A 72,089-nucleotide genomic window follows, 5' to 3' on the forward strand; every position below is an offset into this window, starting at 1 on the left:
CTCCAAGCATGACTCCTCGATCCGGCGATCCACGGACTCCCGGAGAGAATGGTCACAGGCATCCACCTCCATAAAGAGGCCCGTCACCTAATACGAAGGAAAAACTGTTAAAATAAAGAAATAAAGAAAACCAAAATAAAAACGGAAGGGATGACTTACCATCAAGAGCATCTCCCTGATAGTGTCTCCCAGTTCTCCCCGAGACCGAGACCGGAACGCCACCTGCTCCTTAGTAGAACTAGCTAAGAGGCCGGTGAGAGCAAGTAGGCGTGGGTCTGAAGCCTCTGTGATTCCACCGAACATTCGCTCCTTAATTAACTCAGCCACCACACTGGCCGGGGACTGATGAGTGATGTCCTCTGCGTTTAATATGTCATTATCTGGGGCAGACAGCAGAGGCACCACAGGAGCCTTCTCCTTTCCAATAGCCGACAGGGCTGGAGCAGGCCTTCTTGAGGCCCGAGATCTCTTAGGAGCGGGGGCAGGCACTTTAGAAGGAGGTGGACGTTCACTCCCTACCTCCTCCACTATGACCTCATCATTAGCTGGACTGGGCCCTACTCCCTCAATGACAGGGGCATCTTCAATAACGGCCCCCTGAATATCTCCCCCTGCCGGGCGGGTCTCTTCCTCGCCCCCGGGGGCGCTAACGTCGGCAGGGTGTGTCCCAGGCACCTCCTCAGAAATACCCCCAGAAGGCACAGCCAAATCCTTCCTCGTCGGCTCGATGTCCTCAATTGACCCGGCGGCGATCTGGGGAGTCTCCTCCGTCCTCGAAACTGCAACTTGCGTAAATTTCGGAGCCTGGGAAGATCGAATTGCCGAGCTCGACCTGCTATGGCTGGATGGCTTGGAAGATCTGGTACCCCGGGAGTTCGGCTTAGGAGCTCAGGAAGAAGCTGGGACAGGAGGTCGGCTAACTGTCCTGGAAGAAATAACCCCTGCCACCTCTTCAGTAGCCTCTGAGACATGTTGCCCAGCTCGGAGGGCGTCCAGTGCAGTGTTCATGCTCTCCCTAGACAGAACTAAGTTCTTCGGAGGCTTAATTTGGTCCATCTTGGAGTCGAAAGTTGCAAAAAAAAAAAAACAAAAAAAAAACAAAATCAGAACAGGTTAACATAATCCCCGATAGAAATCACAACGAAGAGGCAAAAATGGCTGGAAAAAGTACAATACCCGCATCTTGGATATCCCTAAGATTACAGGCAAACATGCACTTCTCGACGTCATACTTCTTGTCAACAGAAGTCAATCGAAGATATCCGACCTATTCGGTAAGGCTCAGCTGGGGCAAGTCGTTGCAACCCAGAGAGACATCCTCCCAGTCGAGCTCTACCCCCCACGACCGATCGAAGTCTTTCTTCAGCTCCGCAACTACAAAACCCTCGACCCAACCCTTTATAGAATCTTTATATCCCGTGAAGATGGACAACCCCCCACGGGGGGCAAAGTAATAAAAATAATTGCTCGCTCTAACTAGATGAAAAAAGGTCACGAATAGACACGCCGTGGGCATAAACCCCCAGCTCAAACAGATGGATTCGAAGCAACACATGAACAAGATTGAATTTGGGGACAGCATTCGGGGGGTTATCCCGAAATACCGGAAGACCTCGATGAAAAAGGAAGAAAACGGAAAAGTCAGACCGAAGTCCCGTTGTTTAACAAAAAAGACTATGCTACGATCCTTCTGAGGATCTATCAAACCAAGAGGATGAGGATCTGGAAGAACAATCCTTTCGTTTCGGAGAGGGGCCCGGATAAGATAAAGGGGGGTATCCAAATACCTCCGAGAAATGAACTTAGTTATGGTAGAAGGAGTGATGCATGACTCAAGATTAAAAACTTCGGGAAGTTTAGGGCTTTCCATGGAGGAATAAGAGGCGTACCTGAAAAGCAGTTAGGGCGAATGAGCATAGAAGAGCGAAGAGAGCAAGAGAGCAGAGGAGAGAAAAAGTTCCGAGAGGACAGCGAGGATTCGAAATTCAAAAACAGTGATGAAGCGAAAAGATGTTCTGCACAGCTTTGTCCTTAGGCGGCGCGGTCATTATTAGTCTCGGTATTTACCCCCTCATCAGTCGGACAATAACTGACAAGAAGGTAAAGGGGCAATTGATGACCGCCGGATTTCTTCATCTCGATCTGAGGCCAGGCCCATGATACCAGCCCACTACTTAGAGGCCTCCAAGTCATCCACATGCACCAGATCCGGTCCGCTCAGCCTTAGGACTGGGTTTCAGTTAGTTCCCTTAATCAAGCCGGTCCAGCTCTTTGGGCCCAATGAGCTGGTCCTCTCCGGGCTAAGTCCTTGATTTACTTTCCGGCCCAGCTCAGAGCCAGGAAGGAAGCCCACTCATTCATCATGCGGGTCCCTCCGCATGCGCGCCTGAAGAGAATCAGAGACCGTTACGCCTGTGGCAGGGATCTGATTTCCTCGTACGCCCGTATCAACGTGGCAGGGACAGGTGGCCCAATGACAGATTGTTGGTTATACGTCACTAGCAGACAAAAGGAAACAGATATAAGGAGAAAAGCCCTCCTCTAAGTCCAAGTTTTTGCTCCTGTACTACAAAACCTCTATAAAACCCTATTTTCTGGATCTCAGATCATCACTACTTATGGTGCTGGGTTGGAAGGGATTGCACCATGACACAACGCATCCATCATTTGGAGGGGAATTGTGAGTAGTAAGGGGTTGTTATTGCAGGGAATGTATGGAGGTAGGGAATGGTCATCTAACGAGCTTTTGGAAGGATATATGGCCGAGGAATTCTCCTTTGATTATGCATGCGTTAGCTGCAATTCCAGATTCTTTGTTGCAAGTCTCGGTTGCACAGATGTGGCAAGGTATATCATGAAATTGGGAGTCGATTAATCCTTTTCTTCCTCACTCTCTCTACTTACAGTTGGAAGCTATGGTGGTAAGTCTATATTTGGAGAATCATGATCAGCTGGCATGAAAATGCATTTCCTCCGAGCAATTTTCTGTAAAGTCTGCTTTTAACATGCGAAGGGTTAGGGAACTTGCTCACGTGAACAAGGTATGGGGTTGTATTTGGAAAGTTAAGGTTACTCATAAAATTTATTCCTTTCTATAGCTTATGCAACTTGGCAAGTTAATGACTAATTGTGAAAGACACTTTAGAGGTTTTACTGCAAATCCAGCGTGCCCAGTGTGTGTTGGGGTTGTGGAGGACAAAAACTATCTTTTCAAGGATCGTTCTAAGGCCAGAGATGTATGGAGTTTAATATGAGAACCAGATTACTTGTGTTTTTTGTATTTTAGGCCGGTAAGGGATTGGCTACTAGCTGCATTAGATTTATGTCTGCGACCAAGTTTTATCTCTTCCTCTGCACAAATCTTATGCATAATTTATTGTTGTTGTGGAAGTGGAGAAATGATTAGATTTTTAATGGTTCGACTTTATCTTTGGACAGTAAACTCTATCAAATCAAAAGTTTTTTTGTGTTTGAATGATGTTGCTTAGGATGAGAGTTGTTTTGTTAAGAGTCATGAGGTTATATCGGTATCATGAAGGCCTACTTTAGAGAGTTGGGTGAAATTGAATTCTGATGGCGCTTCTAGGGGTAATCCAGATTATGCAGGTGGTGGTGGTATTGTACGTGATAGCAGAGGTTTCTAAATAAATGGATTTGCAGTCAGGCTGAGGTTTTGTAATTCGTTGCAAGCTAAGTTGACGGCTTTATTGTATGGATTGCGCATGGCTTGGGCATATGATAGTCGGCAAGTGCATATTGAGATGGATTCAACAACAGTTCTGAATTTGTTACATCCCACAGCTAAAAGAACTAAGGTGTACTTAAATTTGATGCCTCAATGTTGTGAGACGATTTTCTGGCCTTGGTGAATCGAGGTGAGGTGTTGTTATTGTGAAGCAAATAAAGTAGTTGATGGATTGATCAACCTTGCCATAGAAAACACAATGCATCTAGAGTACTTTAATTCTCCTTTAAATTGTGTTATTGAATTTGTTGATTAGGACATTCGAAAGTTAAATTTCTTCGGATGATTCCGGTTTAGCTTTGAATAGCCTTTTATTTTTTATTATATCAATCCCTTTATATTAAAAAAAAATTATTGAGCGATAATAGGGATAAAAGTGAATCTAACAAAATAAAAACTTAGTACTCCAGCAAAACAATAACCACCTGCATTTTTTTTTTAAAAAAAATAAGATATTAAAATTTCTTATTTGTCATTTTATCATTATTTGCCATTATATGTCAAATGCTTCATAAACTCACTAATATATTTAGAGATGGATTTAGGGAGGGGCCAAGAGGCTATGGCCTCCCTAAAACTTTTTAAATTTTATATAAGTATTTAAATAATTTTATATATAGTAGAAAAATTACTATTAAACTCTATAAGTTTATAAAATTTATTAGCTAGTTTTTATTTTAAAATTACTCATTAAAATATTTTATATTTTATAAAATTAATTTTTTTTAATTTTTTTTATCAAATAAATTTTAATATGCATTCAATACTATTTAATTCATTTAATCTTAGTTATTTATTTTATTTTATCTCTCCCATTTTCTATTTTTTTAATCAAAAAAATTATTTTTCATTTTTGAAATTTCAACTTCAATATATAATTTTTTTAAAATTATTCATTCATTACATAATTTAATTTTATACGCTATTTTAATGATTAAAAAATAATTATCTCATGTAATTAATTTCTAATTTATTTATATAATTAAAATTATTTATTAAACTATCTAAATTTAGAGAAATTAATTTTACATTTTTATAAATAAAAATATTTTATGAATAATTTAATTTTAAAAATATAAATTTAATGAGTAATAGGTTAGATAATATAAATTTAAAAATATTTAAATATAAATCAAATATTATTTTTATAGATAATAGGTTAGGTTATTTAAATTTAAAAAAATAAAATGAAAATATTGTTTCCGTAGTTAATAGGTTAGATAATTTAATAAATAAATAAATAAATTTTATAATAAATATTATATTAAATGAATATGTTATTTTAATAATATTATTTTTTTATAAATTTACATGTCACAAGATTGTTTTATAATAAATATTATTAAAAGTTCATTTCTCGATAGAATAAAAAATGAGCAATTCATCAATTATTTTTTAAAAATATATTTATAAATATTACTATTAATATATTTTAATTAATAAAAAATAAATAAATTATAATTTAATTATAATATTTTATTAATTTTTTATAAATTTTTTAATATATATATTTATTTTATATATTTTATTGTACGTGATTATTTTAATTGGACTCTATGAATAAAATTTCTGAATCCCTCATTAAATATATTCTATATTTTCTCATGGATAAAAGACATAATTTGCGAGGAAGAATTCCCCAATCCCCTTCAAGAATCTTATTCTTGAGAACATTTTTCTTATTCTTTATCAACCCAAAATATTAATTATAATGAGATAAAAATTATTAATCTGATTTAGGAGTCACCAGTATTAAAAAAATTAATCTTTAAAATTTTAATTTAGTTTTTTATTTATTTCGGTTCCATTTAGTTTTTAATTTTAAAAATTTTAATTATTTCAATTCAATTTAGTTTTGATCAGAAAAAATTAAAAAAACCGAATCGAATTAATTTAGTAATAATAATATATTATTTTTAATAATATAAAGAGATTAAATTATATTAAAATTAAAATATTTCAATTAAATTTTAAAATATTAAAAAGAAAGTGTAAAAAATAAAAAATTTATTAAAAATTCAAATCGATCAAATCGAATTGAATCGAATCGAATTAGACCAGTTCAATTCGATTTGATTTTTAATCAAAATCAATTCAGTTTATTTTTTATAAATACTAAAATTTTGATATTTGATTTAATTTTAAATTGAATCAAGCATGCTGATACTAATATGATGTATTTATATTTAAAATTCATATAAATTAAGCCCATACAATAATTGTCCTTCTTTGTTTTTTTTTGTTTTTTTAATTCTAGATGCATTTTAATATTTGCTTCTGTGTATCATTTAAAAAAAAAAAATTTGCTTCTGTGTGACAAGCGAATGGGTTAAAGACCCACTAGATGAATTTTAATTTGAACAATAAATAAAGAGAAAACAATGGTCCAAGCTATGTCGATATGAATATATATATATATATATATATATATATATAGATACTGCTCTTGGAATCCCATTCCTGCAGGGCGAAGAGAGAAGCACATCACGTGGGTAGAGACATAATGGAAGTGTAACAGTATTAAGCACGGGTACAGTTGAATAAGACCAATAAAATTTACTATACAAAATCTATAAATTAATCCCTCATTAAAATTTGAATAACAATTTGATACTTATATTTTACTTCTATTAATAAAATTCTTCTATTAAAATGAAACTAAATTATCGGTTAACATTTTATGAAATATCAAAATATGGCCATTTTTTTGTGCCTTACACATTGTCAAGAAAATCAAATCGATGCCAACAATGATAACTGCAAAATGATCAATCAATGATATGATGGGAATGGATTTAGGCAAGTAATAGGAAACAAAATAAGGGATTAGCTCTTAGAAGGATGAGTCCAGGTCCCTCATCCACGTCAGCAATACCATCCTACCATTAATCTTCCATTCAAAGCATTGATACACTATATTCGCTATATTCACCGTTGTAATATGATTTTGGATTTTATTTCTAAAGGCATGTCATTTATAAAATAAAACTCTTTCTGAAATCAAAACACATACTAATCTTTTAATTACGACTTAAATAACTCGTTTAATTTAATTAGACTCTATTACACATAATCTTTTGAGATTCTAATTTAATACTAACACCTTGGATTTCATTGTTCCATAAAATGAGAGGGCGATCACCAACTTTTTAGCATCCGTATAAAGTGTTAAATGTGCCAATCCTAATATAATATACGTGTCAAAGAAAGCATAGTCTTAACTAGCTCAGCATTAATGAGCCAATTCTCTATTATTAATGAGTTATCCAAAAAACTTTTTAAATGCACAATTATCCTTTTAGAAAGAACATGCCGCAGACCTACTATGGAGTAGGTCATGGTATATATATTCCTATCGAATGAAAACGGGGATCATCTTTTTTGCCTTCTAAAATACTCTTCACTCACGTGCAATCCAAGAGCCTTAGCCTCCACAAAATATATTACCCAACTCCTTTACTCCTTCATTTACTACCCTGTCCACGAACCAGAGTTTATTTACTCTTTAAGTACCCGTTAATCTTGCCAAGTGTCATAATCCTATTACCCTTGGATCTCATCATCATGTGAAATTGAATAATTTTTCATGTAAAAATAAAATTCATTTTTCCATATTCTGATAAACCAAGAATTGCTTATATATAACTAATAATCCAATGGGACTACAATATGATTTATTGACAAGTATCCATCTCATATTTGACAAAAAAAATTATCTCTAAAGAAAAAAAAATATAAAGGGAAGCTTATCAAACATCGGTGCTCATTCATTAAACAATTCATCTCTATCAATATGGGAATATGTACATGATAAAAGTAATGTTAGACACTAAAGCCATCAAGAAAATTTTGAGAAATTTAGCCGTTTATATTATATGTATATTGTTTCCATTGTCCTTTTCAGTTTCATAGAACAAAATCGTAGCATTCATGGCACGTTTACATATGTATGAAAGATAATTCTCCATGATTACTCGTGAAAGAGAAGGAGCACCATAAATTTCAATGAAGATGAAGATTAATGTCTTATTGGACTTGGCATATTTTGGCCAACAAATTCTTAGAGAAACAAGTGAAGTAAAAGAATGGAGAATATAAAAGTCAATAAATCAATAAATTTTGAAGGACACCTAAACATGATGGGTGAAAACTTTGCTAATCATAGAGATGAGAATCAACAATCTCTTATCTACAAGTTGTGAGGGGATCATTGTTATAGTTGTGTAATAACTATTTTGCTCCTAAAATAGAATAATTAGCTCATTCATTAAATTTCGGTTGAATTGTCATATTTGATGTATTGTTGCTGCTGTGATTATTAGTTGATGATATTTGATCAAATATTTGTGTCTTATTCCATTTTTATGAGAAAAGAATGAGAGGTTTTAGTCCAAATATTTCGTTGTGCAGGTATACGCTTAAATTTATTGACGGACTTAATTTTTTAGGAGTTTTCCTTGCAAGTATTAAGATATGGATCTGTAACATTTGGTAAGAGAGGAATTACTTGCCTTCCCAAAGTTAAATTTATCGATTAAAAAATTTATATGCTTTAATAAATGAATTTAAGTTAGATTATGATAATTTTAGTTTGATTTTAATAAAAATGTTGATTTATTTAACGGAAATAAAATTTAAGAATGAAATGTTACTCAAAATTAACGAGAGATAGTGGTGTAACTGATTCGAACAGGGCTGATTCAGGCTCGTTTACTAAAAAATTTTATAAGTTCGAACTCGACTCGATCTCTAATATTTAACTCGAGCTCGACTTAAAAATTAAATATTATAATCGAGTTTCACTCGTGAAAAATTCGTTTAAACTAATAATGAGTCTAATTGAAACTCGAGCCCGAAAACTCGATTAAAAAACTCGTTTAAACTAATAACTAGTCTAATTCAAGTTCGAGCTCGAAAACTCGATTAAAAAGCTTATTAACAAAACATAATTAATTTAAATTTTAAAATGTTAAAATTTTAAATTAAAAGATAAAAAAAACTTTAATAAAATTAAATATAATTTAATTAAAGTCTACTATAACCAAATCCTTAATTTAAAATACAGTAGAAAGTGAAATTTTTATTTATGGAGGAATTTTATAACTCTATCTCTATAAGTTTTCGATGTGAAATAGGGGATATTGTTTCCTCCTATATGATGATCTGAGATCCAGAGAATAGAGTTTACAAGTGATTCTGTAAGCTTAGTTTGAGGAGGGCGTGCCTCCTTCTTTTTATCCCTTTTCCTCTTGCCCGCTAGTAACGTCTAATGGTCTTTCTGCTACATGACCGCCTGTCCTGTCATACAGGCTCGTGCGTACGGATAGCACAGAGACCCTCCATGTGTCAGGCGGCCATTTAATTCCCTTCGGCGCGCGAGTGGACAGCGGTTATCAATACCCAGGCCCGAAAAGAGATCCGGTCTTAAGGCTCAATGGGCTGGGCCGGCCTGAAAGGGAGACTTAGAAGGAGTTCGGTCTTGAGGTTGAGAGAGCTAGGCCTGACTTATTTGGAAAGCTTGGAGGCCTTCAGGTCGTGGGCTGGTCTGGTGGGCCAAGCCTTATACCGGGGTGTAGAAATCCAGCGGTTATCAATTGCCCCTTTACCTTCTCATCAATTATTACATGACTGATGAGGGGGTAAATATCGAGAGTCATTATGACCGCGCCGCCCAAGGTCAGTTCTCCTCAAAATATCTTTTCGTCTCATTACTCATTACTGTTTAAAATTTCGAATTCCTTCTGTCTTCTCCAAACTCTTGCTCTCCTTTGCTCTCTGTGCGCTTTGCTAGCTTCGTCTCTCTGCCCTTCTCGTTTACAAGGTACGTACTTCACTCTTCCATGGAGAGCCCAAAAATTCCTGATGTCGTCAATCTTGAGTCTAGCATCACCCCTTCCAACCTGAAAAATTTCATTTCTAGGGAGTACCAGAACACCCCCCTCTACCACATTAGGGCTCCTCTCCGTAATGAGAGGATCGTTCTTCCCGATCCTCCTCCACCCGGCTTGATAGATCCTGATAGAACATATTTTAGTCCATTTTATCTTGATATTATTGATGATTATTTACATGATTTCTGCTTAATTTAGTGCTCTTGGCATTGTTTTGCAGAAAATTATGAAAAATGACACTTTGGAGAAAATACCCCTAAAACTGCCTTAATTGGAGCAAAGGAGTGCAAGCCTGACAAGTTGAAATCATGAGGAGCTAAATAAGGAAAGTTCTAAATAAGGAAAGTGGCAAAGAAGGAAAGAACATTCAGCCAAAGCAATTTGAAATTCAAATTTCAAATCACCAAGTTGCCTTTTCCTTATTCAAGAAGCCATATCTCAAGTTGCCATAAATAGAGAGCCAATTGAGGAAAGTATTTTGAAATTCAAATCTTCAAGATTCATATTCAAATTTTGAATTTCAAGATTCAGCTTGCCAAAGAAGCCAAAGAAAGTCACACATGCCACACATGCCTTACACATTCAAAATTCAAATTGCAAAAGGAGGCTCCACCTTCCTTATTTGTGCATGGGCAGCAACTTGACACTTGGGCAGCCTCTTGGGCAGCCTCTTGGGCAAACCTTGGGCAGCATCTTGAAGACCTTGGACAGCAATTAAAAGACCAAAAAGCCCATCCCTTGCAATTCAATACATGCTCCACGTTTTTGCCTTCACACATGCACATAGAAGGCACATATTGGACCAAAGGGCATTGTGGGCAGCTTCTAAAAGACTCATGGACAGCCAAGAAGCCCTAGGTAGCCTCTTAAGACATATTTAAAGTCTTCAAGAAGTCAAGAAGAGGCAGATTGTCTCTCTCCAAATTCAGCCAAGCAAGGGCAGCCACACTTCAAGGCTTTTCCATCAAATCGGTTCCTCTTTCTTCTTCTTTTCTTTAATTTTCTGTTTTGGTTCAGCCATGAGTGGCTGAAACCTTTTATTCTAGTTGAGGATTGGTTGAAACCAAGGTTGTTTAATGGATTGTGAGATCTGAACATAAACTATTGTCTTTGATTTTGTTCAATATTCATGCAATTGATACTTTAATTCCATGATTGCTTTGTTGATTTGATCAAATTGGCCACTTGATTCTTAATTGTAAGGTTATTGATTGTTAGTTGGAATTATTTTTAGTCCGTAATTGCTGGAAATATTCTGACCTAAGAACACTTGGTGTAAAAACTAATGAATTGTATGATCTAGCACCATCTTCATGCGTTTGGAGTAGCTGGGATTGGATCTCTCTATTTCTTCATGCAATTGACAATTGTTTTGATGCCTATGGCCCAAGGACATTCCTTGACAATTTGTTAATTAGTAATTGATTAGAGGACGTTCCCTAATTGATTTAATCATAAGGAGAGATATGGTGGTGAGAAGCGTTTTCCACCCCCATAACCAATCTATTGCATCAATCAAGATAATCTAAGTTTCAATGATCAATCCAAACAACCAAGGTGGATCCATATCTTCAACTAGACCTTTCTCATATTGAATTCTCCTTTAATTTAATTTACTTGCTGTTTTAATTACTTTCAATAGTTGTTAATCAAATCAATCCCAAAACCCCCCTTTTTTACTTTTACTGCACTTTACTTTTGATCCGCTTACAGTTACTTGCTTTTAGTTTCTCATTCAGTTAATTCTCTTGGTTTTGTTGAGAAAAATAGATAAGTTTACAATTTTCTATGGATTTGATCCTTTACCACTATCTGCAATTGTGAAATTGTTGATAACCGAAAAGGTTATTTTTGACCGGCTTCGACAACCGCGATCAGATCCCCATAAAGATCTTAGTCTAGTGTTCTTCGTCAAACAGCGAGAGTATGGTCTGACCTTCCCTTTCTCCCCTTTCTTTAACGAGGTCTTCCGGTATTTTGAGATAACTTCCTGGATGCTATCCCCTAACTCCATTCTGTTTATGTGTTCCTTCGAGTCCATCTGTCTGAGCTGGGGGTTCACGCCCACAGCGCGTCTGTTCATGACCTTCTTCCGTCTCATTAGGGCAAATCAGGGTTTTTATTACTTCGCCCCCCGTGGAGGATTTTCTATCTTCACGGGCTATAAAGACTCCATAAAAGGCTGGGTAGAAGGGTTCGCGGTGGTAGAGTTGAAGAAAAATACTGGGTTGGTCTGGGAGGTCGATCTCGATTGGGAAGATGTTTCCCTGGGCTGTAACGACCTGCCTCAGCTGAGTCTTACTGAGCAGGTCGGGTTTATTTGACTGACTTCCGTTGACAAGAAGTATGACGTCAAGAAATGTATGTTCGTGTCCAGTCTTCGGGACGTCAGAGACGCAGGTATTGCATTTCATTTAATTGTTGTGTCTCTTTTTGTAGTTTTCATTGAGAATTACTCTAATATGTCTTGGTCTTGAATTTTTGCAGCTTCTCACGCCAAGATGGACCAGATTAAGCCCTCAAAAAACTTCACGCTATCTCGGGAGAGTATGAATGCCGCCCTGGATGCTCTCCAGGCTGGGCGATCCATGGGGGAGACTACCCAAAGGGTGGCAGAAGTCATCTCCTCCAAGTCGGTCAACCGGCCTCCTGCTCCCCCTTCTACCCGAGCTCCGAGCTCCCGAGGTGTGAGGTCTTCCAGGCCCTTCAATCACAGCAGATCGAGCTTGGCTTCTCAGACTGCCCAAGCCTCCAGGTCTCAACGGCTCCTAATGAGGGAGCGAAGAAGGCTCCGAGGGTTGTGGTTAGGTCGGCCGGAGACACCGAGCTGGTGAGATCGGACCCCGTTCTTCCCTCTGAGGAGGGTTCTGGGGGAAGGTTGGAGACCTCCGTAATTAAGGAGAGGGTTTCCGGGGTGGAGATGATCCCGGTGGATGAGGGTGCTGAGGGAGTTGCCACTGAGGGCGCTCCTGCCATTGAGGGCACCCTTATGGAGAGAACTGCGCCCGGGCCGGTTGAGGACGTTCTTCCTCAAGAGAAGTCATCAGCTGCCCCAGGGGGCCTTGTAGAGGGGGCTGGAAGTAAGCGTCCTCCTCCCTCTGACGCTCCTGCCCCAGTTCCTAAAAAGTCTCGAGCCTCCAAACGCACTGCCCCAACTCTGCCTCCACTTGAGCAGAACAAGACTTCGGTGGTGCCCCTGCTTTCTGTCTCAAATAATGATATCCTGAATGCAGAGGACATCACCCACCAGTTCCTGGCGAGCGTGGTTGCAGAGATGATCCGGGAGAGGATGTTTGGTGGGGTCGCGGAGGCCTTGGACCCTCGTCTGCTGGCTCTCACCGGCCTCTTGGCCAGCTCCACCCAAGAACAGGTGGCACTCCGGGCTTAGACCCGAGAGCAGCTGGGGGACACGGCCAAGGAGATGCTCCTGATGGCAATTTACCCTTGTCTCTTTTCTATTTTTAATTTACTTTTACCTCTCTTTACTTTTTGACCTCATTTATTTTCTCTTTGGACAGGCGATGGGCGTTTTCATGGAGATAGATGCCCGGGATCGCGCTCTCAGGGTCTCCGTGGACCACCGTATAGAGGAGGCGCATCTTGAGGAGAACCTGTATGCAACCAGCGATGCCTGGGGCAATCTTGCGGCTGCCCAAGAGCACTCCAAGTCTCTCCAGGTGGAGCTATCCACTGCGCTGGAGGCCCTCAAGAGGGCCGATGGGAGGGCAGCTGCAGCTGACACCAGTCGAGATGAAGCTTTGAAGCAGCTGTCCTCCCTGGAGGAGGTACGGAGGGAAAAGGACGAGGCGGTGAGCCTGAAGGAGGAGGTCCAGCACCAACACGAACTGTTAAAGGCAGATTTCGGTGTCGTGTTGGCTCAAAAGGAGGAAGCCCTAGCTCGGGTCGTAGTCATGGAGCAGGAGCTGAGCAAGCAAGCTGACCATGTTAAGGGCTTGACCTTGGTGGCAGAGGAGTCCAAACTTCAGAATCAGCAACTCTGCCAACAAGTCAATGCTCTGGAGAAGAGGTGCTCAGCCCTGCTCGAGGACGCGAGGCATGCTGAAGACAGAGTTCAGCTGGAGTGCGAGGAGCGCCTGAGGGAGTATAAGGAGTCGGCTGAGCTGAAAGGGGAAATCCAGCAGGCCTGTGAAGCTTATCTTCAAAACTATAAAGGCTCTCCTGAACTGAAGGCTAAGATAGCCGAGGCCTGCGAGGAGCGACTTGCGGAATTTAAAGGCTCTGAAGAAATGAAGACTGCTATCTGGAACAAGAGCTTCTGCATGTTTGTCTCTAGATTCAACCGAGGCCTAAGGGAGGCCAGATACACTCCTACCACCCGTTGGCTGAGCTCTGAGCTGCAGAGCAAGACTCTGACGGGGAGGACGTGCTTTACGGGGAGGATGATCTACCCTTGCCCAAAAGAGTTCCTCGCACTGCAGCTGGGCCTTCTAAGGAGGGTGCCGAGCTAGGAGGGGAGGATGATGAGGCTGCCGGAGCTGCTGGACCTCAAGGAGGAGGAGATGTGGGGCCCCAAGGGGGGGAAATTGTACCCTTTGTAAATAGTAGTATAGATAACAGTAGTGTAGATAATGTAGATATACCTAGGCATGTAAGTCCTTTAAGGACAGTTTTTCCTCCAACAGATGTAGATGACTAGGACAAATTGTAATTTTATTTTTATTTAATGAAATTTGACTTTTACTTATTTTTGAATCGCTTCTATTTTTGTTTGCTTTTCAGGTTTTACCGAACTGTTTATTCTGTAAAAAGCCCAAAATATTACGAATAAAATACTTAAGCTATATGTGTTAAAAATGAAACACTCAAGCCATATGTGTTAAGAATAAAATACTTAAGCTATATGCTTCATAATTTTTCTAAGGAACCGGTTATACTGTTTTTTCCCTTTTTTGCCCTTGAGCCATTCAGAGTTAGGATTCTAGCAATTGACTAGTCTTCTAACTTATAAATTTTCCCATCTCGCGAGGCATTCTTATTAACTTTTTATTATGTTAACTCACCCATAATGCGAGCTCGGACATATAACATTTGTATAATCAAAGTGAAATGGACTATGTACCTTTTAAGTAATGAGTAAGGCTGGCCTTTTTATTTCTAATTCTGTTCCAATAGGACTCAAGGTTGGGGTCTCGTTTGGTCATGCCTTGGATTTCCTCCTGCTCCTTGGATTAAAGGGAGTTCATGACTCCCATTTTATCTGTTCTGGCTCTTCTGACTGCTTCTTCTGAGTCTAGACTTGCATATCCTAGGTCGGCACTTTTGGCTTCAGGTTACTTTATCACCTCAGCAGATCTTGGGGTACCGGGGGCACTTGGGAAGCCCGGTCACCTACCTCACTGAGGTCTTGTGCAAGATTCAGGCTCTGTGTGTAATACCCGGCTAGACTCCGGTATCGGAATTCCTACCGTCCGGTGGGATCTCGGATGTCGGAAGCCTCTAGTGGGGTAGAAACATGTTTTCATAAAGTGTTTTTAATGTATTTCATGGTTTTAAATAAAGAGGAAATAAGTTTTTGAATAAAAACACCTTTGGAGGAAAAATCAGGTTCGGCCGCCGAAACTCAAGTTCGGCCGCCGAACATGCATGCGTTTTGGAGGCACGTTAGGCCCCCGAAAGCATGGGCGAGGAAGTCCAGGTTCGGCCGCCGAAACTCAAGTTCGGCCGCCGAACTTTGCATGGATGCGGAGGCACTTTCGGCCCCCTAACGTGGCCTGGCCAGCCACCTATAAAAGGGGCACTTAGCCGAAATGGGCGAGCTTTCTCCCATTTTCGGCCACAGCTAGCTTCCGACCTCCCTCTCCCCAGATCTTGTGTTCTTTCTTTAGATCTCCTCCATTTTTCTTGAGTTTTAACCTCACATTGCAAGTTTTGAACTTTTTAAACAAGTTTTGGAGCTTTGGGAACTCAGGAGCTCTTTTGCTTGGATCTCCGAGTCTAGGTCGCCTCTCTCTCGATCTTCAAGAGGTAAGAGCCGATCTTAAGCTCAATGTATGTTTTAAGTAAGTTTTATGAAAGATCTATGGGGTAGAATGCATGTGTAGTTCTTGGTTAGGTTTTGAGTTTATGATGAGTTTATGAGCAATGTGTGTTGTTTGAGTATGTTTGAAGTGTTGTAGTTGGGGTATATGGTTGTTTGAGACCCCTAGGAGCTTGTATGCATGTTTTGGATGAGCTATATGCATGATTTGAGGTTTTGGGAGGCAAATGTGCATTTGGAACCAAGTTTCTGCCCTTTGGCAGAAACCAGGTTCGGCAGCCGAAGGAGCTTTCGGCCGTCGAACATGGCTGGGAAGGCAGGCCTTTCGGCTGCCGAAGTTGCCCCCGAAAAGAGACTTTCGTCTCTGTCTGGGACTTTCGGCCGCCGAAGGTGCCGCCGAACCTGCCTGGGTTTCGGCTCTGGAGGAGCTTTCGGCCGCCGAAGGTGCCGCCGAACCTGCACTGTGCAGCCTTCCTTTGCATGTTTTTGCATGATTGTTTGAGGTGTTTTAGGGGGTTTTTGGGGGATGTTTTTAGAGTTATGTTCATGTATGTTAGGTTCCTCATTTGAGTCCACCTGTGTAGGTTCGGACCGGGGGAACCGAGGACCCCAGCAGTGAGTCAGCTGCTACAGAGTATTGTCAGAGCTAGCCAGAGGTGAGTGGAATAAACCTTAAGTTTTAAATTAATGAAATATGAATTTTTAGCATGATCCACGCATCATGATTGCCATGTGATACTTTAGGTTGTATGCATTAGATTCCACGAATATGTTGCATTGCATACTGGATGATGTTGTGGATGGGCATTGAATGATCCTTTAGTCCTTGATAGTTTATGATGAGACATGTGATAGTAGATTTGCCGGTTGTACCTATTCTACGTCCCGGCCAGAGTAGTAGTTTTGCCGGTTGTACCCATTCTACGTCCCGGCCAGAGTAAGAGAACAATGCCAGGTTGTACCCATTCTACGTCTCTGGCATATTGGATAGTAGAGGACTATAGGTGACAATACCATCCTTAGATGATTTGTTGTGTTGTGCTGCATTTCATGAAAGCATGTAAAATCTTAATATATGTTTTCTCTATTCTGCTCACTGGGCTTTTGTAGCTCACCCCTCTCCCCTAACCCCAGATGTGCAGGTACAGGGTAGACCAGGAGGTTAGCTAGAGTTTTGAAGTTATCTACTTGTAATAGATAGTGGTGGACATGACAATTGTATTTGATATGTAATGTAAGGAAACAGTATAGTATGTCATGAAATGAGAAATATTGAGGTTATAGTTGTGCTTGACCTTATGAGTATTGTAATCCCTTTGTTACATGATCTATAGTTATGTTTATGATGTTCATGATAGTCCAAGCTTAATGTATGATGAGATACCCCATTGGAGCATTTGATGAGGGCTCCAGTGGAGGTTTATGTTTATAGTTATGTGCATGCACAGGTTAAGCTTGGATAAAGGAAAGAAAAAGTTCACAGTTTATGTTTGTTGTTGATCATGTTTGGGATTATACAGGTTTACAGAATGTATGTCAGGCTTGCTACGGGTCCCGGCGGCCTTAAGTCGACCCGGATCCTAGCGCCGGTAGCGGTCCGATTTTCTGGTCGTTACAGAATGGTATCAGAGCCCTAGGTTCATATGGTCGGACCTAGAGTATTGGGCTCATAGAGGTTATAGGAGGTCAAGCACAATAGGAAGGATCATGTCCACTAGGATAGGATGTGGAGTCCTGTCTTGTTTTATGATGTGAAATGCCATGATTATATGCATGTGCATTAATGCTATGTGATGAGGGTTCATGTGTGCCCACATGAACCGTATGATGCTAATGTTTGCTTGCTATGTGCACTGTTTTTCAGAAAATAGGATGAGAGGAACTCGTCGATCTGCACGATTGACTGGAGTACCACCTGAGGATGAGGGCTTGAGCGCCCGTCCTCCTACATTGCCTAGGGCAATGTCAAGCAGGTCCAACAGGGACAGAGCAGTAAGAGACCCTAGAAGGTCTTTGGATCTGGGTAGGAGCAGATCAGTGAGGGGAATAGTTCAGGGAGGACCGTCTGAGGACTTGGGGGATGATATGGAAGTAGAGCAAAGGAGGGATGGCAGTCTGGGAGTTAGTATGTCGGAAGAGGGAATGGGAGAGTCCCAAGGAGGCACTCAGGCCTCGGGATTTGTTCAGCCACCCCACTACCCACACTTCTCACAAAATCTCGGGTATTCGATGGGAGGTACATCGGATCACCCTAGTTTCACCCCTTATCCCACACAGATGCCATACCCACCTTACTACCCACCATATTCACAGTATCCAATGTATCCACCCCCACCTTACTATCCAAACCCTACCTCAGAAAATGTTGCACCACCTCCACCACCTGCAGAACCAGCAACCCCAGTTACCCAACCTCCTAGGCCTAGCTCAGCCAGTGGGAGCAAGGTCAAGATGACAGACTATGTGAAGTTGGGTGCTCCTCAGTATGAACAGGGGGATGACCCGTTTGTATATCTTGAGAAGGTCAAAGTGATCACAGATGAAATAGGGGCTGATGACAGTAGAGCCATTCAGATGGCTGGGTTCACACTTCGGTGCAAAAAGGCACGACAGTGGTTTAAAAATTATGTGAACCCGAGGGTAGACAGCATGTCTTGGGAAGAGTTTTCAAACGAGTTTGCAGGATGGGCTTTGCCTGACAGCTCGAGGGAATTAAAGATGATAGAGTTTGAACGGTTGAGCCAGACTGATGAGATGAGTATTGAAGAGTTCACAGACAGATTCTTGGAGCTGTTGCCATTTGCAGGGCAAAACCTTGACACAGACCAGAAAAAGTCAAGGAGGTATATCATGAAGCTTCACCCCAGATATTCCTCCTTGATACAGTCAGCAGATAGGGAGAGCTTTCATGCCATAGTGAATATGGCTCGGAAAATGGAGGCCAGTGCCATTGCTCGAGGGACAGTTCAACAGTCTGTGGCACAGTCTTCGGGTTCTTAGACCCCAGGCTCTTCTTCTCTGAGTGCAGCAGCTTCAGGTAGCAAGAAGTGGAGTAACACCACTAGGAAGTTTAAGAAGAACAAGTTTTGGAACAAAGTCAAGTCTAGTCTGGGACTAGGGAGAGGCTCCAGCTCTGGCGCAGATAATACAGTTTGTGCAAAGTGTGGTAGACAACACTGGGGAGTTTGTCGGGCTGGGACAACAGCCTGCTTCAGATGCGGGCAAGAGGGACACATGGCACGGGAGTGTCCTAGGGCAGCTTTTGGAACACAGTCTCAGCAGACAGCTTCTGGTAGTGTAGCTCAGCCAGCAGCTCCAGCCATGACACAGGCCAGTGGCAGAGGCAGAGGAAGAGGGTCAGCCTCTTCATCAGCAGGGCATAGAGGTGAAGGTCCATCAGCTCCAGCACGGATCTTCACCATGACACAGCAGGAGGCTAACACATCCAACACCGTGGTGTCAGGTAATCTCATCATTGGGTGTTCAGATGTGTATGCATTAATGGACCCGGGTGCATCTCATTCTTTTATTGCACCGAGAGCCGTTGAGAGGTTAGGGTTGATGACGTCTGGGTTAGAGTGTCCCCTATGGGTCAGTGGACCCAAGTGTGACCCGTCAGTTGCAGAGTTAGTCTGCCAGTATAGTCCAGTTTTTATAGAGGGAAGATGCATGTCCGCCGACCTTGTGGTTCTAGAGTTGATTGATTTTGACGTCATTCTAGGGATGGACTGGTTATCTACCCATGGTGCTACCTTGGACTGCAGGGACAAGGTAGTTAAGTTCAGATGTCAGGATGGGTCAGAGGTCGTCTTCAGAGGAGACAGAAGGGGTACACCTAGAGGTCTGATATCAGCTCTTCAGGCTCGTAGGTTGCTTAGGAGGGGATGTCAGGGTTTTCTAGCTCATGTGAGGGAGCTAGACAGTCAGGTTAGAGAGCCCGCCTCGGTGCCAGTGGTTAGAGAGTTTCTAGATGTCTTCCCAGACGAGTTACCAGGTTTACCACCTGCAAGGGAGATAGAGTTCGAGATAGAATTGATGCCAGGAACCAGACCGATCTCTATCCCTCCCTACAGGATGGCTCCAGCTGAGTTAAAGGAATTAAAGGAACAGTTGCAAGAGTTGGTAGACAAGGGCTTCATCCGACCGAGCACCTCACCTTGGGGTGCACCAGTTTTGTTTGTAAGAAAGAAGGATGGATCCCTCAGGCTTTGTATCGACTACAGACAGTTGAACAAAGTCACTACCAAGAATAAGTACCCTTTGCCAAGGATCGATGATCTATTTGACCAGCTAGCAGGAGCAGGTTGTTTCTCCAAAATAGATCTGAGATCTGGGTACCATCAGCTACGGATCAGAGATGAAGATGTGCCAAAGACAGCTTTCAGGACCAGATATGGGCATTATGAGTTCCTAGTGATGTCGTTCGGGTTAACAAACGCCCCTGCAGCATTCATGGACCTCATGAACAGAGTGTTTAGTCAGTACCTGGATCACTTTGTTATTGTCTTCATAGATGATATCTTAGTGTATTCCAGAAATGCAGAGGAGCATACCCATCATCTGAGGACAGTTTTGCAGACCTTGAGGGAACATGGCTTGTATGCCAAGTTCTCCAAGTGTGAGTTCTGGTTGAGGAGCATCTCATTCTTGGGGCATGTAGTGTCAGAGAAAGGGATAGAGGTGGACCCCAAAAAGACAAAGACCGTAGCTAACTGGCCTAGACCCACTTCAGTAACAGAGATCAGGAGTTTCTTGGGTTTGGCAGGTTACTACAGGAGGTTCGTTCAGGACTTCTCAAAGATGGCAACTCCTCTGACCAGATTGACCAGAAAGAATCAGAGGTTCGAGTGGACCGATCAGTGTGAGGAAAGCTTTGAGGAACTCAAAAGGAGGTTGACGTCAGCACCAGTTTTCGCCCTGCCATCTAGTGAGGAAGACTTTACAGTCTTTTGTGATGCGTCCCGTGTGGGACTGGGTTGTGTACTAATGCAGAATGAGAGGGTGATTGCTTATGCTTCTAGGCAGTTAAAGAAGCATGAGTTGAATTACCCCACTCATGACCTCGAGATGGCAGCAGTAATCTTTGCACTCAAGATGTGGAGGCACTACCTCTATGGGGTAAAATGTGAGATCTTTACAGATCATAAGAGCCTGCAGTACATCCTGAGTCAAAGAGATTTAAATTTGAGACAGAGGAGATGGGTAGAACTGCTGAGTGACTATGATTGCAAGATTCAGTACCATCCGGGTAAGGCGAATGTCGTGGCAGACGCCCTAAGCCGGAAGTCACTAGGCAGTCTATCCCACATCACAGTAGAGAGGAGACCGGTAGTGAGGGAGTTTTACAAGCTTGTTAATGAAGGTCTACAGTTGAAGTTGTCTGGTACAGGTGCTTTAGTGGCCCAGATGAGAGTGACACCCGTGTTTCTGGAGCAGGTGGCTCAGAAACAGCACGAGGACCCAGAGTTAGTGAAGATTGCCAGGACCGTTCAGTCAGGCAAAGACAGTGAGTTCAGATTTGACAGTAAGGGGATCCTCCGCTATGGGAGTCGTTTGTGTGTACCAGATGACATAGGGCTAAAAGGAGACATTATGAGAGAGGCTCATAATGCAAGATACAGCGTTCACCCCGGAGCCACCAAGATGTATCAAGATCTGAAGAAGGTTTATTGGTGGCCAGCGATGAAGAAAGAAGTGGCACAGTTTGTGTCAGCCTGCGAAGTGTGTCAGAGGGTGAAGCTGGAACATCAGAAGCCGGCTGGAATGCTTAACCCGCTACCTATTCCATAGTGGAAATGGGAGAATATAGCTATGGACTTCGTAGTGGGATTACCGGCGGCGTCCAACAGATTGGACTCCATATGGGTGATTGTGGACAGACTCACCAAATCTGCTCACTTCATCCCTGTCAGGAGTGACTATTCTGTGGACAAGTTAGCGCAGGTATATGTGGATGAGATCGTCAGGTTGCATGGGGTTCCTATCTCAATAGTGTCGGATAGAGGGCCCCAGTTCACCTCCAGGTTTTGGCGGAGTCTGCAGAGTGCTATGGGTACCAGGTTAGATTTCAGTACTGCCTTCCACCCCCAGACGGACGGACAGTCCGAAAGGACCATCCAAACTATAGAAGATATGCTCAGGATGTGTGTGCTAGATTTTGGCGGTTCTTGGAAGCAACATCTACCTCTGGTGGAGTTTGCCTACAACAACAGCTATCATGCTAGCATAGGAATGGCTCCATATGAAGCTTTGTATGGGAGGAAGTGCAGATCACCCATCTGTTGGGAAGAAGTAGGAGAAAAGGCCTTGGCAGGGCCTGAGTTGGTAGAGATTACCAGCAGGGTAGTACCCATGATCAGAGAAAGAATCAAGACTGCTTCAAGCAGGCAGAAAAGTTATGCAGACATCCGCAGGCGACAAGTAGAGTTTCAGGAGGGGGATCTGGTATTGCTCAAGGTGTCTCCAATGAAAGGAGTGGTTCGCTTCGGGAAGAAGGGTAAGCTAGCTCCACGGTACATCGGACCCTTTGAAGTCTTGCAAAAGATTGGGAATGTATCGTACAAGCTGGATTTGCCTGCATCTATGGAAAGAATCCATCCGGTTTTCCATGTTTCCATGTTGAGGAAATTTGTGTCAGATCCGAGTAAGGTTCTTAGTGAGCCTGATGTGGAGATCCAAGAGGATCTCACCTATGTTGAGCAGCCAGTTCGGATCATAGACACCCAGATCAGAAAGCTGAGGAACAAGGAAATCCCGATGGTGAAAGTCCTCTGGAACCACCACAATATAGAAGAGTGCACCTGGGAGACACGGGAGTCCATGCTCCAGCAATATTCTCATCTCTTTTAAAAGGTCAGTTTCTATGTGTTTTTATGTATGTTATGCATGTGCTAGTTGAGGAACATTCGGGGACGAATGTTCTTAAGGGGGGAAGAATGTAATACCCGGCTAGACTCCGGTATCGGAATTCCTACCGTCCGGTGGGATCTCGGATGTCGGAAGCCTCTAGTGGGGTAGAAACATGTTTTCATAAAGTGTTTTTAATGTATTTCATGGTTTTAAATAAAGAGGAAATAAGTTTTTGAATAAAAACACCTTTGGAGGAAAAATCAGGTTCGGCCGCCGAAACTCAAGTTCGGCCGCCGAACATGCATGCGTTTTGGAGGCACGTTAGGCCCCCGAAAGCATGGGCGAGGAAGTCCAGGTTCGGCCGCCGAAACTCAAGTTCGGCCGCCGAACTTTGCATGGATGCGGAGGCACTTTCGGCCCCCTAACGTGGCCTGGCCAGCCACCTATAAAAGGGGCACTTAGCCGAAATGGGCGAGCTTTCTCCCATTTTCGGCCACAGCTAGCTTCCGACCTCCCTCTCCCCAGATCTTGTGTTCTTTCTTTAAATCTCCTCCATTTTTCTTGAGTTTTAACCTCACATTGCAAGTTTTGAACTTTTCAAACAAGTTTTGGAGCTTTGGGAACTCAGGAGCTCTTTTGCTTGGATCTCCGAGTCTAGGTCGCCTCTCTCTCGATCTTCAAGAGGTAAGAGCCGATCTTAAGCTCAATGTATGTTTTAAGTAAGTTTTATGCAAGATCTATGGGGTAGAATGCATGTGTAGTTCTTGGTTAGGTTTTGAGTTTATGATGAGTTTATGAGCAATGTGTGTTGTTTGAGTATGTTTGAAGTGTTGTAGTTGGGGTATATGGTTGTTTGAGACCCCTAGGAGCTTGTATGCATGTTTTGGATGAGCTATATGCATGATTTGAGGTTTTGGGAGGCAAATGTGCATTTGGAACCAAGTTTCTGCCCTTTGGCAGAAACCAGGTTCGGCAGCCGAAGGAGCTTTCGGCCGCCGAACATGGCTGGGAAGGCAGGCCTTTCGGCTGCCGAAGTTGCCCCCGAAAAGAGACTTTCGTCTCTGTCTGGGACTTTCGGCCGCCGAAGGTGCCGCCGAACCTGCCTGGGTTTCGGCTCTGGAGGAGCTTTCGGCCGCCGAAGGTGCCGCCGAACCTGCACTGTGCAGCCTTCCTTTGCATGTTTTTGCATGATTGTTTGAGGTGTTTTAGGGGGTTTTTGGGGGATGTTTTTAGAGTTATGTTCATGTATGTTAGGTTCCTCATTTGAGTCCACCTGTGTAGGTTCGGACCGGGGGAACCGAGGACCCCAGCAGTGAGTCAGCTGCTACAGAGTATTGTCAGAGCTAGCCAGAGGTGAGTGGAATAAACCTTAAGTTTTAAATTAATGAAATATGAATTTTTAGCATGATCCACGCATCATGATTGCCATGTGATACTTTAGGTTGTATGCATTAGATTCCACGAATATGTTGCATTGCATACTGGATGATGTTGTGGATGGGCATTGAATGATCCTTTAGTCCTTGATAGTTTATGATGAGACATGTGATAGTAGATTTGCCGGTTGTACCTATTCTACGTTCCGGCCAGAGTAGTAGTTTTGCCGGTTGTACCCATTCTACGTCCCGGCCAGAGTAAGAGAACAATGCCAGGTTGTACCCATTCTACGTCCCTGGCATATTGGATAGTAGAGGACTATAGGTGACAATACCATCCTTAGATGATTTGTTGTGTTGTGCTGCATTTCATGAAAGCATGTAAAATCTTAATATATGTTTTCTCTATTCTGCTCACTGGGCTTTTGTAGCTCACCCCTCTCCCCTAACCCCAGATGTGCAGGTACAGGGTAGACCAGGAGGTTAGCCAGAGTTTTGAAGTTATCTACTTGTAATAGATAGTGGTGGACATGACAATTGTATTTGATATGTAATGTAAGGAAACAGTATAGTATGTCATGAAATGAGAAATATTGAGGTTATAGTTGTGCTTGACCCTATGAGTATTGTAATCCCTTTGTTACATGATCTATAGTTATGTTTATGATGTTCATGATAGTCCAAGCTTAATGTATGATGAGATACCCCATTGGAGCATTTGATGAGGGCTCCAGTGGAGGTTTATGTTTATAGTTATGTGCATGCACAGGTTAAGCTTGGATAAAGGAAAGAAAAAGTTCACAGTTTATGTTTGTTGTTGATCATGTTTGGGATTATACAGGTTTACAGAATGTATGTCAGGCTTGCTACGGGTCCCGGCGGCCTTAAGTAGACCCGGATCCTAGCGCCGGTAGCGGTCCGATTTTCTGGTCGTTACACTGTGGTCTTACTGTCGCTTCGTCATCTCAGCCGGTTTAGTGGTGCCGGGGGCACTTGGGGAGCCCGGTCACCTACCTCACTGAGGTCTTGCACAAGATTCAGGCTCTGTGGCCTTACTGTCGCTTCGTCATCTCAGCCGATTTAGTGGTGCCGGGGGCACTTGGGGAGCCTGGTCACCTACCTCACTGAGGTCTTGCATAAGATTCAGGCTCTGTGGCCTTACTGTCGCTTCGTCATCCCAACCGGTTTAGTGGTGCCGGGGGCACTTGGGGAGCCCGGTCACCTACCTCACTGAGGTCTTGCACAAGATTGAGGCTCTATGGCCTTACTGTTGCTTCGTCATCCCAGCCGGTTTAGTGCTGCCAGGGGCACTTGGGGAGCCCGGTCACCTACCTCACTGAGGTCTTACCTAAGATTCAGGCTCTATGGCATTACTATCGCTTCGTCATCCCAGCCGGTTTAGTGGTGCCGGGGGCACTTGGGGAGCTCGGTCACCTACCTCACTGAGGTCTTGCGCAAGATTCAGGCTCTGTGGCCTTACTGTTGCTTCGTCATCCCAGCCGGTTTAGTGGTTCGAGGGGCGCTTGGGGAGCCCGGTCACCTACCTCACTGAGGTCTTCTAAGATCTGTTCTTTCTTTTTTAAAGAAAATTAAGACTCGCAGTAATAGAAATAACATTGCTTGCAAAACTGGTGTTATTCCATTCATTCATATTAAACTGGTGTTATTCCATTCATTCATATTTTCAGAGTACAAGAATTTTCTTTACAAATACTTTAAGGAAAGTACCTCTTCAGGTGCTGGATATTCCAGGCGTGAGACTCAGGGTTTCCCTGCATGTCTTCGATCCGATATACTCCCAGTTTGACCACTTTTGTTATCCTGAAAGGACCTTCCCATGTTTGTGCCAGCTTCCCCACTGCTTCTCTCTTTCCCGTAGCTTCCAGATTTCTTAGGGCCAGGTCTCCTATCTTTAGGCTTCTTTCTCTGACCCTTTGATTATAATAGCGGGCCGCTTTTTATTGATATGCGGCCGTACGGACTTGAGCTTCCTCCCTGACTTCTTCCAGGGCGTCCAAATTACTTCTTAACTTATCATCGTTGATGCTTTCACTAGTGAACTGGACTCGATGGGTGGGGACCTGTAGCTCGATTGGGACCACAGCCTCAGTGCCAAATGCAAGTGCAAAAGGAATCTCTTTGGTGGACGTCCTGGGGGTAGTTCGGAGCTCCCACAGGATGCTGTTAAGCTCCTCCGCCTAGTTTGCCTTTGCCCCATCTAGTCTGTTCTTTAATCCCTGGAGGATAGCTCTGTTGGTGACCTCTGTTTGGCCGTTGGTCTGAGGGTGAGCCACCGAGGAAAATTTGTGCCATATGCCCATGTTTGCTGTGAATGCTTTGAAGACACTGCAGTCAAATTGTCTGTCATTGTCTGAGATGAGTACCCTCGACATTCCGAATATGCAGATGATGTTGCTCCAGACGAAGTCTATCATCTTCCGGGCTGTTATGGTGGGGATTGCCTCTGCCTCTGGCCATTTCGAGAAGTATTCCACAGCCACAACTACGAACTTCTTCTGGCCCGTGGTCTTAGGAAAGGGTCCTAGAATGTCTATTCCCCACTGTGAGAACGGCCACGGGCTGGAAATGCTGGACTGGGGAGTGGCTAGAACCCTGATGGCATTAGCAAACCTCTGGCATACATCACATCTTCGGACAAACTCTTCTGCCTCCTTTTTAACAGTGGGCCAGTAGTACTCTTGCCTGAATATTTTATTAGCCAGAGTTCCTGCTCCTTCGTGAGCTCCACATATTCCTCGATGCATCTCTTCCATTACTTTTATTGCCTCTTCCGGGCTCACACATCGAAGCCACGGGCTAGATTTCCCTCTTCTGTACAGAGTCCCTCTTACTGCTTGGTAGTTGGCAGCTCGGGCGGCTATCTTCTTCACTTCATCCTTGTCTTCCGGGAACTTTCCCTTCTCCAAGTATTCCAGTTATGGGGTCATCCAGCTTTGGCTTTGCTCTACTTGCAATACAGTAGCTGTTTTATCAAAAGCAGGTGTGCTGACATGCTGTATGTACACTTCGTCTGGGAGCTGCTCCAGCTCTTCCCTAGACAATCTACTGAGCAAGTCCACCTCTTCGTTCTTTTCCCGAAGTATTCTCTAATACCTGACTGCGATCCCGCGACCCTTGAGCTCAGCTTCTATGGCCTTTACCTTCGCTAGGTAGTTCTGCATGGCAGAGTCTCTGGCCTGATATGCCCCTGTTATCTGATTGATCACCAACTGGGAGTCACTATTCACCTCGATGTCGGTCGCCCCTACCTCCATTGCTACCAGCATTCCATTTATTAGGGCTTCATACTCTGCCACATTGTTAGAGAACTTGAATTCTAGGCATAGAGCGTAGCAAGCCTTGAATTCTTCAGGTCCCTTCAACATTATTCATGCGCCACTGCCCCCAGTGCCAGATGCCCCATCTACATACAGCTTCCAACTGAATTCTCGAGAGGACTGCCCTTCTCCCTCGTTTCCCAATGCTTCCAAAGATGACTCGCATGGTTCTGCCTGTTCTTCATTAAAGGAGCACTCTGCTATAAAGTCAGCCAGGGCCTGAGATTTGATGGTGGTCTGAGGTCGGTATTCTAGGCAGTAAGGGCTGATCTCAATAGACCAGGCAAGCATCCGACCTGAAGTTTCCGGCTTGTGCAGAATTTTCTTTAGCGGCTGGTCTGTTATTACTACGCCCTGATGGCTTTCTAAATAGACCCTAAACTTTCTGACTGTCAGCAATAAAGCATATGCTATCTTCTCGATGTTCAAGTATCTGATTTCGGCGTCCTTGAGGACCTTGCTAACGTAAAATACTGGCTTCTGCTCTCCCCCCTCTTCTCTTACCAACACAGCACTGACAGCTTGTTCTGAGGCTGATAAATAAATCAGGAGCTCTTCTCCTTCCATCGGGCTACTAAGTACATGAGGTGAGCTGAGATAGCTTTTGAGCTCTTTGAAGGCCTGTCGGCAGCCTTCGGTCCATTCGAAGCTTGGCACTTTCCTTAGTTTCTTAAAAAATGGCAGGCATCTTTCTGCCGACCTTGACATGAAGCGGTTGAGCGCCATCACTCTCCCAGTAAGCCTCTGGACATCCCTTACGCAGGTCAGCTCAAGCATATTCAGGATAGCTTCCACTTTCTCCGGGTTGGGCTCAATGCCTTTTCCACTCACCATGTATCCCAAGAACTTTCCTCCCCTGATGAAGAAGGCACACTTGGCCGGGTTCAGCCTCATCCTGTACTGCTCTAATACTTCGAATACCTCCCTCAAATCTGTTAAGTGTTGCTGGAAGGTTGGACTCTTCACCATCATATCATCCACATATACTTCGACATTCCTGCCAATCTGATCTTTGAAGATTTTGTTCATTAGTCTCTGGTATGTTGCCCCTGCGTTCTTCAGCCCGAAAGGCATGGCCCTATAGCAGTAAGTCCCATCTTCTGTTATGAATGAGGTCTTCTCTTCATCTGATCTGTCCATTGGAATTTAGTGATAACCAGACATTGCATCTAAAGACGACATGTAATCAAACCCGGCCGTGGAGTCGACCTTTTTATTAATATCAGGGAGGGGATAACAATCTTTGGGACATGCTTGATTGAGGTCTGTAAAATCTATACACATCCTATATTTGCCACTGGCTTTTTTGACTAATACAAGATTTACTAGCCACTGTGGGTACATAACCTCTCTAATAAACCCTGCCTCCTCAAGCTTTCGGACCTCCTCCCTGTGGCTTGCTGCTTCTCCCTTCCTACCACCCTCTTCTTCTGTTTTACAGGCCTTGCCTCCGGGAGGACATTCAGCTTGTGCGTCATTACTTCAGGGTCAATCCCGGGCATGTCAGAAGGCTTCCAGGCGAAGCTTGATGCGTGACCTCGGATCAGGGCCATTACTTCGGTTTTCTGCTCCTCGGTCAGGCCGGCATTGAGACTGAAAACCTTATCTGTCTCTGCTTGTAACGACCCGGAAACCGGACCGCTACCGGCGCTAGGATTCAGGTCGGCTTAAGGCCGCCGGAACCCGTAGCAAGCCAAACATACATCCTGTGAACCTGTTCAATCCCATACATGAACCAAAACATACATAAAAATTAAAACTTTTCTTTCATTTAAACATTTCTTTACCCAGCCTAGCCTGTGCAAGCATAACCATAACATAAACCCCTCATTGGAGTTCTCAACAAATACTCCAATGGGGTACATAACATATATCAGGCTTGGGTTACATAAACATCATAAAACATTTATCTCATGTATTCAAGGGATTACAACAGACTCTAGTCAAGCACACTATATAACTTACATTACATTACATAACATACTTTTACATTATGAATAAACCATGTCCACTTCTATGCTATTACAGAGACTTCTCTTACTCTTGCTGACTTCTCTATCTACACAGTACCTGCAAGACTGGGGTTAGGGGAGAGGGGTGAGCTAAAAAGCCCAGTGAGTAAAAAGTAAAAACATGATATTAATTCCTCCCTTTTTAGGTATTTTATTCTTAATTTTATTATTATTATCATTTGATTTAGTTCCACACTTTTTAGGTATATTATTATTCATTTTATTATTAACATTAAATAACTTAACTTTTACTTCACATGCTTTCATGAAATGCAACACATCACATTTAATCACATAAAGGATGGTATTGTCACCATTAGTCCTCACATCTCCAAGTGCCAGGGGCGTAGAATGGGCCTCGCTGGTCTTTCTCTTACATAACATACATATCATAACATTCCAAAGTGCCAGGGGCGTAGAATGGGCCTCGCTGGTCTTTCTCTTACATAGTGCCAGGGGCGTAGAATGGGCCTCACTGGTCTTCCATAACATATCATCATAACATAACATTAGAGGACTATGGATCACCCAATAACCATCCACATCAACATCAAATTATGCAATGCAACATATTCGTGAATTTCTAATGCAAACATCCTGAACATCACATGGCATTAATGATGCATGAGTATGCTATCAGATTCATTCATTTGTTCATTCATTCATTACTTAAAAACTTAGGGAATAATCCCACTCACCTGGTGACCGAAGCTTTAACGACGGACTCTGAAAGACTATCTCACAACCGGGGGTCTCGGGTCCTCGGGTCCGAACCTACACAGGTGGACTCAAATGAGGCACCAAACAACAAGAACATAACTCTAAACATACCCCCAAAAACTTCCTAAAAACACCTCAAAACATCCCTAGAAAACATGCAAGAAAAGGCTGGGAAGGGCACTTTCGGCGGCACCTTCGGCGGCCGGAAGTCCCTCCAGAGCCGAAAGTCAGGCAGGTTCGGCGGCACCTTCGGCGGCCGAAACTCCCAGACAGAGACGAAACTCATGCATGTTCGGCGGCACCTTCGGCGGCCGAAAGTCTCGGACAGAGCCGAAACTCAAACTTTCGGGGGCAGGCTTCGGCAGCCTAAAGCTGCCTCCCACGCTGGTTCGGCGGCCGAAAGTACCTTCGGCTGCCGAACCTGGTTTCTGCCAAAGGGCAGAAACTTGGTTCCTCTTGCCCAAAACAACCCCCTACACAACCAATCATGCATAAACCTATTCTACAACAATCATACTCAAGCATACAAACTCCTAGGGGCCTCCAACAAGCTTAAACCCCAACTACAACACACAAGCAAGCCACATTGCACATAAACACACATTAAACCATGGATTTTTCATAAAAACTCATCAAGCCTACTCATGCATTTCTACCCCAAAAACTTGCATAAAACTTACTTAAAACACATATAGAACTAGAGATCGGCTCTTACCTCTTGAAGATCGAGAGAGAAACGATCCTAGCTCGAAGATGGGGAGATTCGAGTTCTTGAACCTCAAAGCTCCAAAACTTGCTTAAACTTTAAAACTCTTCAAAAACAAGATGTAACTTGTTAAGATCTAAAGGATTTGAGGGAAAACACTTAAAATGATCATAGGAGGGCTAAAGCTTACCGTCGGCCGAAATGGGAGAGAAAACCTCGCCTGTTTCGGTCACGGGGTCTCTTATAGGGCAGGTTCTGTCACCTTTCGGCGGCCTAACGTGCCCCCACATCTCATGCATGTTCGGCGGCCGAACATGAGGTTCGGCGGCCGAACCTTGAGTCTTTCAAACAAGGCTTTCGGAGGCCTAAAGCGCTCCCAAAACCCCACCATGTTCGGCGGCCGAACCTCACTTTCGGCGGCCGAACCTGGCAAAGCCTCCTTTGGTCTTTTTCATTCAAAAACTCAATTTCCTTTTTGTTTAAAACATAAAATACATTAAAAACATTTCATAAAACATGGTTTTACCCTTCTAGAGGTTTCCGACATCCGAGATTCCACCGGACGGTAGGAATTCCGATACCGGAGTCTAGCCGGGTATTACATTCTTCCCCCCTTAAGAACATTCGTCCCCGAATGTTCACCAAACAACACATAACATGGCAAACATATAACATACATACTAAGCACATCAACACATAGGGATCTAACCTTAAAAGAGCTGAGGGTACTGCTGGAGCATAGACTCCCGTGTCTCCCAAGTGTACTCTTCCAAGTTGTGGTGGTTCCACAGGACTTTCACCATCGGGATTTCCTTGTTTCTTAACTTTCTGATCTGCGTGTCTATGATCCGTACTGGCTGTTCAACATAGGTGAGATCCTCTTGGACCTCCACATCAGGCTCACTAAGAACCTTGCTCGGATCTGACACAAACTTCCTCAACATCGAAACATGGAAGACCGGATGGATTCTTGCCATTGAAGCAGGTAAATCTAGCTTGTACGACACATTCCCAATCTTTTGCAAGATTTCAAAGGGTCCGATGTATCGTGGGGCTAGTTTACCTTTCTTCCCGAAGCGAACCACTCCCTTCATTGGAGACACCTTGAGCAATACCAGATCCCCCTCCTGAAACTCTAACTGCCTTCTGCGGTAGTCTGTATAACTCTTCTGCCTGCTTGCAGCAGTCTTGATTCTTTCTCTGATTATGGGTACCACCCTGCTGGTAATCTCTACTAGCTCAGGCCCTGCCAAGGCCTTCTCTCCAACTTCCTCCCAGCAAACAGGTGATCTGCACTTCCTTCCGTACAAAGCTTCATATGGAGCCATCCCGATGCTAGCATGATGGCTGTTATTGTAGGCAAACTCCACCAAAGGTAGATGCTGCCTCCAAGAACCGCCAAAGTCCAGCACACACATTCTGAGCATATCCTCGATAGTCTGGATGGTCCTTTCTGACTGTCCATCAGTCTGGGGGTGGAAGGCAGTACTGAAATCCAACCTAGTACCCATGGCATTCTGCAGACTCCGCCAAAACCTGGAGGTGAACTGGGGCCCTCTATCTGACACTATCGAAACGGGAACCCCATGCAGCCTGACGATCTCGTCCACATACACCTGCGCCAACTTGTCCACAGAATAGCCACTCCTGACAGGAATGAAGTGAGCAGATTTGGTGAGTCTGTCCACAATCACCCATATGGAGTCCACTCTGTTGGACGCCGCTGGTAACCCTACTACGAAGTCCATAGCTATATTTTCCCATTTCCATTCTGGAATAGGTAGCGGGTTAAGCATTCCAGCTGGCTTCTGATGTTCCAGCTTCACCCTCTGACACACTTCGCAGGCTGACACGAACTGTGCCACTTCTTTCTTCATTGCTGGCCACCAATAAACCTTTTTCAAATCTTGATACATCTTGGTGGCTCCGGGGTGAATGCTGTATCTTGCATTATGAGCCTCTCTCATAATGTCTCCTTTTAGCCCTATGTCGTCTGGTACACATAATCGACTCCCATAGCGGAGGATCCCTTTACTGTCGAATCTGAACTCACTATCATTGCCTGACTGAACAGTCCTGGCAATCTTCACTAACTCGGGGTCCTCATGCTGTTTCTGAGCAACTTGCTCAAGGAACACGGGTGTCACTTTCATCTGAGCCAACAAGGCACCTGTACCCGACAACTCTAACTGTAGCCCTTCTTCGATGAGCTTGTAGAACTCCTTTACTACTGGTCTTCGTTCTGCCGTGATGTGGGATAGACTGCCGAGTGATTTCCGGCTTAAGGCATCAGCTACTACATTAGCCTTACCCGGATGATACTGGATTTTGCAATCGTAGTCACTGAGCAGTTCTACCCATCTTCTCTGTCTCAAATTCAAATCTCTTTGACTCAGGATGTGCTGCAGGCTCTTATGATCTGTAAAGATCTCACATTTTACCCCATAGAGGTAGTGCCTCCACATCTTGAGTGCAAAGATTACTGCTGCCATCTCAAGGTCATGTGTGGGGTAATTCAACTCATGCTTCTTCAGCTGCCTAGAAGCATAAGCAATCACCCTCTCATTCTGCATCAGTACACAACCCAGTCCCACACGGGACGCATCACAAAAGACTGTAAAGTCCTCATCACCAGATGGCAGAGCTAAAACTGGTGCTGAAGTCAACCTCTTCTTAAGTTCTTCAAAACTCTCTTCGCACTGGTCGGTCCACAGAAATTTCTGATTCTTCCTGGTTAACCTGGTCAGAGGAGCTGCTATCTTTGAGAAGTCCTGAACGAACCTCCTGTAGTAACCAGCCAAACCCAAGAAACTTCTAATCTCTGTCACTGAAGTGGGTCTAGGCCAGTTAGCCACAGTTTCTGTCTTCTTGGGGTCCACCTCAATACCATTCTCTGACACTACATGCCCCAAGAACGAAATGCTCCTCAGCCAGAATTCACATTTAGAGAACTTGGCATACAAGCCATGTTCCCTCAAAGTCTGCAAGACCAACCGCAGATGATGGGCATGCTCTTCTGCATTCCTGGAATACACTAAGATATCATCTATGAAGACAATAACGAAGTGATCCAGGTATTGGCTAAATACTCTGTTCATGAGATCCATGAATGCTGCAGGGGCGTTTGTTAACCCGAACGGCATCACTAGGAACTCATAGTGCCCATATCTGGTTCTGAAAGCTGTCTTCGGCACGTCCTCATCTCTGATCCTCAGCTGATGATACCCAGATCTCAGATCTATTTTGGAGAAACAACCTGCTCCTGCTAGCTGGTCGAATAGATCATCGATCCTAGGCAACGGGTACTTGTTCTTGGTAGTGACCTTGTTCAACTGTCTGTAGTCGATACAAAGTCTAAGGGATCCATCCTTCTTTTTCACGAACAACACTGGAGCACCCCAGGGTGAGGTACTCGGTCGGATGAAACCCTTATCTACCAGCTCCTGCAACTGTTCTTTAAGCTCTTTCAGCTCTGCTGGCGCCATCCTGTAGGGAGGGATAGAGATCGGTCTGGTTCCTGGCATCAATTCTATCTCGAACTCTATCTCCCTAGGAGGCGGTAAACCTGGCAGTTCGTCTGGGAAGACATCTAAGAACTCTCTAACCACAGGCACTGAGGCGGGCTCTCTGACATCTCTGTCTAGCTCTCTCACATGAGCTAGATAACCCTGACAACCCCTCCTGAGCAGCCTACGAGCCTGTAGGGCTGATATCAAACCTCTAGGTGTACTCCCCCTGTCTCCTCTAAAGACAACCTCTGACCCATCCTGACATCTGAACTTAACTACCTTGTCTCTGCAATCCAAGGTAGCACCATGGGTAGATAGCCAATCCATCCCTAGAATGACGTCAAAATCTGTCAAGTCTAGAACCACAAGGTCGGCGGATAGGCATCTTCCCTCTATGAAAACTGGACTGTACTGGCAGACTGACTCCGCCACTGACGGGTCACACTTGGGTCCACTAACCCATAGGGGACACTCTAACCCAGAGACCATCAAACCCAACCTCTCGACCGCTCTCGGAGAAACAAAAGAATGGGATGCACCCGGGTCCATTAAGGCATAAGCATCTGAACAACCAATGATGATATTACCTGACACCACGGTGTTGGATGCGTTTGCCTCCTGCTGTGTCATAGTGAAGATCCGTGCTGGAGCTGACGGACCTTCCCCTCTGTAAGCTGATGAAGAAGAGGCTGACCCTCTCCCTCGGCCTCTGCCACTGGCCTGTGTCGCGGCTGAAGCTGCTGGCTGTGCCACACTACCCGAAGTAGTCTGCTGGGGCCGTGCCATAGGAACTGCTCTAGGACACTCCATGGACATGTGTCCCTCCTGCCCACACCTGTAGCAGGCTGTTGTCCCAAAACGGCATACCCCTCTGTGTAGCTTACCACACCGTGCACACACTGCATTATCAGCACCAGAGCTTGAGCCACTTCCTAGTCCCAGACCTGATTTGATCTTGCTCCAGAACTTATTCTTCTTTGGTTTCTTAGTGGTACTGCTCCACTTCTTACTAGCTGAACTCAAGGATGAAGGATCTATCCTTCCCCCACCTGGGGTCTTAGAACCAGAAGGTTGTGCCACTGACTGTTTAACTTTTCCCTCTATTACGGCACTAGCCTCCATTCTCCTGGCCATGTCTATAATGGCATGGAAACTTTCTCTATCGGCTGACTGAATCAAAGAGGAATACCTGGAATTGAGCCTCATGGTATACCTCCTCGACTTCTTCGAATCTGTGTCCAGATGTTGCCCAGCAAACGGCAACAACTCTAAGAATCTATCGGTGTACTCATCGACACCCATCTCATCTGTCTGTTTCAGCTGTTCAAACTCAATCATCTTCAACTCCCTTGAACTGTCAGGGAAAGCCCAACCTGCGAACTCAGTCGCGAACTCCTCCCATGAAAGATTGTCCACCCTCGGTTTCACATAGCCCTTGAACCATTCACGGGCCTTTTTGCATTTCAGGGTGAAACCAGCCATCTGAATGGCTCTGCTGTCATCAGCACCTATCTCATCTGTAATTGTTTTGACCTTCTCCAGGTACACAAACGGATCATCACCTGTATCAAACTGGGGAGCACCCAACTTCATGTAGTCGGTCATCTTGGCCTTGCTCCCTCTAGATGAGGTAGGTTGAGGTCTTTGGGTTTCTGGAACTGTGGGTTCTGCTGGTGGTGGTGGTGCGACATCCCCTGGGATAGGGTTTGCCGTGCCTGGATGGAAGGATGGAGGTGGGTACATAGGGTACTGTGGATACTGTGGGTAGAAAGGTGGGTATGGCATGTGAGAAGGGTAATGATTAAAACTGGGGTAATCCGATGTACTTCCCATCGAATACCCGGGGTATGGTGAAAAAGGTGGGTACTGGGGTGGTAGAACAAACCCCGAGGCCTGAGTGCCTCCCTGAGACTCACCCATGCCCTCTTCTGGCATGTTTACACCAAGGTTACCGTCCCTCCTCTGCTCCACATCCATCTCTTCTTCTCCATCAACTGACATTCTTTCCTGAACTGTACCCCTTACTGATCTGCTTCTACCCAGATCCAAGGACCTTCTAGGGTCCCTCACTGTTCTGTCTCTGTTGGACCTGCTTGACATTGCCCTTGGCAATGCTGGAGGACGGGCGCTCGTGCCCTCATCCTCCGGTGGTACTCTAGTCAATCTAGCTGATCGACGAGTTCCTCGCATTCTGTTTACTGAAAAACAGCACAGATAACAAAACATTAGCATCAGATGGTTCATGTGGAAACACATGAACCCACATCATATACACATCATAATCATAGCATATCTCATGGCATACATACTTGCATTCTAGACAGGACTCTACATCCTATCCTAGTGGACATGATTTCCTATTGTGCTTGACCTTTCTATAACATCTATGAGCCCGACACTCTAGGTCCGACCATATGAACCTAGGGCTCTGATACCATTTTGTAACGACCCGGAAACCGGACCGCTACCGGCGCTAGGATTCAGGTCGGCTTAAGGCCGCCGGAACCCGTAGCAAGCCAAACATACATCCTGTGAACCTGTTCAATCCCATACATGAACCAAAACATACATAAAAATTAAAACTTTTCTTTCATTTAAACATTTCTTTACCCAGCCTAGCCTGTGCAAGCATAACCATAACATAAACCCCTCATTGGAGTTCTCAACAAATACTCCAATGGGGTACATAACATATATCAGGCTTGGGTTACATAAACATCATAAAACATTTATCTCATGTATTCAAGGGATTACAACAGACTCTAGTCAAGCACACTATATAACTTACATTACATTACATAACATACTTTTACATTATGAATAAACCATGTCCACTTCTATGCTATTACAGAGACTTCTCTTACTCTTGCTGACTTCTCTATCTACACAGTACCTGCAAGACTGGGGTTAGGGGAGAGGGGTGAGCTAAAAAGCCCAGTGAGTAAAAAGTAAAAACATGATATTAATTCCTCCCTTTTTAGGTATTTTATTCTTAATTTTATTATTATTATCATTTGATTTAGTTCCACACTTTTTAGGTATATTATTATTCATTTTATTATTAACATTAAATAACTTAACTTTTACTTCACATGCTTTCATGAAATGCAACACATCACATTTAATCACATAAAGGATGGTATTGTCACCATTAGTCCTCACATCTCCAAGTGCCAGGGGCGTAGAATGGGCCTCGCTGGTCTTTCTCTTACATAACATACATATCATAACATTCCAAAGTGCCAGGGGCGTAGAATGGGCCTCGCTGGTCTTTCTCTTACATAGTGCCAGGGGCGTAGAATGGGCCTCACTGGTCTTCCATAACATATCATCATAACATAACATTAGAGGACTATGGATCACCCAATAACCATCCACATCAACATCAAATTATGCAATGCAACATATTCGTGAATTTCTAATGCAAACATCCTGAACATCACATGGCATTAATGATGCATGAGTATGCTATCAGATTCATTCATTTGTTCATTCATTCATTACTTAAAAACTTAGGGAATAATCCCACTCACCTGGTGACCGAAGCTTTAACGACGGACTCTGAAAGACTATCTCACAACCGGGGGTCTCGGGTCCTCGGGTCCGAACCTACACAGGTGGACTCAAATGAGGCACCAAACAACAAGAACATAACTCTAAACATACCCCCAAAAACTTCCTAAAAACACCTCAAAACATCCCTAGAAAACATGCAAGAAAAGGCTGGGAAGGGCACTTTCGGCGGCACCTTCGGCGGCCGGAAGTCCCTCCAGAGCCGAAAGTCAGGCAGGTTCGGCGGCACCTTCGGCGGCCGAAACTCCCAGACAGAGACGAAACTCATGCATGTTCGGCGGCACCTTCGGCGGCCGAAAGTCTCGGACAGAGCCGAAACTCAAACTTTCGGGGGCAGGCTTCGGCAGCCTAAAGCTGCCTCCCACGCTGGTTCGGCGGCCGAAAGTACCTTCGGCTGCCGAACCTGGTTTCTGCCAAAGGGCAGAAACTTGGTTCCTCTTGCCCAAAACAACCCCCTACACAACCAATCATGCATAAACCTATTCTACAACAATCATACTCAAGCATACAAACTCCTAGGGGCCTCCAACAAGCTTAAACCCCAACTACAACACACAAGCAAGCCACATTGCACATAAACACACATTAAACCATGGATTTTTCATAAAAACTCATCAAGCCTACTCATGCATTTCTACCCCAAAAACTTGCATAAAACTTACTTAAAACACATATAGAACTAGAGATCGGCTCTTACCTCTTGAAGATCGAGAGAGAAACGATCCTAGCTCGAAGATGGGGAGATTCGAGTTCTTGAACCTCAAAGCTCCAAAACTTGCTTAAACTTTAAAACTCTTCAAAAACAAGATGTAACTTGTTAAGATCTAAAGGATTTGAGGGAAAACACTTAAAATGATCATAGGAGGGCTAAAGCTTACCGTCGGCCGAAATGGGAGAGAAAACCTCGCCTGTTTCGGTCACGGGGTCTCTTATAGGGCAGGTTCTGTCACCTTTCGGCGGCCTAACGTGCCCCCACATCTCATGCATGTTCGGCGGCCGAACATGAGGTTCGGCGGCCGAACCTTGAGTCTTTCAAACAAGGCTTTCGGAGGCCTAAAGCGCTCCCAAAACCCCACCATGTTCGGCGGCCGAACCTCACTTTCGGCGGCCGAACCTGGCAAAGCCTCCTTTGGTCTTTTTCATTCAAAAACTCAATTTCCTTTTTGTTTAAAACATAAAATACATTAAAAACATTTCATAAAACATGGTTTTACCCTTCTAGAGGTTTCCGACATCCGAGATTCCACCGGACGGTAGGAATTCCGATACCGGAGTCTAGCCGGGTATTACACTGCTTCTGATAAGGGGAAGGTCTCCAGCTCCCCGACCGGTTCCGTCCTGGCCTTTTTTTTCTCGTCTCGGACCTGGAGGACCTCTGAGTCAAATTTCTCCCCCGCCGAGCTCGGCTCCGACACCGTGGCCAAGTACACTGCTCTCGCCTCTTCCTAGCTTCCTCTGACTACTCCCACCCCTCCTTCTGTTGGGAATTTGATGGCCAAATACCTTATGCTGGTCACAGCATCAAAATCGAACAGCATAGGTCTTCCCAATATTGCATTGTAGCTCAGGGGGAGTTTAACTACCAAGAACACCGCATAATGGGTGTGAGTCCTTGGTGCCTCTCCCAGGGTGAGAGCCAGCTTCACTTTTCCTTCTACAGGTACTGGGACTCCTCCTATCCCTTTTACTGGGGCATGGTCTCGAACCAACTATTCCTCAGGGATTCCCATCTGCTGAAAAACTCTGTACGGCAACAAATTCACCTTACTCCCATCATCCACCAAAATCTTCTTGACTCTGTAGTTGTGGATGACAGCTTCCACAACAAGAGCGTCGTCATGAGGCATCTGAACACCTTGGGCATCCTCCGGAGAGAAGGTGATGGTCACTGGAGAATGCTGAACTACCTGCATGACCTCGACGTTGCTGCTCTCCCCATCTCTGCCTCTCTTCTTTCCTCTTCGACTCATTTGCCCTCCGGTTTCTCCCACAGTCATATTTATGGTCCCACTAGAACCATCATTCAGCGGTCCTGCTCCCGTTCTCCTGGGTGTTTGAGCTGTGGGGCTTGGCCGAGGCCTCTCTCCTTCTGGTTTTTTCACAAAGTTTCTCAAGTGTCCCCTTTTTATGAGTCTTTCGATCTCACTGATCAGCTGGTAGCAGTTATTGATGTTGTGGCCGTGTGTTCGATGATACTGACAGTATTTGTTAGGATCTCGCTGGCTTGCTTCTGCTTTCATAGGCTTAGGCCACTGGAGGAACTCCTTATTCTGAACTGCCATGAGCACTTCGGCTCTGGAGGCGTTGAGTGGGGTTAGGTTCTCTGGGATCCGTGAGGGAAGCGGTCTCTGCTCTAGTCTCTGGTCCCTCCGGTCCCTCCGGTCCCAGGGTTGCCTATAGGTCTCAGGCCTTTTGCTCTGCTTCTTCTCATGCTTTTCCGACCTCCTCTCTTCTGGGGCTTTCCTGTCTATTGACTCCTTAGTGATCCTGCTCGTCACCAAGGTGTCATCCTGCCTTATATATTTCTCCGCCCTCTTCATCAGCTCTGCCAGCGTGGTGGGGGGCTTCCTGCTTAATGAGCCAAAAAAATCGGGAGAGGTCGTCCCTTTTTGCATGGCTTCCACCGCTCTACCCTCGTCCAGCTCGAGAATCTGTAGAGCGTCCGTATTGAATCGGGCCACGTACTCCCTCAACGATTCATCCCTTCTCTGCCTGACCGTCTCTAAGTAACTGGTCTTCCTATCAGCTGGTACCCCAGCTATGAACCGGCTGATGAAGGCGTTGGCCAGATCTCCGAAACTTCTGATGCTCCCAGCCTCCAAGCTGTTGAACCACGCCCGTGCCGGCCCCGTAAGCGTTGTTGGGAATACCTTGCACATCAAGGCATCCGATAAGGTCTGCAACTCCATGAAAGTCTTATAGTTCAAGACGTGCTCCCTGGGGTTCCCAGCTCCATCATACGCCGCCATAGGTAGCATCATAAACTTCTTAGGAATAGTCTCCTGCTGTACCCATTTTGAGAAATGTGAAGAGGTGGGCAGGAGAGCTTGGTCGTGTTCTTTCGCCCCCAACTCAGCCAGGAGCTGCTCCTTCATTTTCTGTAGCTTCTATTCCACACTTTCTTCTTCCTGTCTAGGCCTCTTCTCCGGGCGATATTCCTCCCTCCACTCATCATCTTCCGTCCTCCTGGTTGTCCTGGCAGAATAACTGTCTGCCTCATCATTCTCTATCAACTCCCTCACCCTTCTCCCATGCACCATGGCTTCTGGTTCTTCTCTTTCATCAGTTCTCCTGCTTCTCTCTCTAGTTTCCCTACTGTTTGTCTGGGGATGGTTAAAGGTGGGCTGGGGTTCATGGGTTCGTGGCTCTTCTACCACAAGCAATGCGTTCACCGGGGTGCTGAGGCCCCTTTGTTGTATTATCTGCCCCAGCCAGTGGGCGGTGTTTTGTAGTTGGAGGGCTATGGTCTGAAGGTCTTGGTTGGACAGGGCGCTTCCGGTTGCATTCCCTGCCAAGCTTGGCGAGGGATTGAAAGGGATGGGTGGTTGGTTGCTGGGAGTTGTGGAGCTGGAAAAAGAGAACTGCTGCCCCTTCTGGGTGGAGTTTAGGTCATTAGGGGTGTTGACAGGGTTGTTTTCATTATGGTTAGCCATTGTGGATCTCAGTGGGTGTTGTAAGAGTGGAACTCCGGCGATGAAAAGATCTCTTTCGTTCCCACAAACGGCGCCAATTGATGATCTGAGATCCAGAGAATAGGGTTTACAAGTGATTCTGTAAGCTTAGTTTGAGGAGGGCGTGCCTCCTTCTTTTTATCCCTTTTCCTCTTGCCCGCTAGTAACGTGTAATGGCCTTTCTGCTGCCTGTCCTGTCATACGGGCTCGTGCGTACGGATAGCACAGAGACCCTCCTCCCTGTGTCAGGCGGCCATTTAATTCCCTCCGGCGCGCGAGTGGATAGAGCTGCGAAGTGACTGGGTCTACTGTCTTTTCCCCTCACGACCGGACTGGAGAGAAAGAGACCTAGGCCCGAAAAGAGATCCGGTCTTAAGGCTCAATGGGCTGGGCCGGCCTGAAAGGGAGACTTAGAAGGAGTCCGGTCTTGAGACTAAGCGAGCTGGGTCTGACTTATTTAGAAAGCTTGGGGGCCTTAAGGTCGTGGGCTGGTCTGGTGGGTCAAGCCTTATACCGGGGTGTAGAAATTCAGCAGTTATCACTATATAAAATAAAGTGTAATAATTTTATGAAAATTATGTTTTCATCGATCACAAATGATTAAATTTTTTTATTATTATTATTTAAATTTTAATATTTAACTCTTTTATTTTTTATTATTTATATTTTAATATTTTAATATTTATTTATTTATTTATAATACCAAATAATATTTATTATTCAAATACTAATTATAAACTTTTAATTAATTTTATAAAATATATTTAATATAAGATTAACGATATAATACTAAATTTAATAATTATTTATTTAAATATTTATATTACATGAAAAATTAATTGAAATATATATATATATAAAAATAATAAATATATAAATCTATATATAAACAGTTTATACAGGTGAATGAGAAATTTTTTTTAAAATTACATAGTTTTTAATTAAATCTATATAATTTTATTGTTAATATTAATAAATATTTTTATATAAAATTTATTGATATATTATCATTAATTATTCATATGTTATCATTTCATTATTCATATATCATTATTTATTTTTATTTAAATATATAATTTATATTAAATTATTTTATTATATAAAAAATATTATTCATATAATATAAATATAAAATATTACATAAAATAAATATATTAATATAAGTATAATCAATTTAAATTATATAATTATATATATATATATTATATTCAAATTTTATCATATTAATTTATATTTAAATTATATAAAAAAAATTTAATTTATAAAATTAAACGAATAATATTAAATAGAAAAATAATCATATGTATGTAATAATAATAACAATAGTTTATGAAGAGATTTAATAATTTAAAAAGAGTGTCTATTTATAAAAATAAAAAATAAATATATAAATTAATAATATAGTTATATAATTAAGGGATAGAAATATAAAAATTAATAATATATATGATAAATAGATTAAGTGATAGTAGTGTAATCGAATACTGAGTCTTTTAACGAGTATCTTCACGAATCTCTTAATGAGATTGTTCATGAGTCTCTTAATGAGTATCTTAATAAGTCTCTTAACGAGTTTGTTTACGAGTTTTTTAATGAGTATATTCACGAGTCTCTTAACGAATCTGTTCACGAGTCTCTTAATTAGACAGCTCACGAATCTTAATGAGTCGAATACTATAGACCTCAAATTTGACTCGTTTAGTAAATGAGCCTAAAATTTAAAGTCGAATTTGGCTCGTTTAGAAATCGAATCGAACCCGATCAAATTTTTATCTAGTCGAGTCTCGAATAGCTTACGAATAGTTTGGTTTGTTTACCGCTCTAATGAGAGATTAACGAGTAATTTTTATTACGTATTGGAAATTTAGGATATATTTAATTGAATTGTTGCATATAGCCGATAATTGATCTAATTATAACCGAAACATTCTAAGCATTTGAAAAATTAAGAGTAGTTGTTATAGTTAATAGGTAAAATAACGAATAAATAAATAAATATATATTAATGAAATATATATATATAACTAATAATTTATTATATAATATACATAATATTTAAAAATATGATTGTATATAATATAAATTATTTATTTAATATATATGGATATTTTTATTATATAAAAATAAATAAATCTTATAATTAATATAATTATGTTTATAATATTTATGTTATAAGTATAACTAATTTATTAATTTATATTAAAACTTTTTTATTATAAAAAATTAAATGATTATATATTTTATTAATAATATAAAATTTTAAAAATTATATTTTAATTTATTATTAACTTTTTTAATTTTTTTAATTATAATTGTGATAAATTAAAAAAATTTACTTTATTATCTAAAATTTAAAATATTAAATATAAATATAATTAATATAAATATTTAATTTTTTTTTTTACAATACCCCTTATATTATAAGGCAAATCTACTCACTGCCACACGTTAGTGAGATGGAAATTGCGTGACGTTACTGTTGGAGAGATTCTACTCCTTATCCATTTTTATTGCTGCTGGGCGTGACAAAAGGATGTAAAGCTTTCTTCCCCGTGCCTTCCTGTTCATCGATACCTACGGACCACATGTGCACAGAAGCAAATCTGGAGTAATTTTTATCAATGGGTATTCAATTTTAATATTTGTTTTATTTTTATAACTTAATTTTATTTTTTAAGAAAATCATTGAATTTTTAATTTTATTTTAGAAAATCATTTTAACATATTATAATAGATTATCAGTTATTAAAATAAAAATATATATATTTATTAAGAACAAATCGTTAATAATGATCAATTTATCTTTCAGCTTTTCTCTTTATTTTTCTCATTTACTCTTTTTTTTATAGCCAATTAATTAATAACAAACCGTTAATAATGATTTATTAATAGAATTATTTTATTTTAAATAAAATTATTTATAATTTATATTTCTTTTTATTTATTGTTTATTACTAAAATTTTATCATATTAATTAATGAAAATTGGTAGTTAAAAAATTAACTTTAGATTTCCATTTATTTTTTTATCAATAATCAATAAAGATTTAAATATTTCCATAATAAAAAAAATATGAGATATTTTTCATGAGATATATTATAAATTTAGACTCGATTTGTTTATAAAATATTTTTTTAACAAAATAATTTATATTTTATTATTTAATTTTTAATTTAAAAATAAAATATATTGAAAAATTTTAATAAAAATATTAAAATATAAAAATTTTTATTCATATCAAATCAATAGTCCAAAAATAGCATTAAAAAAAAAATTCAAGCTAGCATTATCTATGCAATTTGATTTGTGGGACATGAACCAATGAGTATTGAATAGCCTCTACTAAAGTTATATAGGCTCTTAAAGTTATATATAGGCCCTTAAGCCGCTAGAGCCTAGAGTATAAGGTTTTGGTGCAATTTGATTTTTGATACAAATAACTGAATAAGCCAAATAACGAAATAATTAAAAGTTTAAATTGAATAACATCAATTAAATAAAAAAATAAAATAAATTGAACCCAACTAAATTAATTCAGTTCTATTTTTCTATTTATTTGAAAATTGTTTACCTCTAATTTTAAATATGTCAAAAAAGATGTCGAAAACAAAAATGAAATATAATTCATCATTATGATCTACATTTACCAATGACTTGATAACGAGAATTATAAAGAAAAAATAAATCAACAATAAATAATTTATCATTAATTATTATTAATTTTTATATAAATAAATCAAAAAAAAATTTGTTCCGGTGCGACAATGAAGAATTAACCCATTTTCTTTGGTTAAATGTTACCGTTTAAACTTGCTTTATTAAATATTTAAATTTATAAAAATTATAATAATTAAATACAAATTATTTATATTATCAGGTGGTTTATAAAAAAATAAAAATTATTTTACTTACTACTACTGACAATATTCAACATTTTGGTAATTGGGAGGGACCGATCATAGCAAGTTGAACTATTAACCCAATACTTTGTGGGTTTGGCTGAAGGAGTCACGTTTCAGATGGCAGGTGCTTTGCCTTTTCTAATAGCCGAATCAGCCTCCGTCCACTTCTTTTTGCTTGCCATAGCTGTGCAAGAAAAAAGTAAGTACTGTAGAGAACTTTTTTTCGATTCATACATAAAAAAAATAAAAATTTTATAAATTCACGCATAATTCAAAAATATTTTCGGATCTTGTATGTCAAAGCAGTGTGTTCGACAGTATGACTGTCGAACACACTTGTTCGACACCATGGACGTCGAACAAAGAGCAGTTGGAATTCAATACCTATAGTGTCGAACTGCCATGTGGCGTTATTGTTCGATATCAATAGTATTCAACAACAACGGCTCTTGCCACGGGAGCAGTTCAGACTGTTTCCGTGGCTGATGTGGCGTGTTTGTCACCGTTCGGCACTCATTTTTTAATATTTAACAATAAAATAATTATATTTTAGCACAAATATTATTCTACCTTAACTTTTTAATACATATAATAATTAAAATTTTATATAAAATTATATTTTATTATCCTATTTTTACATGTAAAATATTAAAAATATATAAATATTTAAATATAAAATTAAGTAAAAGAAATACCTGATAGTGGTGCTGACGCTGGAATCGGAAATAAATTAGTGTAGAGAAAATATGATGGAGAATGGGATAATGGTGTAGAGAAAATACAGAGAAGGAGCAGAAACTGGGAGAAGAAAGAAGGAGAAGAAACTGCTGGAAGAAGAAAGCAAAGATGATGGAAAATGGAAAAATGGAGATGGAAGGAGTTGAAGTCTCCCGGGCTGTGCATGGTACTGCGCTTTGCATGCACGCAGGAGATGGCAGAAAAATGTTCGGCACTATAGAAAAATATTCGGAATCTCTACACCCCTGATATGATGGGATTCTCTACACTCCTGATACGATGGGTCGTCCATGCTAAACATGGACAGGTGTGTTCGGCACTCAAAGTGCCGAACACGCTACGCATGATGCCACGAGTGCAGTGTGAACTGCACCCGTGGCAGGGAGCATGTCGTTCTTAGCGTCGAACAACAATTTCCTCTTGCAATTCGACACTATGGGTGTCAAACTGTTTTTTGTTGGATACTCATGGTGTCGAACAAGTGTGACTGCCGAACACACTGTTTTGACATACAAGATCCGAAAATATTTTCGGATCCTGTAAAATTTTTATTTTTTATGTATGAATTGAAAAAAAAGCTCTATTGTATATTAATAAGTAAAGTTTTTTTAGAAAAATACCCTGATATTGTTGTATCCCCGCGAGGGAAGATTGATGTGGGACAAGAGCTCGTGTAACAGCTGGAGTACTCGGCCTCGGACCTCGCTTGCTCGGCTTGTTATTAGCCTTCCGAGCAAGAATGAGATTGCTCACCACCACAGTTATATCAAGTTTTATTTGGTTAGCTAGCAGCTTCAGACGCTCTATAAGCTCAAACTCTTCCTGATTGGGGGATTTTACCCTCTTTTCATAACCTAGCGAAAAAGTTTCACTCGATTTGCCGGTTTCTTAATCCACCAGATATCCTATACCTCACAAGAAAAAGCTTGTTTTTCGAACTTTTTAAGAGGAAGGCAGATAGTTAAATAGAGTCTATTTTCTTTTACCGCTAAAAACCCTGTATTCTTCATTTATTTGGTCCCCAATCAGTAGAGTTGAGAATTCACGAATATGTTGCATTGTTAGAGTTCCAGCCAGAGGTGAGTGGAATAAACCTTTATGTTTTAAAGTAAATGAACTTTGAGCATATTCATGCATCACGAATGCCATGATATATATGTTAGGTTGTTTGCATTAGAATTCACGAATATGTTGCATTGCATAACTTGATGTTGTTGTGGATGGATGTTGGATGACCCATTAGCCCTCGATATGATGATATGATATGTTATGTTATGGAAAGACCAGGTGTGGCCTGCACTACGCCCCTAGCACTATGTAAGTGAAAGATCGGGTGTGGCCTACACTACGCCCCCGGCATGATTGGATATGTATGATATGTTTATGTAAGAGAAAGACCAGGTGTGGCCTGCACTACGCCCCTGGCATGATTTGGATTATGTAGAGAGTTAATGGTGACAAGTCCATCCTTGATGTGATTTATTTGTGATGTGATGCATTTCATAAAAGCATGAGTTTAAATATAATGTTTTATTATTCTGATCATTGGGCTCTTGTAGCTCACCCCATTCCCTTAACCCCCAAGTTTGCAGGTACAGGGTAGACCAGGAGGTCAGCAGGAGTAAAGTCTGTTTTAGGGAATAGTTAGAAGTTGTGGACATGATAAATTGTAATGTAATGTTCTAAATAGTCTTATTATGTAATAATGATATTGAGGATTAGAAGTTGTGGTTGACCCTATGTGTACAGTTATCCCTTTTGATACATGATCTATAATATGTTTTATGATATTTATGAGTAACCAAGCTTAATGTATGATGTGATACCCCATTGGAGCATTTGATGAGGGCTCCAGTGTGTGGTTTATGTTGATGTTGATGTGCATGCACAGGTTAAGCTTGGTAAAGGAAAAGAAAAAGCTTACAGTTTTATATTTTTTTATGTATGATCATGTATGGGATTAAACAGGTTACAGGTTATATGTCAGGCTTGCTACGGGTCCCGGCGGCCTTATGCCGATCTGGATCCTAGCGCCGGTAGCAATCCGATTTTCGGGTCGTTACAGAGCAGGTCATTATGTTAAGAAATGAACTAATATTTTTTAGCTACATTAATTTGTGCATAACAATTGAATGTTCATTGCAGGTAATTTGGGAGTCGTACACTGATGCCCTGATTCAGTCACTACCTGAATATTGTCTCCAAGAACGAGAAATTTGAAGGGCTGTTGTCCCACTAATCTGCTTTCATATAATATAGTGGTATCAGCAGGATAGGGTCATGCGACAGTTTGGTATGCAGCAGCATATTCCTGCTAAACCTCAACAGTATGTTGCACTCCATGATGTTGATTTGCGGAAGAGCGACACAAACTGGGCAGAAGTGCACTCTCATTGGATCACGCGCTGGAACACCCGAGATAGCAGAACAATATCTAGCACGCCAGCAACAGAGCCACTCCATTTCCATTCAGAGTACATGGAGTGGTACCGTAGGGTGTCCAGACGCTGAATTTCAGTTAAAGGAGCGGCAATGGGATCAGGGTAAAAAATTTATGATTTTTTATATCATTTTCAATAATAATAACAACATATTTTAAATAATATAATTGCTTATATGTTGTGCAGGAGGATGGTCTGGAGCATATGTACGCAATTGCTACCAATCCGATCACTGGGAGCATGACAGTTATGTGCGACCTTATACATTCAGTTTCATTTTGTATGATGGAAGAGAGGCGGCAAACACAATTGCCAGCTCCACATCCAGCTCCTACTGCACCGCCCAGCACGGCTGATCCAGATGACCCGCCTATTCCCGATTCTTTTTCAAGTAGTAGTAGGGGTAGGACTCGTGGTCATGCGAGGGGCCGTAGAAGGGATCAAGCTCAAACAGAACAATGTGATAGGGATGTGCATCCAGTGCCTCCCCCGATAGAGTATCATCAGTCACAAGTATTACACGAAGATGCACCAAGTTCATCCCACGTGCCACCCAGCTCATGTGTGCGGTCCACTGTATCTCGTAATTTTCCATATATCATCTTCTTCTTTCTTGGATGCTCGAAGCCTCCATGCACACCCACTATCTTTGTCTTTACATTTCATAGAATAAGTCTTCTCTATTGTTTCATGATAACAAAATTGATGATGATGTCTTAGATGATATTCTTTTGCAACCACAGCCACTACATTTCTCGAAGAAAATATCATCCCAACTGAAAACTCTTTAGAAGGATCCCAAAAGGAACAACCTTCTAGCCTATCATAAGGATTCACCCTCAGCAAATCAAAGTCTATTTCTGCGTATGGGGGAGGATGAACAATAGGCACAATAGGATTAGGAAATTGTGTGTTGTAATATCGAGACTCACTCCCACTATCCTCCTGACCATTATCATCCTCATCATCCTCAGTAGACATCCATGAATCATCGTCATCCTCATCCTCGTCCTCATCCTCGTCTTCATCCTCGTTCTCATTCTCTACTGTATCAGATAAATTAATTGACGACCCTGCAAGACTATCAGATAAACCTAATCATCAACTACATTTTGCTCTTCACATGGTTCATCATTTGATTCCACAGCAGTTCCAGATGGACCAATATCAGCATCCTCATTTGTAGTATCAACACAATGAAGTATCTTAACATATATTTCTATACCAGGTATACCACTAATTTGATACAAGTAATTAAACATACTAGATACATCATCTTCACCCCATATCTCCATACATTCAAATTTTAAGGATCCATCCATAATTGTAGGCTTTCTAAAACTAATTGTCTCTATAAATTCATTATTCTCGGCTAATCTAATTGCACCAGTAATTTTACCGACCAATTGCTTAAAACTTATCTGTTTACCCATTGGAATAATCTTTGAAAAACCGCCATCATAATCATAACTATTACAACTATTTATAATATTATCATCCCAATGAATATTAGCATATGCAGGACCTGACATTTCTCTGATAAAAAAAAATTAGAATAATAAATAATTTGTTCTTGATTTACTATATGCATAAAAAAATTAAAAATTAAGAATATAAAATATTTAAAACTTACCTGCGTTTCTTTTTTTGTAATCAAATCGATAAGAGTATATATAATAATTTTGTGAAATTTATAGAGGGGAATAAAAAAGTTTATAGAACGTAATTTGTTGAGATATAGTGCAGATTTTGAATAATTTATAAAGTAGTAGGTGGGATAATTTATAGAGAAACCGGAAAGGAGCGGGTTAAAGTGATTTATAAAATGGCTGGCGGGATAATTTATAGAGGCCGGGGAATTAACCATTGGCTAGTTCGGCAGTGATGGTGCCGAACTAGCCATTGGGAATAAATTCTTTTCACGGACCGCACAGAAATTTGTTCGGCACCATCACTGCCGAACAAATTCATGTGCAATAACCTGCATGCATCTGCATGGATGCAGGTACGGCCCTGCAGCTCTTCGGCACTTATAGTGCCGAAGAGTAATCTTGATGCTTTTGTGTGTTCGGCACCCAAGGTGGCAGCCATGGGAGCAGCTTACCCTGCTCCCGTGGCACGGATCAGCTTGTTCGACACCATGGGTGTCGAACAAGCTGAATAAGTGACTGTTCGACACCCATGATATCGAACAATAGGAAGTTCGACACCATGGGTGTCGAACTAGCGTGTTCGGCAGTATGACTGCCAAACACGCTGCGTTGACACACAGAATCCGAAAATATTTTCGGATCCTATATGAATTGATAATTATTTTTTAAATTATGCATGATTTGAAAATTTGCTCCCTCTTTTAAGATTTAAGTATGACTACACTATTTCCCTACAATCTTCTTCTCGATATATAGGAAGAGATATAATATAAAAAGACTGTCAAAGGTTTCAAGGGCATTAAGAGGGCCAGATCTTGCTCAACATATCATGGTATCAGACATGCAATCACTTTCTTTGTTGTATAGAAAAGTTTGGTTTCAAAAGACCTAGTAAACACTACAAAAAAACAGACTATCAGCGACGGATTTAGCGACAGAAATTACTTTCGTCGGAAAAAAAAAATTTAGCGACAGAATTAGCGACGGATCAGCGACGAACACTAAAGCTTTATATTTCTGATGGATTTGCGACGGATTAGTGACGGATTTTTAAAATATTAGCGACGAAATTTATTCCGTCGCTAATCCGTCAGAAAATGCAAAAAGAATATTTAAAAACCTAATCCATCTCTTTCGGGACTCTTTTTTATTTCAGCCACCCTTTTCCTCTCCTCTCTTCTCCTTATCGCTCCATCCTTCTTCTTGCCACTGTCGCCGTCGCCGCCTCCACCGCAGCTGCCGCTGCCGTTCCCGGGATGTCGCGCGTTGCTGCGCCTCTCCGTAGCTGTTGCTGCTGCCGCGGCTGTGCCGCCATTGCTGGAGCTGCCACCGCTGCCGCCACCACCATTGCCACTGCCGATCGTCGCCACTCCATGTAAGTTATTGATGGAATGATTGGTTGATCCTAATGTATGCTTGTTATACTAATTTTTAATTTTATATTAATTATTAAATTAATAATTTTGAAAAAGATTAGGTGATTACTTAGCCATTGAGTTTGATGGGTTTATTGCTTAATTGTTTGTTTTTATGTTTTTTATTTATTTATTTAGGGTTTGAGATGACATCAATTATTGAGAATATGATTATTATGTTACTAATTTTTATAAATTATGAAATATATCTTGTAATATGTTAAAAATAATGTGAAATTAAATTCATTAGTTATAAAAAAAAATAATGTGGAATTATGAAATACAGCTTGTGCAGCAGCAAGCATGCTGCTGCCTTGCTGTGCAGCAGCAAGCATGCTGCTGCCTTGCTGTGCAGCAGGTAGCTTGCTGCTACCTTGCTTGTGCAGCAGCAAGCTAGCTGCTGCACAAGCAAGGCAGCAGCTTGCTGCTGCACAGCAGGTTGCTGCTGCACAGCAGGTTGCTGCCTTGCTGCAGCAACTGCATGCTGCTACTTCCCTGCCTTGCTGCCCAGTTGTGTTAAATTTTTTTTTTTGTCTCCATTTTGTAAATTGGCTTTCAATATTTATATTTTAATTATTAATTATTTTTTTCTAGCAAATTAGATGAATTGCTTATAGAAGTAATCAAAAGTAGTGATAACAAATAATTTAAAAATTGGATAAACAACGAAATATTTTTAACGTTTAAAATTGATTAAAAAAATTGATTAATATAGTTTTTTTTAATTAAAAGGAAAAATTGACCTTTTAAAAAATATATATATTTTTTTAATTTTAAGAGAATAAGTCATTTTATAAATTTCAAAATAATAATAATAATAATATATAATTTTATTAATATATATATGTATTGTTAAATTGATTACTTTATGTGCCTTTATTCAACTTTTCTTTGATATGTATTGTTAAATTAATTAGTGTGTTTGATTTGTTAAATTAGTATATAATTAGAGTTGAATTTGTTTATATTTCAGAATATATTTATCATGTCGGTAGATTGTAGATGGATGTATGAGCGACTAGATCAAAATGGCTTTCTTAATTCTGAATTTGAGATTGGGGTGGAGACATTTCTAAACTTTGCCTATGCACAAGTACAATTTATATGCCAAGATAAAATTCGTTGTCCATGTTCTAAGTGTCAGAATAGAAAATTTCAGAATAGGCAAGATGTTACTTATCACCTTTGCAAAAGTGGATTTGTTGGAGGATATACTAAGTGGATTGCGCATGGTGAATCTATCACTCATGAAATAAATTCTGAACAACTTGAGGAACAATCTACTGATTATCTTGCTACAACCAACAATGTCAATGATTATAGAAGCATGGTCATAGAAGCAATGGATATAAATTATGGTACAGTTGGAGTTGGTAGTTCTGAAATGGGCAATCAAACCATGGAGCCGAACTTAGAAGTTTCAAAATTCTATGAATTATTACATGGTGCGGATGTGCCATTATGGGAAGGCTGCAATAATCATACCAAGTTATCTGTTGTATCTCAATTGCTGAACTTAATGTCAGAATTTCACATTAGTCATAGTTGTTTTAATAAGTTTATGGGAACGGTAAAAAGTATGCTACCAGAAGGAAACCTCTTACCAGATAATTTTTATAATACGAAGAAGATGATGTCCACTCTAGGCCTTGGTTATACAAAAATCGATGTTTGTGTAAACAATTGTATGTTGTACTTTCAAGAAAATATCGACAGAACATCATGTACAATATGTGGTCACCCTCGATATAAACCAATTCAATCATTTATGGGGCGACGAAAAAAGAGACCATTTAAAGTGTTGTGATATCTACCTTTGATTCCTAGACTCCAAAGACTTTTTATGTCATCCAAAACTGCTCTGCATATGGTTTGGCATGCTTCTAACCAACATGTAGATGGTAGTATGGTGCATCCTGTTGATAGTGAGGCATGGAAACATTTTGATCGCACCCACTCTTGGTTTGCATCTGATCCAAGAAATGTTCGGCTTGGATTATGTACTAATGGATTCAATCCTTTTGGGCAACGGTCTAAACCGTATTCTTGTTGGCCCGTAATTGTTGTAGTTTACAATTTACCTCCATGGATGGCAATGAAAAAACCTTACATGTTTCTGAATATGGTAATTCCAGGTCCTAAAAGCCCTGGAAAAAGCTTGGATGTTTTTTTGAGGCCTTTGATTGATGAGCTGAAATTGTTGTGGCATGAAGGAGTTTGGACTCATGATGCTAATTCTAACCAAAACTTTCAAATGAAAGCAGCATTGTTATGGACAATAAGTGATTTTCCTGCATATGGTATATTATCTGGATGGAGCACACATGGTAGAATGTCATGTCCATATTGTATGGAAAATAGTAAGGCCTTTATACTTCAGCATGGTGGGAAGCCATCTTTTTTTTATTGTCATCGTCAATTCCTTCCTATTAACCATCCATATCGAAGACAGAAAGATAAATTTAGAAAAGGTTTCATAGAAAAAACTCTTCCTCCTTCTCGTATGGCAGGTGATGTTATACAACATCGGGTTAATTTGTTGAGTGATGTTGTGTTTGGAACAACTGCTGGCAAGCAAACAATACCGGGGTTTGGAGTACAGCATAACTGGGTGAAAAAGAGTATATTTTGGGAGCTTCCATATTGGCAATCAAATTTACTTCGACATAATTTGGATGTTATGCATATAGAGAAGAATGTATTTGATAACATATTCTACACAGTTATGGATGTGAATGGCAAATCAAAGGACAATATCAAGGCAAGACAAGATTTGAAAGTCTATTGCAATCGTCCCGAGTTAGAATTGTTGTATAATAATGGTAAAGTGTACAAACCTAAAGCCACTTATTCTTTGAATAAAGAACAGAAACGGTCAATTTGTCAGTGGCTTAAGGATTTGAGGTTGCCTGACGGTTATGCTTCGAACATTACTCAGTCTGTTAGTGTGAATGATTGTAAATTTTATGGATTAAAAAGCCATGATTGCCACATATTGATGCAAAGACTGATACCAATTGCATTTCGTGACATATTGCCTAAAGCAGTTTGGGATGCTTTGACTGAGTTGAGTCATTTTTTTAGAGACATAACTGCAACCACACTCACAGAAGAAAATTTGAATATCTTAGAAAAAAATATTGTTGAGAGCATTTGCAAGATGGAGAAGATATTCCCACCCGGTTTCTTTGACTCAATGGAGCATTTACCTATTCACTTGGCATACGAGGCAAAAGTAGGTGGACCTGTGCAATATCGTTGGATGTATCCCTTTGAACGGTAAATGCAATACTAAATATTTACATATGGTGTATTGTAAATAAATGTCAAATAACCAACTAACAGTCTAATTTTTCTTTTACTAGATACCTCTTTGACTTGAAGAAAAAAGTCAAAAATAAAGCTTCTGTTGAGGGTTCAATTGTTGAGGCATATCTTATTGAGGAAAATTCATCTTTTTGCTCACATTACTTTGAGCCATCTATCTCGACAAGACTAAATAGAGTCCCAAGAAATGATGATGGTGGACATGTAGAACCTATGGGACGCCTTTCGATTTTCACTCATGCAGGTCGACCTTTTGGGCAGTTGGAACATGGCAGAATGTTGTCAAATGAAGAGTAATGTGCAGCACATTTATATGTGTTATTGAATTGTCCTGAAATTGATCCGTTTATTGAGTAAGTGATTTAAATTAAGTATTAACATTTTAATCATATAAAATAAAATATGATACAAAAAAATTAATTTTTTTGTGTAGGATTTTTTATTCTCATTTTCAAGAAACAATACCAAATATCAGCGATCAACAAATTGAGCAAATGCGAGAGCGAGAACTGGCTAATTGGTTAAAAGACTATGTAAGTATTGCAAGTGATGATTTGAGCATTTGCATTATTGTTGACTTCTAACTTAATATTTCAACATTAGGTGGGAAGGAACGAAGTTGATAACTGCATTTATCAAATAGCTCAAGGGCCCAGCCGAAAAGTACAATCATATAAAGGATATTTTGTGAATGGATTTAAATTTCATCGACATGATTATGGCAGAGAGCGAAAAACATTAAATAGTGGTGTATGGGTCAAAGGAAGTTGTTATAATGAATATGAAAGTGATTACTATGGCTTGTTGAATGAGGTATTAGAATTAGAGTACTTTGGAGACAAAAACAAGACAATCATTTTCAAGTGTGAATGGTTTGACACTAATAGAGGGGTAAGGGTCCATCCTCAACATGGTCTTGTGGAAATCAATGTCAAATTAAGGCTAGCATCATCTGATCCATTTATTTTAGCTCAACAAGCTCATCAAGTTTGCTATATTAAATATCCTAAAATCAATAAAGTCAGAGTTGACTGGTGTGCGGTTTTCAAAACCAAAGCTAGGAGCACTTACAATATTGGACCTTCCATGGTTAACAACAATTCAAATGAGCAAAACTCCAATGATATTGCTTATCAAGAGGATGATGTCTCAAGACCTCAAGAAATTGTACCAACAACCGAACTTGATGATCCCACAATGTTACTTGATTCAAGTAGTATGGTTGAGATGGATGTTAATGAATTGCAACAAGTGCAACAACCACTTGAAGTGGTGGAAGATGAAGATGAGGATGTAGAGGAAGAGGAAGAGGGAGAGGATGAAGAAGAGGAAGAAGACACTGAAGAGTCAGATGACGATTTAGAAGTTGATGGTATTGATAGTGATGATGATGTCAACTTAGAAGATGATTCTGAATGATACATTGTAAAGTATATCATATTTTTATATATATTCATAGACTTAATATTTGATTATTATTTTTTCTATTGTTTGTCTTTATTGTTAATTAAAATTAATGGACAATTATTTTTTCAGATGCCTCGAAGAGCAGTATCATCTAAAGGTAGAGGACATAGCCAGCAGCTCTCTATGAATTAAACAGATAATCCAACTACAGATTGTACTTCTCTATCAGATGATTCAACAAATTCATAGATTAGTTTTTAGTTTTATGAATATTGTTAAGTATTATTGATTTATTTTAAATTTTATAAACATTGTTAAATATTATGGATTTATTTTATATATTTTGAATATTGTTAAGTATTATGAACATTACTTATAATTATTATGAATGATATTTAATTTATATTCAATATGATTCGTAATTATAAATTATTTGATTATACAGAGAATATCTAAATAAAAACAGGGAATTATTTTTTGTGATTGAATTTTAACATATTAGCGACGGATTTGTGAGAAATTTTTTTTAAAATGTGTTAATATTTCCGACGGATTTCCGACGGAAAATTTCCGTCGCTAATTATTTTCGACGGATTAGCGACGGAATGTTCATCGGATGAATTGGAATTTCCGACGGATTTAGCGACAAACGTTTTTCGTCGCTAAATTTTTCCGACTGAATTTTCCGTCGGAAAACCGTCGTAAATTTTTCCGACGGAGTTTCCGTCGGAAATCCGTCTCTAATATTTCCGACGGAATTGTAATCCGTCGGAAAAAATTAGCGACATGACTTTAAGCGACGGACTTGAGTCCGTCGCAAATCCATCGTTGAAAGTTTCAGCAACGGATTTTTTACTTTCAGCGACGGAAAAATCCGTCACTGATACCGTGTTTTTTTGTAGTGAAATACATGAACACACTTTCATAAACACTCACAATTAAACAGCCAACGATATGCATTTTTCTTTTCATTTATCATACTCAAGAACTATATATATATTTAGAAACAGATGGAATCTGTACATTTCCAAAGTGTGATAGGAAATTAAGTTTGGCCTTTTAATAAAATTATGGAACAGAGATCTCTTGTGAAAATAAACGTGTATTTTCTCCGTTTGGGTATTGTCTCTAGCAACTTGCCGGTTCAGTTCTTGGCTCTTGCATTTTGAAATGAGAATGATTTGATTACCCTGCTGAAATCACCTAGCGTGATGGTAAAGATTGAGTTGATATTTCATTATTTGAACCCTAAAATTGTCATTAATAAATAATGTTTGAGTTTGCATATACAGCTCTTGGTTCATTTTATTTAAACAGGTGGGAATATTTAGAGGATGTTTTGAGGAAAATGGAGGTAACATATCTGATCATAGAGATGCTTGTCCATTTCGTTTGAGAAAATTGGGAATTGAAATTGTACTGCTCTTTGGTCTGATGTAGATGAATGAGAAGAATTCAGGCTGGGAATATCTGATTTTTCATTCCACCTGGTTAAAGCTAGGTGGTTAATGCATGATGCATATGATTTGTTACTCCATCAGACCCTATGACACGCTTAAGGAGAAGGTAGATATGGAGGCAGTTTTTTCTGCATGCAAGGGCGGTTTAAACCGCCCATACTCCAGTTTGAGGCGGTTTCTAAAATTGCACCAAAATCGGCTTAATTGATGGCGTCTCCACAACGTAGGAGCGAGTAGGAGCGATTTTAGAGACTGTCGGGATAGACGATGGGATATAGAGGCATTATGTAGGGGCGGTTTTAGTGTTTACCGCAAAGAATAATAGAGTGTAATGGCAAATATAAGGTGTTTACCGTCAAAAACTGTGTTATGAATCACAGACGATTCATAAGGGAGGTTTTAAATGCCTTTATAAAACTTTCACTAAAAATGGTTGATTGATACTATTATTTTATAATTTGACACCAAATTTTTTTATAATTAATTTAATAAAATTTTATGTAATTTTAAAGGCAGTTTCAACTGTTTTTATAAATTATGATACTAATTTTATTTATTATTTAGTTCTACTACAAGTGTTATGAGCAATTATAATATATGTCTGTAGTAAATTTAAGGTATTTAAAACTTGAAAAAAAATACAATCAAAATATTTACTATTAATATGTAAAAAGTTTCATAAAGTAATACCAACATTAAGTGGTTAATCCAAAAATAGAGTAAGAAAGTATAATAAGAATTACAATCCCACAAAATCATATATCAAAATGTCTTGATAACATATAAAAAAAAGTTGAAATAACTCTTAGTTTTTCTGATCATTTCTTAATATAGTTCATGATTTGAATGATAAGAATGATTTTTTGGAGAATGATAATCATCTTTATTTATATTGTTGTTAATCTATTGGAAAAATAATAAAATTCAAAAAGTCATTACACAAACTCAAAGTATAATTATATATCACTATCAATAATTTCAAAATCATATCAGTATCAATAATTTCAAAATCACATAATAAGTGTTATATGTATGTAATTGAAAGTGTCAACTAGTAGTAATTTCAGATATTAACTATTAAATCAATTAACTCTACTAGGAATATTTGCATTTTCTTTACAAGAACACAATGAAGCTCTAGTTGGTGTAATTTTCTCTCTATATTTCTGTGTACTGAACTTGAAGGCAACTAGATTTACCTAAATATAACAGTATAGAGAATGATCACAAGAGTTAGACATTGCTTTTATAAATAGATTTTAAATTTTATATAGATTTATTAAGACATAAAAAATTATAGGTGAAATAAAAAGTTAGCATGAATTAAACAAAAAACAGTTTACAGCAAACAATTACTTTTCCTATAAAGAGAATATTAAAATTAAACGAAAAACAGTTTACAGCAAACAATTACTTTTCAATAGAGATAATATTAAAATTATAAAAACGTGGCCCTCAACTCTAGAATAAGTTAAATGAAATTTCATGGCACCTTAGTTACCAAAATTCTGCAGTATGAGCAAATTTCATGGCACCTTAGTTATCAAAACTCTGCAGTATGAGCATATTGCTCATGCTGCTGAATACTGCAGCACACAGCAGCAGCATGAGCAGATTGCCCATGCTGCTGCTGTTGTAGTCTGCTCATGCTGCAGTGTGTTCATTAGCAAAGCAGACTGCAGCAGCATGAGCAGAGTGCTCTACTCTGTTGTGTACTACGTCAATATGGTATTCATTCCAATTTGAATATCAGTTTTTTAGTGGGCTATACTATTTTCCTTATAACAAAAGCAAGTAAAATTTTTGTTTTTTATTATTTAAAAAATTTATAATTAAAATTAGAATTTTGTGGTTTTTCTCTTTATTCTTTATTATCTGTATAGTACTAAATTAATTAATTTTATAAAAATCTTTTGCTTTAATTTTTTTTTAATTCTCTTATACTTGTGCTTCTGCCTTTCTCATCATAGAGCACAAGAAAATAAAATAGTTAACCAAAGATCTATATCACAATATAATGGGTGTTTTACAAATATTTAGCAGAAAATAAACCAACAGCCGCTATTAAAGGAAATTTAGAAAAAGTTGTGTTGAAAGATTATTTAAAACTATATTACATTAGATTCCATATATATGAAACCCATATGAAATTTAGAAAAAAACATATAAACAGTACTTCAAACAAAAAAATAACTATTAATAGCACTCTAAAACCAAGAAATTAATTACATATCATTGGGAACTCTAAACATAAATTGAATCAAACAAAGCGAAATCTCTTCATTAGAAACCTAAATTGCCATAGAAATCACAAATGGATATCCAGGAAATTTTTCATGAAGATAAATGAAAAAAAATACAGTTATCTAATTATTAGTTGGTGAAAAATTATTTTTTGACTTAATTTTATTTTCTAAGCAATTATAATAAAGTAGGGTTCTAGAAGTTGATGATAATAGCTGAAATCGGGAAATAGGAAATTTAAATACTTCTCATAAAGATAAGGTTTCAAGCAAACTCAAAGGTTATGGAGATCAGCAGCATGAGTAGGCTGCTCATGCTGTGTGCAACAGCAGGATGAGCAAACTGCTCATGCTGTGTGCAACAGCAGGATGAGTAGCCTACTCATGCTATAATAAGAAAATGAGAAGCAGCGAGAATTAGAAAGTCTGCAATTACCTTAGACATTAGCTCTTGGTTTAAGATGGGCGAAGAATGTTTTTCTTTTTATTTATATTTTTTACAACAATGAGCTACCTTACACAATCAGAAAAGCTTCCGCATTTCTCTTTGATTAAACCAAACTCAAAAATTCTGTTAGAGATTCTATATATAGACATGGACATAGGAGTTTAGCTCCATCATGACTACAGTTTGGACAAAAATAGGTATAGTAAATGATCCCATCGTGCTTGATTCTAGGCTCAATATTACCTAGAAATTTGCCCCTCTCTTGATTACCAGTTTGGACAAAAATGGTTATAACATTACAACTACTTGTTTGTGGTGTGTCTCTTTCTTCTAATAAATGAATGAAAGGAAATCTAGATTATTCTCCATCACACACACAAAAAACAAAGCATCAAATTGGAAATTCACATAAAAATATATAAACTTTTCCATTATATATTTTGTTTCAGTGTTCAAAATTAAAGCATCAACTAGCCTACCACCACCAATCACGGAAGAAGACCAAATTGAATGATAAGAGTATTGGATGCACTATCACTTCACTATAAGAAGCAACAAGCATATAAATTAAACAAGAATCCAACATTTCTTCCTTACAAAAGAAAAAGACAGTCCAACTTTTTCTTCCCCTGCTTATGACCTATACAAACAAGGAATCACCTAAATCACCTACTAGATGTTAATAATATAATAATAATTAACCAATCTCTTTTCTGTTAATCAATATTGTTTCCCTGTTCATTCTTCTCATTTTAATTATTAAGATATCCTTCTATTTTTAAGGATTGGTGCCTAAATTAAGTATTAAATGAGTTATGGACATTGAATCATATACAAATTTCTCAAGAAGTATATATTCAATCTGCAAGATCATTGTCCTGTCAACATAATAGATATGAGACTAAAGAAGATGAATGTCTTATTCCTAAGTCCTTTACCTCATTATAGAGCATATAAAAAGAAAATGAAGTATCAAAAATCTATGTCACAAGATAGTGGGAGTTTTACTCCACGTATATGGAATCCAGTTGAAATTTTGAAAAAAATATAAACAGACATTTGCACAAAAATACCATTGATAGAATTCTAAACTCAAGATTATATACTAATGGAATCTCCAAATATAAATTGATTCTAAGATGATTATGGCAATTAATTAGAAAGAAAACCTCCAATTAATCTTTATAAATTAACAATGAAGACATCAAACTTATCGACGATGCGAAATCTCTTCATTAGAAATTTAAATTTCCATAGAAATCACAAATGAATCATGCAGGAGATCAATGAATTATGTTGGTGCATTCTTCCTGAAAATAGATTAAAAAAAACAGTTATATAAGATCATGCAAATATGATTTTTGAGTGAGCATGGAATAAATCCTTTTTCTTCACGTTGCTAGCAAGAGAGACTTTCTTTAGAACCGCCTCTAAAATCTGCCTTCAAAATAGGTAAATTCAGCTTCTTGAGGCAATTAACAACAATGCCCCTATGTAATCCCCGGAAAAAATCATTAATTTTATAGTAAATCTAACAAAGCTAATTTCCTCCTTCTGACTAATATATTATTTCTTTTCTCTAATTTTGTTCTAATGCCTTTTGTTTTGCAGGATTTGTCAACAGCTCATATGCATGTAAGTTTTATGTGTATTCTATTATTTATAATATTCATCTGCCATTTTTACAATTATTGTTATCTTTCTATGTCAACTTACAATTTATTGTATTTGTGCTTTAAAATTTCAAAAGGAAAAAAAAAAAAAAAGAAGAAGCAAAGACCCATTTATTTTTAATTGAATTTTCTTTGCTTTATAAGCAAAGCCTCTTATTATATAATTATTGAATTAAGAATTAAATAAGTATACAAATGATGGATAAAAGAGATATTGATTTTTTTTAAAAAAATATCTCACATGCATATGATCATTTACCCTATATAAACATATTTTTTTAGTTATTCATTTATTAATAAAAATAGAAATAAATATATTAAAGAAGTATATAAAAATTTAAAAAATTATATACTAATAGTAAAAATAAAGATAATAAATTATATTTTTATATATTACTATTATTGAAATGAAACAAAAACTAAATGTGTCACTTAATATAAATATATAAATTTTAATGTGCTATTTAGTATGAATACATAAAATTAAATTTGTCACTTGTCAATTTCCTTTTTATAGATATATATATGTATATATATAGAATTGAAACTGTAAACTGGATCAGGGATTTGGGAAATGTTAGTGATGACGGAATCCATTGTTTTTTTTTTTTTTTTTCCACTTTTAAAACGTTCTAAATTTTATATATTATTATATATCTCATATGTATGAATGAATCAATCATACTCCATCTCATGTGTATAAATCAATCAACCACCTCTCAATATTTCATTTTAGAGATTTTTTTTTTTTTTGAAATGGACTTCGTTTATTGAATATATATAATTATGCATTTTATTGCCCCGTTGGTCTTAGAATGTTTTTAATTTTCTTTGAAGTTAATTTATGTTAATTATACTAGACAATATTTTTAGATCAAATATGGAGTAATAACTATTTTATTTAAGTGCTATACATGAAAATGGTTTATTATGCTTACTAATTTTTCTTTATTCTTTATATTACATACAACAATAAATATTTTAAATTATTTAAATAATTAGGCTCAAAGAAATCAATGTTGATCTTATTAGTTATTTAAAAAAGGAATCATATTATATGGCTGCAAAACTGTGGCATAAAATCTCATAGAGAATAAATTTTTTGCCAATATAAAATTTGTAATTTTCAATGGTAAAAGCATTACTATCACATGTTCATTTTATTTTCAAGATACGATTGCAGTTGAAATTCTAGCAACCAATATTGATATACTTTTAAATATTTTTATTATTTAAATAATTAAGTTAGTGATGCAGTTGAGTCTTTAGCTAAAGTTGCTATCTTATATACTAGTTTCTTTGTCTAATTTGAATTTCTAAGCTTGATTTTAATATTTTATTTTATGATATACTTTTAAATATTTTTACTTAATTTTTTAGATATTAGATGGAGTGTGGTAGAGAATCTATTCGTTTCAATTTATATTGAAACTAATTTATAAAGTTTTTATAGGATATGAATAAATAAGATATTAACTTTAATATATATATAGTACTCATTTCTCTTTATTTTTCACCAATTTAAATAGATATCATGGGTTAAACATGTAATTTCTCCTCTCTTGTTTTTCTTCTCTAATATACCAAACAAGAGAAATTAGAAAAATCTTTTTTTTTTTCTCCTTTCTCCTCATTTTCTTCCATCCAAATAAAAAGAAATGGAAAGGTGTCCTGCAAAGGCTCTAATATACCAAATAAGAGAAATTAGAAAAATCTTTTTTTTTTCTTTTCTCCTCATTTTCTTCCATCCAAATAAAAAGAAATGGAAGGGTGTCCTGCAAAGACATGAATTTATCCTAAAAAACCTTCTACATATTAATATATTGAAAAAAAAATTTTGCATTAAAAACCAATTCTTTACAAATTTTAACTATTTTATACTATATATAGAAGTGGAAATAACACTCTTATATTATTTATATATTTATACTATATATAAAAGTGGGGTGAGGGAGAATAATGGGATTATCAGTTTCTCTTATATTATTTAACTATTTACAATTAACTTTAAATTTTAAAAGGATAATTATTTTATTATTTAAATAATTTTAAATTAATAAATTATTCATATATCACTTCAAATAGTTCTAAATATTTATTATTTAAAATTAATTTATGTTTAAATTTTTTATTATAAATTTAATTAATTTTATTTGATAATTATTAAAAATTAATAATATTTAAATTAAATTTTTGGAAATAAGATTATTAAAATAATAAATTTAAATATTAATAAAAAATATTTTATTTGACAATTAATTAATTTTTAAATATATTTTAATTATTATTATCTTAAATTTTTAACCTTGTAGTATTTTATGTATTTAAAATTTTAATATTTTTTAATATATCTACCATTAAATTATATATATATATCAAAAAGTTAAAAATTTAATTTTCAGTGTTCAATGTTGGTATAGATCTGAGATTGTTATCGAGAATTTTCAATGTTGGGTGTTGGTATAGATTTGACGTTGTTTTTGGACCGTCGTGACAGTGGAAGGATTTAGTCTGATTTTATTTTCCTTTTCATGGCTTTCTGGTGATGGCTCATTCGTCATTGCTGGTTTTGTGTTTATTTTAGATTTATTTTATTTTCTTTTACTTTTTTCTTTTTCTTTTAGACATGAACTTGCATGTGTGAGAGTTTTTATCATTCTGTTTTTTGTATAATTCTAATGTTTACACTGATAATTGATGAGATACAGTTATCGTTCATTCGTAGTTCACTTCAGGAATATCAACGTTACACTTTTAAGTAATTTAGCTGCTTTTAAATTATAAGAAATTGAGATTTCAATAAGATTCCAATCACTGATGATTTTTTTCTTCAGTTGAATTTGAGTTTGATTGCGTGCATAGAAGTTTTAGTATTAGATTTTTATTTGTCTTCTTCGTCAAAATCTTTGAAAATTTTAATTTGAATTTTTTAATATAAAATTGTGGTAGCTGAAGCGGTGATTCATCATTAATGGAGCAGTGATATTTGAGCTATCGTTTTTTAAAAAATATATTTTAAAGTGTCTTACTGGTTAGGACGTAAACGGGTAGGGTATCCATAAAATTGAGGGCAATCAAATTCGAACCCGATTATATATAAAATTTTTGAATTCGTTTTAAATTTATTTAATATTTTAATTTTACTACCCAAATTCGAACCCAATTATATATAAAATTTTTGAACTCGTTCCAAATTCATTTAATATTTTAATTTTACTACCCGTATCCGTTCCAAATCCGTTTGACAATACCCATAACCAAACCCGATTTTTTTCATTTCAATTCAATGAAAAAAAAATTAAAAATTTAGATATTGTAATCCAAATATCAAACCGGAATTAGAAAATTTGCACAACTCAAATATCAATCTTAAAACTATCCCTAAAATATGCACAACTCAGAAATGCTCAGCAGTAGAAACATTGGAGAACAATAATCAAATAATAACTAATTAAATTTTTTATCAGTATCCAAGTAATCAAATTAATAGTTCATAAATTTTAAAATTCTTTAATCACATAAAAGATCTTGATTATCAAAAAATTTGATTGCAAACCTGAGAAGAGTTCAATCAAAGCAGATGTCGACGACGCCGATTGTGCAGGCAAGGGGTTGTCTCCAGCAGTAGAAAGAGTAGATATCACCGACCGGAAAGAGGGAAGAGTTGTCTCCGATTGAGAAGTGGGAGATGTGGCCACTGGAGAAAGAGAATGAGATATCGGGAGAAAAAAGATTTATTGTCGACTGGGGAGAGAAAGGAGACATCGCCGGTGTCGACTGGGCTGCCGGCATTCGTCCGTGAAGTGGGGGAGAGAGGCGTTGATTGGGAAGTGGGACGACTGGAAAGAGAAGGAGATATAGATTTATCAGGGAGAGAAAGGAGATGTCTCCGGTGTCGACTGAACTGTGCCGACAGTCGTTGTGAAGTGGAGGAGAGAGGCGTCAATTGGGAATTATTTGAAGGGAAGCAGGGGAGAGAGGGGAGAGAGGCGCCGACGAAAAGAGGGAAGTAAAAATGAGAAAAAGAAATTAAAAATTAGGGTTAGGGTTAATTTTGTTATATACTAATCGGGTTCGGGTAACGGATATACGATCATCTAATTCCAAACTGTACCCGAATCCGAGACGGGTAAAATTTTTCAAACCCGAATTCGCCCAAATCTATTTTATAAACATTCAAATTCGTTCTAATAGAATTTGAGCGAATCGAGTGTCCGTGAAAACCCGCCCGTCTGACATCCCTGATACCGGTGGCTGTATAAAACATATTTTCAGGCTGTGTACTCGGCAGTATTTGAGTTGTTCTCAGCGATGCTTACGCAAAGGCGGCTGAAAATATAAACATGCAGCCCAGTCAAAGTTGGAAAATATATAGTATTTGAGTTGTTCTGAGCGATGCTTACGCAAAGGCGGCTGAAAATATAAACATGCAGCCCAGTCAAAGTTGGAAAATATATTTTACATGCTCCTGAAAATATATTTTACATGCACCTGGACAGAATTTCCGGGAAATTTTAGGTATAAATATATATTAAGTTAACACAGACAAAAACATCCAATTAAATTTTTATATTTTTTATTTTAGAACAACATAAATTTAATTTAATTATTTTAATTAAATAAAATTTTAAATTCTATTTTTAAGATAAAATAACCCTTTGATCTCATAAAATCTTTTTTTTAATAATACAATAAAAATTTTAATAATAAAAATTTTATTAATTTAAAAAATCAAAAATTAATATTTTAATTAACATAAAAATTAAAAAATACAAAACAATAGTAATTATTTTTAAAATTAAAAAATATATTTTATTATTAAAAAATAATATTCTATTAAATCGGAATTTATTTAACACTAAAAATAAAATTTAAAAATTTATTTAAAAAATAAATTAAATTTATTTAGCTATCGAATAAAAATAAAAAATTTAATTAAACTTATTTTAAAAATAAATTTAATGATTATTAAATTAAATATCTATATTAAATATATACATAATTAACTAAAATATAATCGTTCTGTATTATAATTTGTTTATTTTTTTTACGTCTTAAAATTATTGTCGACTTTTTTAAATTATATTATTTCAGTATTATAATTTTATTTAATTTACCTTATTTTTTAAAAAAATTTAAATATTTTAATAATTAATAAAATTTAATATATTTAAAATAAATATAATTAAAAAATTATATTTTTTATGTAAAAAAAATAGAATAGAAGTTATAGGAAGAAGGGAGACCATTAATATTTGCATTATTTCTAAAACTGTGAGCTCTCAAGTTGACCCTCAAAGCTAATTATGCTAAAAAGAAATGTAAATTTAAATACGAGTATAAACTTATTTTATAATTAAATTAATTATAATTTTTTATAAGATATAAATTACTATCAATTCTTTAAATTTTTATAAATTTAACTAGTTTTTATTTATTTCAAAAAAAATTAATTAAATCGTCTTTATATTTTATAAAATTTCATTTTTTTATTAAAAAAGTGTTAATTACTTTAAATTATTTATATTTTTTATAATTTCAACTATATATGTTATTTAGTTATTATAATTTTAAATAATAATACCATTTAATTCTTCCTTTTAAAATTAAAATAATACACTAATATTTTATTTTATAAAAAAATTTAATTTTATAAAAAATAAAGATATTTTAATAAAGTGATTTTAAAATATATATGACCAAGTGAATTTTTAAAAAATTCATGAATATATAACCAACATCGGGGTTTTTTACTTTTTTCAATCTCGGCTGCTGAATTTCTAGTTTATAAATTTAAAATTGGCCGCAGTCTGTAATCAAGTATTGGTCGATGACAAAAAAATATTTATTATTGATATGAATCATTGACTATGACTTGGACACTAGTATTGGGTGAGGCCGCCAGGAGACCAGCGGCAGTAGTTATTAAAATCAGAAAGGTTTTTTCTGCATTCAATCACTTGGAAGCAAGTAAAGCACCTCCTAAATGTCGCTCGCTTGTGGAAATTCTTTCAAGCTTCTCTCCCAGCAGAAAACGGAGAGCTGGACTCCCTCAGGTTATATCACATACGTACTAATCTACCTTCCTTTTTGGTTTTGTGCATGCTTGGATTTGCTGAATTATCCTTTCTGTGTCTTTGGATTTCTTAGGAGCATATGCGTATCCAAAGACTCCTGCCAGAAGAGTCCAACGACTGAATTTAGTAAGTATCGATTTTCAGTGCAATGATTAATTGAGATTAAGAACGTTAAACAGATTGAATAATGTGGTTTAGCAGGGTGGGCTAGGAGATGGGTCGATTTCAAAAATCAAAGAAATGCTCCACAAGGTGGAGCTATCCGTTTCTCCTTATGATACTGCTTGGGTTGCCATGGTCCCCGCCGGAGATTCATCTAGCCAGTCTCGTTTTCCGGAATGCTTAAATTGGATTTTGGAGAATCAGAATCCTGATGGATCATGGGCTTTTCACCCAAGCGATCCTTTGCTAGTCAAGGACTCCCTCTCTTCTACATTAGCATGCATACTTGCTCTTCAAAAATGGAATGTTGGCCAACGACTCGTAAACAGAGGTAATATATTTCATTTGCTCTATACTTCCACTTAGGCACTTAATAATTGGCAAGTGCTACTGAGCTTTGATTTTGAACTTTGATTTGCTTTCTGCTAGGTCTCGACTTTATAGGCTCCAATAAATGGGCCGCCACGGACAGTAAACAAAAGTCTCCAATTGGCTTCGATGTTATATTTCCTGGCATGATCGAACGGGCAGAACACATGGGCTTGGCTCTCCCGATTAACACATCTTCACTGGATGCAATGCTTAACAAGCGAGACTTGGAAGTTCAGAGGTGAATTTCTTTTTCGATTTTTGCATTTATGCTCTGCATTGGATTTGCTATTGCAAATTATCATCTCAATTTTAAACACTTGCCATAAATTATAAGTTGTGAAAATTATTCAAGTAAATTAGGCCATTTGTTCCATTTCCATACCTATGATTGTAATTGAAGGCAAACGTTGGGATTAAAATATAAGTAGCCATGTGATATGTGACTTGGGTTATGATATCACCCTAACAGTGCTTTGAGAAGTGGCCTAGAAGGAAAGAAGAAGTATCTTGCCTATGTTGCAGAGGGCTTCAATAAACTTGACGACTGGAAGGATGTAATGAAATATCAGAGAAGCAATGGGTCTCTGTTTAATTCCCCAGCCACTACAGCAGCTGCTTTGCTTCACCTAAATGATGATAAATGCTTCACGTACTTGAATTCCCTTCTTCAGAGATACAGAAATGCAGGTATCGCTGAGTTGCTTTTCCCAGCGGGTCAATGCTAATCTGGTATTTGCATGATTAAAATCTAATTGATGTTGTGTCCTATTCTTTTTGCAGTTCCGACAATCTACCCTTTAGATATATATGCTCGCCTATGCACAATTGATAATCTCGAGAGGTTGGGCATAGATCAGTATTTCAGAATCGAGATTCAAACAATCCTGGATGAAATATACAGGTGATTCAGATGCTTTTTTTTTCCCATCTTTTTTCTTTTTACTCCAAAGGTGAATTGAAGTACAGAATAAAGCTAATAACGACCCAATTAGCATGCCAGTTACAAAGAAAAAGAAAAAAGAGCCCCTACTAGTTCTACCATCTAGGGCAATGCATAATTCCTGCGGTTTATAATTGAATCAAATAAGGGGAAAAAATTTAATAATCAAACTATTTTAATTCAATTTCTATTTTTTATCCTGAACCAAATTGAAATCATATTTAAACGGTTCTGAAACCAAAACAAATCAGAACTAAATAGGCAAATCGATTTTATATATTTATATTTACAATTTTAATAAAATTATATATATGTTTATATGTAACTAAAATTGCATATTGATATATAATCCAAATAATCTTTAAGCATGAAAATATATAATTTAATTTTAATTATTTTTCTATTTTTTAATTTTTTGCAATGATTTCATACATAAATGTATTAAATTACTTCATAATTTTTAATTATACGAATGAAACACATTAATTAATATGTTTTACTTTTTTTAAAAATAGAATATGTTTTACTTTTAGATATTAATTAATAACTATATAATTGATAACTGTATATAAAGTAATATAATATAATATCTATTAATGAGAATTATATAATATATTTTTAATATCAATGGTGAGAGTGACCCATAACCAAGAGAGAGGAAAGGAGCCCCGCTGCCCCAGTACGGGCAGGGAGGCAGGGGAGGCCATTGTTGACGGCAGCAAGACCAGCCCCAAGGAGAGACCAGAAGAGATTTTCTCTTTCAAAATCTTAGAGAGACGCAGTTATTTTTTCTCAAAGCCTTCTCTTTCAGATGCTGTTGAATACTTGCATTTCACAAGTATCTATGTATTAATATCTAGTTGAATATTATTCAAAACTTTGACTTGAAACAGATGCTGGATGCAAGGAGATGACGAAATATTCTCAGACATTACCTGTCTTGCCTTGGGATTTCGACTTCTGAGGATGAATGGATATGATGTTTCCTCTGGTACATGACAGTGCTTTTCAGTTTGTATAAAAAAAAATAATAATGTGATGGCAAAATTTTGTGACATTTTCAAATTGGGGAAATGGTACAGATGTATTCGCAGGACTTGATGAACAGGAGCAGTTCTTCAATTCTGTCAGCGAACAGTATAAAGGCACAAACACAATTCTTGAATTGTACAAAGCTTCCCTGATGTTAATACTCCCAAGTGAACCCATTCTTGAGAAGCTATATGTGTGGACTAGCTCCTTTCTCAAACTGGCGTTAGGAAAAGGTGCTGTTGGCGAGAAGAAATTGCACAAAGAGGTACAAAAGAAACTTGAGAAGCCATGCCAATTTGTTGGTACAAATTATTCAGCGTCCTAACACGGTGCTGGGTCATTTTCAGGTTGAATATGCTCTCAAGTATCCTCATGCAAGTTTGGAAAGGCTTGAGAACCGGAAAAGCATAGAGTTGCACGAAGTAGACAATGTCCAACTTCTTAAAACAGCTTACAGGTGAAATTTAATTCCATTTTGGCTTGAGATGTTGCTAGATTTAACTTATCATGTTTCGTCCCAAGAGTTTATTTATCTGAAGGCTGTTAACACTTTGGACATATATATTCCAGGTGTTCTAATAGCGATAACAAGTATTTGCTGGAATTATCACTGAAGGATTTTAATGCCTGCCAATACATACATAAAAAAGAACTAAATATCTTAGAAAGGTAATTAGAGCTCCCTTTGAACCTTGTTTCTTTACATGCAATAGAATGAAAACTGGATATTGATTATGGCCTTACCAATTGGAAATCAGATGGGTCAAAGAATACAGGATGGATGAGCTTAAGTTTGCAAGACAGAAGATAACTTATGGCTTTTTCGCTGCTGCCGCAGTACTTTTCTCCCCCGAGCACTCGGATGCTAGAATTGCATGGGCTAAATTTACTGTTCTTGTGACTCTGATTGATGATTTATTTGATGTTGGGGGATCCGAAGAAGAGTTACTAAACATGTTTGAATTGGTTAAAAAGTAAAGTTCCCTTGCTTTTGCTTTACGATGATGAATTAATATCACACTTTGTATTTTAATTTTTAAATTAAATTGATGATGTTGTGAAACAGGTGGGATAGCCATTCAGAGGTAGGGTTCTGCTCGGAACAAATTGAGATTATCTTCTCTGCAGTTTATGATACGACCAATGAGTTCGCAGTCAAGGCTGGTATAGAACAAGGAAGAAGCGTCAAAGATCACTTAATTGAGATAGTAAGGAAATTCTGTAGTTAGAACTTGATGCGAAAAACTTGGTTTATGGACTAAGCCTAATTTTACACAAATTTTTCAAAGAAAAACAAATTCCAAACTCTTTTGTTTTCTCTTGGCAGTGGCTCATATTGCTGGAGACCATGTGGAGAGAGTTTGAGTGGGCAAGAGGTACTAAATCGTTGCCCTCAGTGGATGATTATATGT

The 72,089-nt window shown here is 38.6% G+C and overlaps 4 protein-coding genes across 7 annotated transcripts in view; 3 read left to right on the top strand and 1 right to left on the bottom strand.

Annotated features, from left to right (window-relative positions):
• Positions 1-39,426: 39,426 nt before the first annotated feature.
• Positions 39,427-39,957, bottom strand: LOC110603915. Its single transcript, XM_021741922.1, has one exon. It carries the CDS (start codon positions 39,955-39,957, stop codon positions 39,427-39,429), a length of 531 nt encoding a protein of 176 aa, XP_021597614.1.
• A 12,655-nt stretch (positions 39,958-52,612) lies between these two features.
• Positions 52,613-55,310, top strand: LOC110620936. Its single transcript, XM_043951779.1, has 2 exons — positions 52,613-54,815; positions 54,902-55,310. Exons 1-2 carry the CDS (start codon positions 53,380-53,382, stop codon positions 55,158-55,160), a joined length of 1,695 nt encoding a protein of 564 aa, XP_043807714.1. The 5' UTR covers positions 52,613-53,379; the 3' UTR covers positions 55,161-55,310.
• A 13-nt stretch (positions 55,311-55,323) lies between these two features.
• LOC110603529 (G-patch and R3H domain-containing protein C30B4.02c-like) lies at positions 55,324-56,442 on the top strand. Of its 3 annotated transcripts, none has more exons than XM_021741279.2 (3): positions 55,324-55,396; positions 55,467-56,288; positions 56,400-56,442. In XM_021741279.2, exons 1-2 carry the CDS (start codon positions 55,358-55,360, stop codon positions 56,280-56,282), a joined length of 855 nt encoding a protein of 284 aa, XP_021596971.1. In that variant the 5' UTR covers positions 55,324-55,357; the 3' UTR covers positions 56,283-56,288; positions 56,400-56,442. The 3 variants fall into 3 exon arrangements, with proteins under 3 accessions (XP_021596971.1, XP_021596972.1, XP_043807715.1); XM_021741280.2 differs by having other exon boundaries at positions 55,467-56,293; positions 56,400-56,425; XM_043951780.1 differs by lacking the exon at positions 56,400-56,442 and having other exon boundaries at positions 55,467-56,348.
• Positions 56,443-68,008: 11,566 nt separating this feature from the next.
• Positions 68,009-72,089, top strand: part of LOC110602995 (terpene synthase 6, chloroplastic) — a 4,914-nt gene continuing 833 nt past the window's right edge. Inside the window, exons 1-13 of one of the 2 annotated variants that reach the window (XM_021740631.2) lie at positions 68,009-68,150; positions 68,245-68,297; positions 68,370-68,664; positions 68,763-68,943; positions 69,175-69,392; positions 69,486-69,606; positions 70,539-70,636; positions 70,728-70,942; positions 71,025-71,134; positions 71,248-71,346; positions 71,436-71,651; positions 71,744-71,885; positions 72,005-72,089. The exon at positions 72,005-72,089 is cut by the window's right edge and continues 164 nt beyond it. In XM_021740631.2, coding sequence (XP_021596323.1) covers positions 68,081-68,150; positions 68,245-68,297; positions 68,370-68,664; positions 68,763-68,943; positions 69,175-69,392; positions 69,486-69,606; positions 70,539-70,636; positions 70,728-70,942; positions 71,025-71,134; positions 71,248-71,346; positions 71,436-71,651; positions 71,744-71,885; positions 72,005-72,089 — 1,903 coding nt within the window. In that variant the 5' untranslated portion in view covers positions 68,009-68,080. The remainder of the gene's footprint in view (positions 68,151-68,244; positions 68,298-68,369; positions 68,665-68,762; positions 68,944-69,174; positions 69,393-69,485; positions 69,607-70,538; positions 70,637-70,727; positions 70,943-71,024; positions 71,135-71,247; positions 71,347-71,435; positions 71,652-71,743; positions 71,886-72,004) is intronic. The other variant, XM_021740632.2, reaches the window with a different exon arrangement.

The sequence above is a fragment of the Manihot esculenta genome, chromosome 16 (assembly GCF_001659605.2).
Source record: "Manihot esculenta cultivar AM560-2 chromosome 16, M.esculenta_v8, whole genome shotgun sequence".
Lineage (NCBI taxonomy): Eukaryota > Viridiplantae > Streptophyta > Magnoliopsida > Malpighiales > Euphorbiaceae > Manihot > Manihot esculenta.

Bases quoted from the DNA above. Each gene is read 5' to 3' on its own strand.
- LOC110620936 (XM_043951779.1), top strand. From the start codon at position 53,380: ATGTCATCCAAAACTGCTCTGCATATGGTTTGGCATGCTTCTAACCAA. The intron at 54,816-54,901 runs GTAAATGCAATA...TTCTTTTACTAG, and splicing joins TGGATGTATCCCTTTGAACG to ATACCTCTTTGACTTGAAGA.
- LOC110603529 (XM_021741279.2), top strand. From the start codon at position 55,358: ATGCGAGAGCGAGAACTGGCTAATTGGTTAAAAGACTAT. The intron at 55,397-55,466 runs GTAAGTATTGCA...TTTCAACATTAG, and splicing joins CTAATTGGTTAAAAGACTAT to GTGGGAAGGAACGAAGTTGA.
- LOC110603915 (XM_021741922.1), bottom strand. From the start codon at position 39,957: ATGAAAGCAGAAGCAAGCCAGCGAGATCCTAACAAATACTGTCAGTAT.